Source organism: Sorex fumeus, unplaced genomic scaffold (genome assembly GCF_029834395.1).
Source record: "Sorex fumeus unplaced genomic scaffold, SorFum_2.1 ptg000010l, whole genome shotgun sequence".
NCBI lineage: Eukaryota > Metazoa > Chordata > Mammalia > Eulipotyphla > Soricidae > Sorex > Sorex fumeus.
In genome coordinates, this window is record NW_026606067.1 from 440,573 (window position 1) to 511,049 (window position 70,477).

The following is a 70,477-nucleotide window of genomic DNA, read 5'->3' on the forward strand; positions in this document are numbered from 1 at the left end:
ATTCCCTAAAAAATAAAAATGATACTTTTTGGCGGCCACATTGGTGATATACAGAGGTTACTCCTGGCTCTGCACTCAGGAATCACTTCTGGAAGTGCTCACGGAACCATATGGGATGCTGGGGATCGAACCCAGGATAGCCATGTTCAAGGCAAGGGCCCTACCTCCTGTTCTATATCTCTCTGGCCTCAATCAAGTGATATTTTTACATAGAAAAATCCTAAAATTTATATAGAATATTAGAGAACCTTCCCAACATAGAACAAAATAATCTTGAAAAAAAATAGAACTGAAGAAGTCGCCCTCTTTATTTTGAATTTTACTAAAAAGAAACAGTAATAAAAAGTGTCATACTGGCATTAGACAGAATAAAATAGAAGAATGTTCACAATAAACTCACATATATGTTAATAAATTATTTATGACTTAATCACTTAACTTCCCGTTAGTCGTCGATTTGCTCAAGCGGGCGCCAGTAACGTCTCCATCTGTCCCTGTCACGTGCTAGTTTAGCCCAATGGCATCTGTTCGCTCTGGGAACATGAAGAGCCTCAAACCGATCGTTCATGATCTTGATGAAGAAATTGTTATTTATGACGAGAGTTATAAAATCATGTAATGGATAAGAATAATTTTTCTGTTTTCATCTTTCCTGTTTTGAGGCAGTATTGTTTAAAGTAGTGTTTGAATAAAGCAACAAAACAGGAGACTAACACCCAGGAATGACTGAGATTAGTACCAGGAATTTTGCTCCATGACTTGAAGGCCAGCCACACATGCTAGATGAAAAGGAAGCTCAGATAGAGAAGAGAGCACCAAATAAAGGGTGTTGTGAGGACCCTCCCAGGGAGGGAGAGGCATGCTAAAAGTAGTCTATAGACCAAACATGATTGCCACTCAATGCCTCTCTTGCAAAACACAGGACCCAAAAGAAGAGAGAGAGAACAAGGGGGAATGCCCTGCCACAGAGGCAGGGTGGGACGGGGGGGGGGGGGGGGGGGATGGGAGGTGGGAGGGATGCTGGGACCCGTGGTGGTGGAGGATGGGCACTGGTGGAGGGATGGGTACTTGATCATTGTATAACTGAAACCCAAGCACAAAAATGTATAAGTTTATAGCTGTACCTCATGGTGTTTCACTAATAAAAAAAGAAGTGTCTGTGGCAGAGGCAGACTTGGGGTGGGGTTGAAAAGAGGAAAATTGGGGACATTGGTGTTGGGAAGTGTACACTGGTCAAAGGACGGGTGTTGGAGCATTGTAATACTGAAACTCAATCATGGACAACTTTGTTTTTCTCACGGTGATTTAATAAAAAAAATTTAAATATTTGAAAAAAATAAATAAATAAAGTAGTGTTTGTGTTTTAGGCATGAAATACTTCACCACACTCACCACCGAAGTGTCAGTATCTCTCCACCACCATCCTTTCTCACCTTCCTCCTTCCGCCCCAGCCTGTCCCCATCCCCTCCCTGCTGCTTGGTCACCTCAGCTCTGCTGCCAGACTCTAAGGTTCTGCGGACGGTAGCATTTACCTTTATCATTACCCTTTGCTTTGTCTACCAGAGATGAGTGAGACCATCTGGGATTTGTCTTTTTCCTTTAGACTAATTTCACTGTTCATATTGTAGCAAATCAAAAGTTTTTTATCTTTTCTTACAACTGAGCACTGTTCCATCGCGAATCTATACCCCATTTTCTTTATCAACTGATCCGTAGTTGGACACTGGAGTTGTTTCCTGGCTACTGTAAATCACTTTGCAATGAACACAAGTGTGAATACACCTCTCCAAATTTGTGTTATTCAGTTCTTGAGATCGATACGGAGGAGTGGAATTGCTGGGTCAGATAGGAGCAGTAGTAGTATTTTTGGAGAAATCACAGTACTATCTTCCATTTCCACAGTACTATTTTTCATTTCCACAGAGGCTGAACCAGTTTGCAATCCAAACAACAGTGTCTTTTTGTGCCATGTCACCGCCAGCACTGGTTGTTTCCAAGTTTATTTACATAGGTCATTCTATCCATTATTTTGATTTGTACTTCCGAAATGGTAATAATGATAAACACTTTTTGTAAGCCTGTTGGCTGTCTGTATTTCTTCTCTGAAGAAGTATCTATTCAGTTCTTTCCCCCTTTTGTGATGGGCTTGTATGTTTGTTTTTGGCTTTTGTAAGTACTTTATGTACTATTAATATCAGCCTTTCTTGGGTGTATGATATGCAAATACTTTCTCCCATTCAATAGGGTGCCTATATTTAGCCACAGTTTTTTTTTAATAATCAAATTTTGTTCTTTTATTTTTTGTTTTGGGACCACATCTGACAATGCTCAGGACTTCCTCTTTTTTTTGGGGGGGGGTCACACCTGGTGATGCACAGGGGTTACTCCTGGCTTTCCCTCAGGAATTATTTCTGGCAGTGCTTGGGGGACCATATGGGATGCTGGGAATCAAACCTGGGTTAGTTGCGTGCAAGGCAAAAGCCCTACCCGCTGTACTATTGCTCCATCCCCTCAGGACTTACTCTTGATTCAGCACGCAGGAATTAGTCCTGGTGGTGCTCAAGGGGACCATATGGGAAGCCAGGGATAGATCCAGTGTGCAAGGCAAACTCAACACACTGTACAATCACTCTGACCCCTCAACGCAGAAACTTTTGTCTTGGAAGTTTTACATTGACAGTCTCATTCAAATAGTTATCTCTTTTCTCTATGAGCCATACCACTGGGTAAACAAAGAGAAGGTAGAGAGGAATTTTCATTTTATGGAAGAATTCCAGAATAATAACTGCAGGAATGTTTGACCATGTCACAACCTGACGTGTCATGAAACTACGCACTGAACTTCAAAGGCTGCTATCATCTTAAAGCCTGACCGAAGTGGCAATTAGGAGTCTATAATCACGCATTACCAGCCCAGGAGGTATTATTGTAAGCAAATTAAATCAGAAACTAACCAAATCTCCATAATCATATTTTCTACAAGCTCTGATTCATGTGGGCCTGTCTAATGTCAAAAAGTATTATCACTCCTTAAGTATCTTCAAGAATTGATTTAGTTTCTTTGAAACATTCTTTAATTCACTTATTCCTCTTTCATCTCCTGTTTCTGGAGATTTCTTTCTTTTCCTTTTATTATGCTGCTGGGTAACACCCAGTTGAGTGGAGATTGCTAAATCAGGGCTTGGAGAAACATGCAGAGCTGGGGATTGAAACTGGGCCTCCCAGGAGTAAGCTCTGAGCACTTCCAGGTGTGCACCCCAATCTCCAAGAAAACCACAAACAAGGGTCTTTGTTAATTCTTATGTTTTTAAATTTTTTCCCTGAAATTCAAAGTAATGGAACAAAATATTACAGTGTTCCAGTTGCCTCTCGCTAGACTGTTTGTCCTCCTGTTTCATTAAAGACATTACATCATGAAAGACCATTTATACAACTAAAAAAGAACATACCTCTTATGTTTCTGCAATTTGCGTTGCCAATAGGATGAAACATTCTTTGAGTTTCCATTTAAAAATTCCAGTAAGAGCTTAGTCAGTTGGCAGAAACCTTTAATGCACTGGTCTGATAATTCTTGTTACTTGGCTATTCAATAAGATTTTATTTTCTCAGACTTCCATCAATCCAGTGCTATTCACATTTTGTTAAGTTTTTCTAGTTCGCTTCAATAAAACAGTTTAAGTGTTCAAGTTACTAGATTACTACAAAAAATGGTTTTTGTGTGACTTGAAAAGCTCTTTAAGGCACGCCATCAAACAAAACAGAAAAAACAAACCTCAGCCCTCAATACAATACATATAAAATTATTTATGCAAAAATTTCAAAAACAAATTTCAGGGACTGGAGTCATAGTATAGTGGGTAAGGCTCTTGCCTTGCACAAGGCCAACCTAGGCTCAATCCTCAGCATCCCATACGGTCCCCCAGGCACCACCAGGAGTAATTACTGAGTGCAGAGCCAGGAGTAACTGCCTAGCACTGCTGGGTGTGCAACCCTCCTCCCCCAAAAATGAAAAAATTCTTCTGAAAGAATCCAGGTTTCTGAGATTATCTGAAAGTTTTTGCAGAGGACAGGAGCAATAGTACAGAGGGGAGGGCATTTGCCTCACATATGGCCACCCAGGTTTGTTCCTCGGCATTTCATATGGTCCCCTGAGCACTACTGGGAGTAATTCCTGAGTACGGAGCAAGGAATGACCCCTGAGCATTGTTGGGTGTGCCCCCCGAAAGAAAAAAAACAAATTAAAAAGACAATGAAAAAGAAAAAGTTTTTTTAGAAAAAAAATTAAGTTTCTTCAGAGACAGAAGCTTGCAATTTTATCATCTAGGGATGTGGTTCCATGTGGGAGGTCCTGGGTTAGATTGCTGGTACCAATACAACCAATAATAAAATGCATCTATAAAGGCACCATTCTGAGAACCAGAATGAAAAACAACAGAAGCAGAGCCCAAAATACTCTAAATACTGAAAATAATAACACAGAATTTTTTTTTTATTAGTGAAACACCATGAGGTACAGTTGTAGATTTACAAATTTTTGTGCTTGGATCTCGGTCATACCACGATCAAATACCCATCCCTCCACCAGTGCCCATTTTCCACCACCAGGATAATATCCCTCCCCCCCATCCTCCCATCCCCCCATCCCCCCCGCCACTGTGGCAGGGCATTCCCTTTTGTTCTCTCTCTCCTCCTGGGTAACACAGAATTTTTAAAGTAGATTTTTTTAATGATACTTTTTATTTTTATTTATTTATTTATTTATTTTATTTTTTGCTTTTTGGGTCACACCCAGCAATGCTCAGGGGATACTCCTGGCTGTACACTCAGGAATCAGTCTTGGCAGTGCTCGGAGGACAAAATGGGATGCTGGGAATCGAATCCGGGTCAGCTGCATGCAAGGAAAACACCCTACTCACTGTGCTATGCTCCAGCCCCTAAAGACAGAATTTTTAAAACAATTCTATTTTGCAGTCACGAGAGATTGCCCATGGCATAAGGTGCTGGCCTTGTATGCACCAATTCCAGTTAGAACCCTGTCACCTCATATTTTCCCCTGTGCACTGCCAGGGGTTCCTCCTGAGCACATAACCAGAATAAGACCCTGAGCACTAACAGGCATGGCCCAAACCTTCCACTGCCAAAAAAGTCAGGGTTAAAATAGAAAAAAAGGAGTACAAGGATGTGGCTCCGTGGTTGAGTGCTCCTTGTGAGGGTGAGTCCACAAGTTACATTCTTAGCACAGTGTAAGGCTATAGTGAAATAAATTATATATATTATAATGTGTCATACATATAAATATGGGCTGGAGCGATAGCACAGCGGTAGGGCGTTTGCCTTGCACGTAGCCAACATGGCCGACCAGAGTTCAATTCCTCCACCCCTCTTGGAGAGCCAGGCAAGCTACTGAGAGTATCTCGCCCTCACTGTAAAGCCTGGCAAGTGACGTATTCTATGTGCCAAACACAGTAATAAGTCTCAAAATGTTACTGGGCCCGCTGGAGCAAATCGATGAACAATGGGAGGACAGTGACAGTGACATATAAATATGCCCTTTAATTTAGGTTTTCTGACAAAAATATGAGTAATTTCTAACCTATCTGATTTCTTATTTAATAAGAATACAAAAATTTAAACCCAAGGTTCTAGGGGGCCGGAGCAATAGTATAGTGGGTGAGGCACTTGTCTTGTATGTGACTAACCCAGGTTCAATCCCTGGGACCCCATATGGTGCACTGCCAGGAGTCATCTCTGAGTGTTGAGCCAGAAGTAAGCCCTGAGCACTGCCAGGTGTGTCCCAAAAACAAATGAAAAAAACTAAACCCAGGGTTCTAGAGGAATAGCTCAATCACCCAGAAAGCAGGTTTTGCAGGTTTATGGTCACAAGTTCAATGTCTGGTGCCAGCGCAGTCCTAGCATAATCCTGGCAGCTCTGGGATCTGTGATGGCCAGCACTAGAGGTGATTTCCTGATAAGCAGGTGTATTCACGCACTGCAATTAGATTTATGAGCATCATGATGAGGAGACACCCTACACACACACACACACACACACACACACACACACACACACACACAGAGGCATAAGTGAGAGCACTGCAGAAACCCTGGTGCTTAGAGCACTCAGAAACCCTGCATACTCAGAAAGCCTGAGCATTGCAGCCAGGATGCATGCACTCAGCTGAAAAGTGTGACCCTGGCAAGCTTGTGTGGAAGGAGGCACTGCAACTGAAGGCCTGGAAATCTCAGTAAGCCCCAAAACTGATTGTGGAGACGTCACTACCTGATATGTGAGCTCCAGCCAGCTTCACACTTCACAATGGAATGTTTGAGCGCTGAAGGCATCACAACACCACCAGCAATGAAGGAAGGGGGATTAATAAAAAATATTCAAGGGTGCAGGAGCAATAGTACAGCAGGTAGGAAGTTTGCCTTATATACAGACAAACTGGGTTTGATCCCCTGCATCCCATATGGTCGCCTGAGCCCTGTCAGAAGTGATCCCTGAGCACAGAGCCAGGAGTAAGCCTGAATACAGTCCGGTGTGGGCCACCTCCTCAAAAATACATATACATATATATTTTTTTTCCCTAGAGGTCAGGAATATTATAGAAGTTAGTGATACAGTACTTGTCTTGCATGTGGAAGTCCCAGATTCAATTTCCCAGAACCATACACGTGAAAATATTATCCCGATTTTTGGAAATAAGCTCATATTTCTAAATGACTCATAAATTAAGGGAGTTATAATGGAAAACATTAAGGGAGTTATAATTAGAAAACACTTATAATTGAATAATAGAATGACTAATATAATTTGCATCATGAGTTTAATCTCATTTTAAAAATTGAAATATAACAATTTGACGTCTCATTAGTTGCGTGTGTACAAGTAATTACTTTAGGAAACTATTGACAGAGTCAAGCCGGTAAGGTGCTTGCCTTGCACACAGCCGACCTGGGTTCAAGTCCTGGAACTCCGCATGGTCCCCCAGTCCCAGCAAGAGTGGTTCCTGAGTGCACAGCCAGGAGCAAGCCCTGAGCACTGCCAGGTGTGGAATCCCCCAAAAAAATGAAAAGGAAAGAAAGAAAATTGTTGTTGGTTTTTGTTAGGAGTTGGGGATTGGGGGAGGTTAGCCATACCAGGTATGCTCAGGGATTGCTCCTGTTTCTGCACTCAGGGATCATTCCTGTTGAGCTCAGGGGACCATATGGGATGCCAGGGATGGAACCCAAGTCAGCTGTATGCGAAGCAAGTGCCTTCCCACTATGTTATCTCTCCAGCCCCATGCCCAGATAATTTGTATTGGCTTTTTTGTTTTTGTTTCACTGATGAAATGTTGATTTTTTTTTTTATGATGGGGGCATAGTTGTTTTGTTTAGTTTTTAGGTCACACTCAGCAGTACTTAGGGCTGACTCTTGGCTCTGTGCTCAGGACCACTCCTGGCAAAGCTCAGGGGATCATATAGGGACTGACAATTGAAACTGGCCTGGCGGCATTCAGACAAACACCCTGCCCACTGTTCCATCCCTCTGGGCCCCTTATTTTTTTTTTTTAAGAATGCCAGTGAATGACAGGTCAGGGAGATGGCCAAAAACACTGGAGCACACACTTTTCATGTGGGAACCTTAGGTTCAATCCCTGATACCATCTGTTTTTCCCTCCCCATCTCCAAGTAGTTCCAGGAGAAGCAAGAAAAAAATGCTGGGGTACGCCTCCCCCCAAAAATCATCAATGGCAACAGACCAGGCTTGGGCTAAAGCCATAATAGTGAGGAATTTGCCTGACACAACCACTTTCAAGTGTCTGCAGCATTTCTTCTGTTTATTTGCATCCCTGTGCTTACACTACCGTGTTCAGATGAATTCATTTTATGAACAGTTTCTAGCTATGATAGTGAAGATTCCCTGCGACCCTTTTATGTCCATGAACAAATCATCGCTTCACTTGTCATTCTCCCGGAACATTTCATCAATGACTGAGGGTTCTGTCATCACAGTCAAACCAGCAGCTGTCCCCAAGGCCTTCTCACACTGCTGGACGCCGGGGAGTGTTTGGACAGTGAAGAGCCCTGAAGCCAGAGCCAGTGTCTTCCTCCAAACGGGAGGTGGCTGTGTTTATGAAAACAGAGATTCTCCCTGAAGAGATAGAACCAGCGTTCTCCAGAGACCAGACGCTATAATGAGGGCTTCTTTCCTGCCCCAGTGATGATTAGTTTCAAATCAGGATGTCTCACAGCGGAACAAACCGTGAACATATTGCTACCTAGTGGTGCCCTTATAAGACTGAGAGGTTCTCGAGTTAAGCATTGCTCAGCTCTGAAACAACTTCCTCATGTGGTCGTTACCCATCTACACCTGCTTTCCTCAGCACCCCACCCCTACTCACACCCCCCCCCAAGTTCTTCAGCATGACATGAAGAGTAGGAGAATTCTGTCCACATGAATGGCCAATCTGGAGAGATGTTCAGTGGGCTGAGAGTATAATTCATGTTCGGGAAACCCAGTTTCAACCCCAGACACTGCAAGAGTCCCCCCCACCCCCCAAGCATGGCCAGGAGTGATCCCTGAGCTCAGAACTTCAAGCAGTTCCCAAGCCCCACTTGTAGCCCCCAAACAAAAATAAAATAAAATAAAATAAAACAAAAACATGAAGCTTATCTGTTCACCATGGCATGAGTAACATGAACATTGATATCCAGTGGCCTCTTTCACTGAAGTCAGTCAATAGGCTGGACCGTGTCCAAGCATGGGTAAATCAGCACCCCACAACATCCAAACAGCCTTGATCCCCTTGAGAAATGAAGCTGTGTCCTCTGCGCCCCCAGCAGAACTGAGGGAGAAGTCCTACAGAAGTGATTTGGCATTAGCAGCGGACTCAAGGGAACACACTTGGTAGTCCCCAGGAGTGCACACACCAATCTCTCTCATCAACTGTCATTTGCTTCCAAATAAGCCCATTTTGTTGTTGGAAGATTTAAGTCCACAGTAATAAGGATCTTTGCTTCCGTGCAAACTGATTTATGTGACAAGATCTAGCAATTGCACTGTGCTTAAGATTTCTGCGGGCTTGTTTGCTCTCACTGTAGCTCTGTGAAATTCCACTTGTGGTTTGTTTGAAGGGCCCCTCCTGTGGAGTTCACGGGGTGATCAGTAGCAGTTGGGGATGGGAGTTGCCCCAGAGTGCTGGGAGACCGTGGAAGCATGCACTCCTTGCTCTGGAGTTCCCTCCCTACCCCTCTTTTTTATCTGCTTGCTTGCTCGCTTGCTTTTAAATGTACATTTTTTTCTGGAATGAACAGTTGCCTCTTTTATTATTTGCACTATTCTAGGCATATGGGCTGCATCAATAAACAAAGATGCTCCCCGTATACATCACATAATGAAGGAGAAGAGAACAAAACAGTTCTCGGTGATGCAGAGAAATTGCAGGTAATTGAATAAAGGAGTGCTGTGATCTCATTGAAATTTTGAGAATTAGCTGGCTTCTACTAAGAGAGTAAATGATAGAGGAATTAGGATGGAAATACCATTTACTAGGATGCTTTGCCAAAATTCAAGTAAGAGGAGATGGTCAGAAGAAGATCAGAGTCAGTCAAGGCAGTAGAGTAAGAATCAGTAAGATCTTAAAAAATCTTTAAAAAAATAAATAAATAAAGGACACCTTTTTGTTTGCTTGTAGTTGGGTTGCACCAGGAGGTGCTCAGGGACTACTCCCATTTCAGTGCTCAGAGTCATTTCCAGACGTGCTCTAGGGGCCTTGAGTGCCAGGAAAAAAGCAGGGGCTTTTTTCTGCAGGCAAGTCACACACTAGCACCCTTTGGGTCATCTCTCTAACCCCATGTTGAAAATAATTTCAAGGCTATTTCCTGAAAGATATATAGTAGAGTTTTGAAAATTGTGGAAACTCCAGAGTTTCAGTCTGAATGACTGAAAAATGCAACTACCATCCAACAAACTAAGACTTCCGTATGTCTTTCAAATCAATTTGATAATTTTCCTCATAAAGATCTTGCACCTCTATTTCTAAGTAGTTCATCTTTTCTATTAATATATTAAATGTATTAGTTAACATTTGTATCTGATATATAATAATTATGATAAAATTGACAGATCTTAGTTTAGACATATATAAATGTTCTTGGATTTTCTAATTTTTATAATAGAAACCAAAGATTATTTTGCATATCTATACAAAGGCACATTATATAAAATGATGATGAGTTTGTCACTTTCAGCCTATATTACTCACATTTATTATCTTGTTATATTGGCTAAGACAAGTATTGGCAAGCTATGGTCTACAAGACAAATATTGCCTACTTTCTTTTTTTAAATTGAATCACAGTGAGATATACAGTTACAAAGTTGTTCATGATTGGGTTTCATTTATACAATATTCCAACAACCATCCGTACATTTCACACCACCAAAGCTCCCAGTTTCTGGGCTAGAATGTTAGTACAATGGGTAGGTGTTTGCCTTGCATGCAGCCAACCCAGGTTCAATCCCCAGCATCCCATATGGTCCCCTGAGCATTGCCAGGACTAATTCCTGAGTTCAGAGCCAGTTGTAACCCCTGAGCATTGCCAGGCATGACCCCAAAATAAATAAAGTGATGAAATTATATATATATTTTAAGTTCTCAGTTTCCCTCCCACCCCCCCCACTACCTGTTTTGGTATATAAATTGGAAAATTTGTCCACTTTTTGTATCTAAGACTGCTTTCATATCACAATTAAAAAAAATAGAATAGCTGTAGAACAGAATCTGTGTCCTAAAATGTTTACCATCTGAATCTAAAAATTATCCAATTTCTGAACTAGGATTTCCAATGCCCTACTAATAGCTTCAGATGGTCCAACTTTATTCCTTAATAATGAAAATCTACCATAATGTTGTGGCAACATTTGGCACATCAATTTCATCATATTTCAGTTCTCATATATCCCTAAGCTTTCTAAGAGACAGGATATTTTCCCTGCAACTAATGAGGCGATTATGTAGAAATTTTCCCTTAATGTAGAGAATTTTACATACAAATTGCTTATAAAATTTTAATTTCCTGAAACAAGCCCAGTGACATTGTTTTACAAATTGTTGAATGATCTGCTAATGTTTTATTTAAGAAAATTACATTTATAGCCAGAGATGAAACAATTTTTTCTTGCGTGACCCATGATAAAACAATATAATTTCAATTATTTATTGGGTACCTAATATATGAACAATATAATCTCAACTATTCATTGGGTACCTAATATATGAACTGCTGTGTGAAATGCTAGAATTATGTCAGCCCCTGATTCCATGATGCTCACAATTTACACAGGGCACAGAGAATAGCTGATTAAAAAATGCATCAGATATACCTATGTGCCAAGAAAATGCATTGTGAAGTTGGGCTATGAAGTGGAACTGGGTCTTTAACAATAACAATAGCTGCACTGGAAGAGTATTATTTCAGTTCTATGTGCATTTCCTATTGCTCCATAGTAATTTCCATGAATAGTAGCTTTAAGTTATGCAGATTAATTATCACAGTTTTTGTAGGTTAGGAGCTCATACACAGGGTAGGTGAGTACTCTGAGCTGGGGGAAATCAAGATGTTGGCCAGAGCAAATGTCTCAAGAGAGTCTCAGATCTTCTTCCAAGCCCTTTCAGGTTGTTTCCAGAGTTTGGTTGCTTGCGATTCAGGACTTCCTTTCCCTTGCTGGCTGCCGTCTGGGAGCTTGTTGTCTAGCTCTGCTGGCTGCTCTCAGGCACCAATCCTACGGCTCTCTCACAACATGGCAGCTGAGTTCTGTCAGGAGAATTCAGAGACTCTTCTCTCCAGCCTACTACAGTGAAATGATACTACAGTCTAATTAAGGGAGCAAACACCCCATTCATAGTCGAAAGTCCTATACACACTCAAAGGAGAGCGACTATTTGAGGCGTGTGAGAATTTGAGGGGTAGGAATCTTGGGAGCCGTGTTAAAACTCTTCCACTAGTTCTGAATAAAGTTAGAATAACCGAGGTGAAGAGTGAGGAAAAGGTGATGAGTGTTCTAAGCAAAAGAAACTATACTTTTCGGGGGTATGGTGCCACCAGCAGGTCAATCTGTACCTGTGAGGCGAGTGCATCAGCAGCCTCATGGCGCCTTCAGACTTCCAGATACTCCAAAATTGCTGCTGTGCCTTTGGCCAGACCCCAAAAACTTGGGGCAAAGTTTACCAGGAAAGTAAACGGCCAAAAGTTAGGTATGTGGGAAACACCCACAAACTACCTCCGGCTCAGCTATATAACTGGAGGCATGGTCTCTCTGGTTCCTGATTGAACTGCTTAATGGCCATGATCCCAGAGACTCAGGAACGAATCTCGGAATCCAGCGGCTTTAGGTAGAAATGCGTCCGGTCCCTGCAGTAGGCTACCAGTGCTGGGCCAACCCAGGTGGGAATAGGTTTCGTGCCTTGGCCTGTTCCCCCTGGCGGCCCAGTGGCTGCCATCCTTCAGAGGTCACTGGATAGTCACATTTGGGCCCCCAGTGATGAGACACACAGGGCCTCACGGGATGGGGGTGGAGCTGGGCTTGTCCTCCCCACCCCAACAAGACCCCAAGTCTTCACCCACAAATGGCTTCTCTGGCTCCTGATCAAGCTGCTCAACAGCCATGATCCCAGAGACTCAGGAGCAAATCTTGAAACCCAGTGGCTTTTGGCAGAAATCCATCCAGATTTAAGTGTTAAAATTTTGGAATTTCAAAACCAGATGGCCCTACTGCAGCCACACGACATCATATGTTATTCATAACCAGCAATAGAACACAAATTGTTTATTGTTGCCTTTTCAGCAGATCTGAGGGTTGGGGTAAAATCTCAAATAATAATGGTGGGTCTGGTGTCGAAATATTGAATGTGATCAAAGTAGAGAGAGAGTAATGTGGAAATCATCTGTCCCCACAGGTAGGGGCAGAGTGTGGGATGGGGGTATACTGGGGGTTTTGGTGGTAGAGAATGGGCACTGGTGAAGGTACGAGTGTTTCATTGTATGACCAAGACTTAGACCCAAAAGCTTTGTAATTGCTCTCATGGTGATTCAATAAATAAAATTATAAAAAAATGAAAAAAAAAGTAAGGTGGAGTTCATGCACAATTCAATCAGCTAATCAGTGGCTGAATAAATAGCAGTACTCCTACAAAATAAAACTATACTTTCAGAGATTATGTGGATCTGAGAAACATGATTGCTTAAGAAGATGAAGAGAGGGGCCAGAAAGAGAGTACAGTAGATTAGGTGTTTGCCTTGCACGTGGTGAACCCAGGTTTGCCAGGTTTGATTCCCAGCATCCCACAAGTTCTCCTGAGCACTGCCAGAAATATTTCCTGAGTGCAGAGCCAGGAGTAACCCCTGAACATCAATGGGTGTGACCAGAAAAGAAAGAAAGAGAAAAAAAAAGAAAAAGAGCAGAAAAAAAGAAGGAAAGAAGGAAGGAAGAAGAAAGAGGAAGGAAGGAAGGAAGGAAGGAAGGAAGGAAGGAAGGAAGGAAGGAAGGAAGGAAGGAAGGAAGGGAAACAAAGAATCATTGTTCTCTGTCACCATCCTCTGGTGACCTGGGGTCCCCTTGTGCATTCCAGTCGATCACCATCCGCTGGCTGGCTGATGGACGAAAGAACAGGGGCCATAGGCTGGTTGGTATTCAGTGGCTGTTTATTCAAATCTCTCAACGTTAATTATAGAGAAATTGTGAAGGGTTGAGGGGTAGCAATTACACATAGGTGTGGTTGAACATTAACAGAAACAATGAACAGATGCAAAGCACTTCCTTCAGGGGAAGTTCTTCTAGGAGATCCACCCAAGGGCAGAGTATCATCTAGGGGCTGGCTCCAGCACTCCAAATTACCCCCAGAGATCTGCCCAAGGGTAGAATTCCATCTAAGATTGTATTGCTCTCTTCTTTCCCTTGCTAGTAATCCATTTAAACAATCGTATTAAATTTACTTCTTAATATTTTTAGTCAGGGGCACGCATCCTGCTGTCTGCCTGTCAGGGGCACACAGTGGACAGGGTGTTTGCCTTGCACATGGCCGACCTGGTTGACCCAAGGATTCCTCTGCCCCTCTTGGAGAGTCCGGCAAGCTACTGAGAGTATCTCACCCACACAGCAAAGCCTGCCTGGCAAGCTACCTGTGATGTATCTGATATGCCAAATACAGTAACAAAAAGTCTCACAATGTTACGGGGCCCGCTGGAGCAAATCGATGAACAATGGTTGGACAGTGACAGTGACAATATTTTTAGTCATTTTGTATGAACGCAGCAAGAGAATTGGCTTTTATCTATATCTTAGATTAAGTTTAAAGGGTGGTTTTCCCTGGCGATATTGCACTATATTTCCCAGACTACAGTCCTCAGGCCAGGTTAGTTTTTCCTCACCCCAACAGGGTCCTAAAACAGTTGCTTTTTTTTGGGTCATGATAGTTTGTTCCATGACTGTGCTCTTAATTTATCATACTTCTTATGGTGCTTAGGCTGTCCCTTCTCAAAGCCAGGGTAGCTTACGGGCTTGCTGTGGGTCCATCCAAGTTCCTTGGTGCTACCTGCCTTTTGGAGTGTTAGGAACTAAGGACAATTGAGGCTTAAGTGAAGTAAATATGACAGATGCCCAAGAGTAAATATTATTCAGAATCAATTAACTCCCATGTTACAAAAGCATAGCATTAACTATCTCTGTGGGACACAAAGGAAAGAGAAAAGCAACATTTCACCTACATATACAATATCCAGAGCCCTAAGAAGATTTGACTTTACTAGTTACAGTGCCTGATTTGGAGATATTTGTGACTAACAGATAGAGAAAGATGAGCACAAAGGAGAGGTTAAAGATAAACACAGAGGATTGGGAGTGCCCGATGGACTTGGGTGTGCTTCAGAAGCACTGTGGTGGGTAGAATTCAATAAACCTAAGCTCCCTGTGGGAGGAGAAAGGAAAATCAATGTTAAACCTAAAATGCTTAGAACTAGAATTTAACTTGATCACTTGATCACTTGACATCCTGTTACTCATTGATTTGCTGAGCGGGCACCAGTAACATCTCCATCCATCCCTGCCACATGCTAGTGTAGCCCAATGGGTCTATTCGCTCCAGGAATACGAAGAGTCTCAACCCAGTATTTCAGGGTCTTGACGAAGAAGACTGACCATCTCGAAGGTGGGCGGCCACGTAATCTTTTGACGTCCCGTGGAATCCAGTCAGTAACGGCCCTAGTCCAGCCGTCATCTCCAAATCAAATTACGTGTCCAGTCCATCTGATTTTTGACATCTTGGCAAATGAAACATCATCCCTGATTCTTGATCATCGATGGAGGTCTGAACTCCAGATTTTCTCTCACTTGAGTGAAGCGAGATACTCCAAGCATAGCTCTTTCAATTCCTCTTTGGGCGACACAAATAGCATTCTCATCCTGTTTTCGTAGGGCCCAGGTCTCTGAGGCGTATGTTAGTGTAGGGAGAATGGTGGAGTTGAAGAGATGTGCACGGAGCCAGAGGTTCTTTGTCCTCTTAGCTATTTCTCTGACACTACTGAAGGCGTTCCAAGCCACTCTCTTCCTCCTGCGCAATTCAGGTGCCAGGTCATTCATCATGTTGAGTTCTCAACCTAGGTACACATAACTGCTGCATTCAGAGATGTTCGTTCCATTGAGAGTGAATGGAACATTAGGAATGAGTCCATTTCTCATTAACATTGTCTTTGTGAGATTCAGCTGTAGTCCAATATCCACACTCATGGATATGTAGACCATTTCCACACTCATGGTCGAAGTTGACCAGCATTTTTGCCGCTTGGCTAATGTTTGGTGTTATTAGAACGATGTCATCAGTGGAGCAGAAGTGACATAGTTGCCAACTGTCTATCTTCACTCCCATTCCTTTCCATTCCAGTCGTTGCATGATGTTCTCGATAGTGGCACTGAAGAGTTTCGGTGAAATGGTATTATACTTCCAAGCCCCTCTCTTGATGTCGACGATCACGTCTTGTAGAATGGTGAGATCCTGGTAGTGAATCCGTAATACAGCTTGTGGAGGATCCTGATGTATTGAGTTTGAATGCCCTGTTTGGCTAGGGCTTCGATAACTGCTTCAGTCTCAACAGAATCAAAGGTCTTCTTTAAATCAATGAACATTAGATAGAGTGGCATCTGGAACTCCCGAGAAACCTCAATGAGCTTGGTCACCATGTGGATGTGATCTATCGTGCTGAATCCTTTTTGGAACTCGGCGATTGTTGCCAATGTCGTGGATGTCCCCCTTCTTGTACAGTAGAACAGTCCTGCTGGTTTTCCACTGGGACAGAACTTGCATTCAGACAGGTAGCATGTGAAGAGCTGAGCCAGTGTATTGATGAGTACTGACGGCAGATTCTTCAGGTGTTCGGGTCTGACCTTGTCTGGGCCTGGTGCTGTTCGCTTCTTTACCGAAAAAAATGGAGTGTTGGATTTTGTAGATTGTCCATGACTTCTACTCGGATCTCTTCAATAGCCACGTCCACCTGCCCACATACCAAATTCCACAGGATGGATATGTCGTTCCCAACATTCTCCCTTCTGAAATCTGACACGCCATTTTGTCAGTAAAGAATCCAACAAGAAAGAAAGAGAGAGAGAGAGAAAGAAAGAAAGAAAGAAAGAAAGAAAGAAAGAAAGAAAGAAGATAGAGGGCCAGAGAGATAGTACAGCAGGAAAGGCCCTTGCCTTGTAGATCCCCAGAATCCCAGATGGTCCCCTGAGCCAGGAAGGATCCCTGAGTGCAGAGCCAGGTAAGCCCTGAACATCATGGGGCACCAGAAAGAGAGAGGTGGGGGAGGGAGGGAGGGAGGGAAAGGATAGAAGGAAGGAGGGAGAGAAGGAGGAAAAAGAGGGAGGGAAGGAGGGATGGAGGGAGGGAGGGAGGGAGGAAGGAGAGAAAGAAAGAAAGAAAGAAAGAAAGAAAGAAGGAAGGAAGGAAGGAAGGAAGGAAAGAAAGAAAGAAAGAAAGAATGAAAGAAGATAGTAAAATAGTGGGATGGAAGGGGAGAGAACAGATGGAGTCTCATTCTGCTGGGAAAAAGCAATAGAGACAACTTCTGTTTAATGCTTTTTCTAAGAACAGTGGGGAGCTAAGCATGGGGGTTCTGATTTTTTCAATTATTGGATTTCCAGGTACGCATTCCTCTAAAAGAGTCTGTGTATCATCTGACTGTGTTTTAGTATCCCCAGAGCCTTACTTAGTGCCTGGAACATGATATTCTTCAGCTGTATTCAGTAACAGCTTTCCTCACTTTACTTCTTTATTTCTTGCTTCTCCCCTGGCTTCACGATTCCCCCTACCAGCTCAGGTTCTCCTGGTAGGATCCCCTAAACAGTGCTTCCACACTCTAGGGAGAGTATATTCAGATCAAGCTCTGCTCCTCTGATCTCTCCCTCCATGCTTTGTGTTCACACTCACTTCATTGATTCACACTCTGAAGATAAATGCTCCTTCCGCTGCTGGACTTCAGCCCCTCATGCAGACAGAGCTATTACATACTTTCTCCACAGAGAAATAGAACTCCTGATAACAACTACCCACCTAGCAGTAAGACTCCTGGAAATTATTATGATTCACCCAGGACATTTTGTAGATTCATAGATTACCCTTTGGGTAGTGCTTTATTCAAACAGCTATCTACAAGCAACTTATTACTGCAATTTAGAGTGCAGGCATCTGGGTTTTTTAGGAAATCAATTTGTAAGTGTGGGGAGAAGGCAAGACGTATGTGAAAGGAGAATCTAAAAATACCTTGGAGGGGCTGGAGAGATAGCACAGCAAGTAGGGCATTTGCCCACCCGGTTCGATTCTCAGCATCCCATATGGTCCCCTGAGCACCGCCAGGAGTAATTCCTGAGTGCAGAGCCAGGAATAATCCCTGTACATCACCGGGTGTGACCCAAAGAAAGCAAAATAAATAAATAAATAAATAAAAAGACCTTGGAGAGGACTGATGAGGTAAGACAAGGATCTTGCATCCCAGCTGAAGAAATAATACAAAGGCCAACCCAGGTTCGGTCCCCAGCATCCCATATTGTACCCCAAGCACCACCAGCAGCAATTCCTGAGTGCAGAGCCAGGAGTGATCCCTGGGCATTGCCGGATGTGGGCCAAAAAGAAAACACTAAAACATAAAAAAATATATATATTTAGAGAAAAGGCTTGGAGTGAAAGTATAGCAGATAGGGCACTTGCCTTTCATGTGGCTGACCCAGGTTTGATCCCTGGCACCCTATTCAAGAGCTTCTCTTGCATGAGACTGATCCAGGTTTGATTCACTCATGAAACCCTGAAGGAGCAGCCCACAAACACAGAGCCAGACGTGGCACCGCTGTGTATGGTCCAAGCCACCCCTCTCAAGAAAATAATAATACAAGAAACTAGGAAGACTGTGCAATGGACTGAACACATGCAAAGTATGTTTTGCATGCGGGAACCTGGGTTTGAGCTCCAGCACCATATGACCCATGTGAGCACTACCAGAGAGTGACCTCAAGCACAGAGCCAGTATTCCCCGAGCACCTCTGTATGTGGCCCCCCATTGCCAGAGGGTGAGAGGTGGGGTAAGGGGAACTGTGGGATGAGAGACAAAACAAACTGAATTAGAGGTTGGAGAGATAGTTCAGCAGGGAAGGTGCTTGGCTTGCATGCTACAGATCCTGGCTCCATCTCTGGCATCCCAAGCGGTTCCCAAGCTCTGCCAGGAGTAATTCCTGAGTGCAGAGCCAAGAGGAAGTCACACCACTGGGTGTGGCCCATAAACCAAAAAAAAAAAAAAAAAAAAACACCAACTAACAACAAACAAAACCTGGTTTTATACATTAAAGAAGTATGGTGTGTGTGTTTGGGACTTCATCATACAATACAATGTATACACTTTATACAGTGCACTTTAGGCAGTTTCCATCCTAAAAGGGAGATTTGAGTTGTAGCCTTCAACATCAAGCTGCATAAAGGTAAGGAAAGTGCCTGCTACAGACGGGCTGGGGGCAGGAAAACTGGGGACATTGCTGGAGGGTACTGGACACTGGTGAAGAGATTGGTATTGCAACAATATGCACTTGAAACTCAATCATAAATATCTTCATAAGTTTTTGTAATCAAGGTGATTCATTTAAAAAGTCTAACTGCATAGTAACTAATTTTGCCACTTACAAGTTATCCTAAGAAAAGTTCATGTGAAAAAAAAGGAAAGTTAATGTTTTTGTCTTCACTTTCCCCATCCGTAAAATAAACATGCTGATGTTAAGGCTTATTCTACAGGCAATTTCTGGGATTGAATAGATACTGTTGAAATATGTGAAATGCAGGATTGGAGAGAGAATACAGTGGGTAAGGCACTTGCATGCAGACAGCCCAGATTTGATCCCTAGTACAGCAGTCTCCTGAACCCTACCTGAAAGGATCCCTGAGCAGAGCCAGGAGAATCCCTAAGCACCACTGGGTGTGACCCCAAAACTTAACCACTTCCTCCAAATGGTGAAGAGCAATGAGCCTGGATCTTAGTGTCTTGCAAATGTTCCATAAATAATGTTGTTACACCTAACAGTTCAATTTCATCAAGCCACTCCCTTTGTATTTACAAGTTAGTTCTTTTCCCAGTTTCTTCCCTAGGTACCCTATAGCATGTCAAATGGATCACTGTGTTTTTACAGCCAAATTCAGATCTGACAAACATATCTTTGAAGTACTGCTGCCTCATGTTACATTGTATGTTCTGTTCTTTGATCTCTCATTTACCCAGGAAGAGATCTTAAAGTTTAAAACATTAGTTTGAAGGCCGGAGAGATTGCGCAGGGGTTAAGGTGCTAGCCTTGCATGTAGCTGATGCTGGTTCAAGTCCTGGTCTCTGCATATAGTCTCCGGAGTGCAGCCAGGGTTAGGGGTTACTCCTGAGCACAGAACCAGAAATAGGCCCCTGAGGCCCCAAACTCCCCAGCAAGTAAGTAAACAAAACTTTTTTTTGGGGGGGGGGGGCAGTAGAATTGAACAAGCACAGGGGCTAGGACGTTTGCCTTGCATGCCGCTGACTCAGCCAACCCGGGTTTGATTCCTCCGCCCATCTCGGAGAGCCCCGCAAGCTATTTAGAGTATCCTGCCTGCATGGCAGAGCCTGGCAAGCTACCCGTGATGTATTTGATATGCCAAACACAGTAACAAGTCTCACAATGGAGACATTACTGGGCCCACTGGAGCAAATCGATGAACAACGGGTGCTACAGAATTGAACAATAAAGAAGAAACTTCTCATCTTCTCTGAACCAAGAGGTGAAATGAAGAGAGCCAGGCAAGTTGGAGTCACCTGTTAAGCGTCTTTAAAGTCACTTAGAAACGCGAATGGACTGGGACCAACTGCTCCAGTCTGCCAAGGCAGGCGGCAGGTTCTCCCCAGTGTTCCTGACACCCCCTCCGCCCCCCACCCCAGCATGGCGGATTTCGCCCCTGGATCCCGAGACACCCAGTCCCGTGTCCAGGCCAGCCTGACCTCCCCCAGCCCGTGGTTCCCAAGGAGAACGCTCAAGCACTTCTTACGCAGCCAGGCTCTCTTGCACACCCTGTGTTCTGTAAAAGGTGGATGTGTGTGGAGGGGGGGGCTGGGAGGGGGGCGCCCGCTGCGGCCAGCGCCTGAGGGGAGTGTCCAGCACGGCCCGCGCCCATAGCCCCTGGGGTTAGAAGCCCCCCCGCCCGCCCGCACCGCGGTCTCGGGCTGCGCGCAGAGCTCAGAGGAATGCCCGGCCCGAGTGAGGGTCTCCAGCAGCCCAGGGAAACACATCTCGGGCCATTTCGCACGGGCTTGCGACTGAAACGGTGGCGCCGCAGTTTCCGTCGGCCTTGGTGGCTGCAGCAGGTGTTGGCGGTGGGATGTTAGGACCCGGTGGGGGTATGCACTGGAGGGGCCGGTGTCCCTCTGGAGGGGAAGTTGCAAGAGAAGAAGAGCGTCTCCCGGGCGCGGCTGTGACGGCTCCTGGCCAGGCTTCTGGGCCAGCCTTGCTCGGCCCTAGTCCTCGTTGAGTGTCCAAAGATCTCAGCGCGCGCTCCTGGGCGCGACACGGCGCCCCGCGCCTCGGCCAGTCGGGGAGACCCGAGTGACCGCACAATGATGCCATCCGCCCTCTTGTCTATTATTAGCGAGTCTCGGGCTCGAAGCCAGACGTCTCTCGGCTCCGCTCAGGCCGACTCTGCTTTCCAGGGCCCCTCCCACCCACTCAAATCCGGCGGGGCTCTACGTTTCATGAGGCCCCCCCCCCCACCCTGCCCGAGGCTCAGCGGGACCAGAAGGCGGCCTGCAGTGACCTCGGACCCTTGCGGGGCTGCGAAGTCAACAGCCCCGGGAGTCCACGAGTGTCAGGGCAGGGCGTAGAGCGACTCCGCCCACGGTCCGGCGAGTCTAGGCGGGGAGAGGCGGGGCTTGGAGAGACTCCGCCCACGGCCCGGAGAGCCTAGGCGGGGAGAGGCGGGGCTTAGACTCCGCCCCCAAACCGGCGATTCAGGGGGGAGGCGGGCTTATAAAGACTCCGCCCACAGTCCGGAGAGGCTGGGCGGGGAGAGGCGGGGCTTAGAGAGATTCCACCCACGGCGCAGCGAGTCTAGGAAGGGAGGGGTGGGGCTTAGGGAGACTCCGCCCACTACACGGCGAATCTAGAGGGGAGGCGGGGCTTAGGGAGACTCCGCCCACAGACCCCGCTCGCCTTTGGAGGGGGCGGTTCTCAGAGAGGCTCCGCCCTCGGCCACGCCCTTTCGAGGCCCCGCCCCTGTCCGCCCCGCGGCGCATTGTGGGATCTGTCAGCGGACCCGGAGGCTGAGGACGCACGGCGGGGGTCATGGGTTGCCAGCAGGTGAGACCACCCCTGGCCGCGTCTCTTGCGGGCGGGGCTCGGCCCCTCGGGTTCGGGGCGCCCGGCTACGGCCCGGGACTCTCTGCGCTGACCGCGCCCCCGCAGGGCTCTGCGCCCGCCCGGGATGCCGAGGTGCGGTGCTCGCGACCCCACCCGGTTACCCCGCCGGCCTGCTCGGAGAGCCGGGGCCTGCCCGAGCTCTTGGCTCCCCCGCAGCCTGGCCGTCTCGCTCTCACCTCTGTCCACAGAGCCCGGTCCTGCTGGCTTCCCTGGCGGTGGGGCTGCTGACGCTCATCGGCGTGGCTCTGGGTACCTACTTTTTTCGGAAGTCCCGCCACGCGCTAGTCACTCTCCTAGATCCCAATGAGAAGTACCTGCTGCGGCTCATCGACAAGACGGTGAGTTGTGGCGCGAGGGCCCAGGGCTCCGCTGCGGGGAGACCCCGAGGGACTGGGCAGCACCGGAGCTGCCCGGTGAGACTGTGCCATCCATCCATCCTCCAGACCGTGAGCCACAACACCAAGAGATTTCGCTTTGCCCTGCCTACCCCCCACCACGTTCTGGGGCTGCCAGTGGGTAAGGAAAGCGTGGCTGGGGTGCTCCTCTCTGGGACCTTTCCAGTGTCTGAAGCCCGCTGCTTCCCTCTTACTGCCTCCACGCCCATTCCCCTTTCCCTCCCCTTCCCACCCCTAACAGGAACTGCAAGAACGACCCCCACCCCCAAAACACACAATGCGTGGCATGGAGTGCCCCAGCCATCCCTTGCACTCCCTTGCCACCCTTCTTCCTGCACTGGGTGCTCCTTTGTCCCCCATATAGTGCTGGAGAAACACCAACATTCCCAGGGGAGTCACAGTCTCCTCCTGCCCAGGCAGTAATTAAAGAGATGGGGAGGGGGTGAAAGGAGGGTGGTTATGAGAAATTCAACTGGGCCCTTAAAGGAGTGGTTCCTCCCTGCCTGGTAGCTCCTTAGTGCCACAGTGGGAGGCAAGAGGCCCCTTGTTCTGGCAAAGTTCCTGGGGCATCCGGAAAGGTAGCAGGGATGCACCCCCCCCCACCCCAGCCCTCATGTGGCCCTCCCCACGGTTCCCAGGCAAACATGTGTACCTCTCTGCCACTATTGATGGCAACCTTGTCATCAGACCATACACTCCTGTCACCAGTGATGACGACAAAGGCTATGTGGATCTTGTCATCAAGGTAAGAAGCTCTTTAATCTACTCCAAGGGCCTGGGATGTTTGTTGGTGGCGAAGCTCATGCCTGGCATGCGTGAGGCCCCAGTACAACCTGGGTGAGGGAAACACTCTCAAACCCAAAACATTTCCCACGCTGTGTCTGCTGGCAGAGATGCAGATCCTTTGTGCACGTGGAGCAAGTGTGTGGCTTAAAAAGACGTCACAAGCGTAGAACCCTCTGCCTGGCTGCTCAGATTCATTCGACCGTGGGCTCAGAAACCAGTGATACTCCAAATAACTTTCCATTCTGTCTTCTCAGATCTACCTGAAGGATGTGAACCCCAAATTTCCAGAGGGAGGGAAGATGTCTCAGTACCTGGATGGCCTGGAGATCGGGGATGTGGTGGGGTTTCGGGGGCCCAGCGGCCTGCTCACTTACGCGGGGAAAGGTAGAGCCTCTGTCCTCCCGCCTGTCTCCCACTCACTCCTCCAGTTTCATACTCCCTGGACACAGAGTGGCTGTGTGGACATGACCCTGTGTCATGGGGAAGGGCAGAGCTGCCTTTCCACATGGCCCTCTCATGTAGAAAGGCACAGTTCTCAGCATCAGTGCCCATCCACTTGAATTCCTTGGCATGACAGCATGGAGGCCACTAAAGAAAGCCTATGACTCGTTCTACTGCCTCCCCCCCTCCTGAGGCATATCATTGAGATTTGCCAACCCAGTGAGCCTGGGTGCAGGAAGTAGCTTTCAGCCCTCCCCTTGGGAACGGCTGGGTGCATTAGCAAGCCTCCTGCACTGCTTGGTGCACTTGGGAAAGTAGACTCACAGCTGGCCTCGTGCCTGTCACTCTCACCAGGGAGTGACCCTCTGCCACAGGCAGCTGATGGCCCAGAACTGTCAGTTAATAGAACAGGGCAGTTATCCTGGTGCCATTGTCAGGATGGGCTCAACTTGAATCCCTCCCCACACTGCAGGGTCAGATTTCATTGCAGCTGCTAAACTGGTATGGGGCCTATTTTTAATTTTGCCTTTGTTTTCTTAGCTCCCTATATTAACTTTCCTTCCATCCCTCTCTTCACTGGACTTCTCAGGGAATTTTAGCATTCAACCCCACCAAAAGTCACCACCAGAACCCCGAGTGGCAAAGAAACTGGGAATGATTGCGGGAGGAACAGGTTTGTGTCATTTAAGTGGTCATTCTCCAGTTGATTATCATTGTTAAAAGGCTTAATGACCCTCAAAGCGGTTGGTAAACAAAACTGTTAAGGGGATTTCTAGCAATACCTAGCATGCATCAACATGTAAAAGACAAAAACTGTAAAATCATAAGCAAGTAGAAATCCCTCCTTTTTTAACTAATAGAATGAGAGCAATAAATAATAATGGGTTCTCCTAAGATCTCAAATTGGATAGATCTAATAATTCGAGCTGGAAATACAGAGACCCAGCTAAACAAAAAATTTTTAGCCAGGGACCATACCCAGCGGTGCTCAGGGCTTACTCCTGGCTTTGAGAAAGGCTGTGTATGCAAGCAAACACCCTGCCAGCTGTACTACCGATCTGGCCTTAAACAAAGTTAAAAAGAGATAAAAGCAGCTAAGAATAGGATAAAAGGTAAAGGTAAAGGCCCTCCCGTTGATCGTTGATTTGCTCGAGCGGGCCCAGTAACGTCTCCATTGGAGACTTTGTTGTTACTGTGTCTGGCATATCGAATACTCTCGGTAGCTTGCCGGGCTCTCCGAGAGGGGCGGAGGAATCGAACTCGGGTCGGCCATGTTGGCCACGTGTAAGGCAAATGCCCTACCCGCTGTGCTATCGCAGAATAGGATAATTAAGCAAAAATGAAATGGGCATTGAACACATACACACATATGACACTCTTCTAGCGACTGATGTGTGCGTATGAAGTAGTTATCAGCCTTCCCAATTACAAACGAGAAGATGGAGGTTTGGAGAGGTTAAAAAGTTTCCAGAGGGTCATTGGTAATGACCAGAGTTTCCAACTCTGCCCAGTTTCCAAATCACATGCATTTAACCTGTGTTTCAGAACCCTCATTAAATTAGTAGGTTCTTTTGCGTGTGTGTTTGTTTGTTTTATTTTCGGGCCACACCCACTGATGTTCAAGGCTTACTCCTGGCTCTGCACTCAGGAATTACTCCTGGCAGTGCTGGGGAGGACCTTTTAGGATGCCAGGGATAAAACCCAGGTTGGCTGCATGCAAGGCCAGCGTTCTACCTTCTGTACTCTTCAGCCCCCCCCAATTAGTAGTTTTTGGGGTTTGTTTTTGTTTTGTTTCATTTTTTGGGTCACTTTCTTTCAAATTTCCTTGGAGACCAGGAATCAAATGTCATAGATTACTCTTTAAAAACTACTGATTTGATGGGGCTGGATGATAGCGGGTCGGGAGTTTGCCTTGCACGTGGCTGACCTGGGTTTGATTCCCAGTATCCCATATGGTCCCCTGAGCACCGTCAGGAGTAATTCCTGAGTGCAAAGCCAGGAGTAACCCCTGAAAATCACCGGATATGATGCAAAAAGCCAAGGGAAAAAAGCCAAAACACCAAAACCTGACTATCAGATATCTTTCTGCAATGCAGGAATCACCCCAATGCTACAGCTGATCCGGGCTATCATGAAAGACCCTCAAGATGAAACCCAGTGCTTTCTGCTTTTTGCTAACCAGGTTAGTGCGCTTTTCTTTATCCTGACACTTCCAGCTTTGGTGTGGTATGGCTGAGAGCTGTGGTGCAGAGGGTCGGTGCTGGCCCAGTGCTGCCTCTAGCCGCTGCCCAGGATTCCCTCTTGAAGGCTGAGGGACCCTCTGCCACAACATGGAGCCCGCAGGCTCGATCCAGTTCCTTCCCTGGTACCCACGGAACCAAGAGATGAAGACACTGAAGAATCTTTCCCTACACAAGGAAATTTGGATCTCCTTCCGTTCCTTTGTATTCAAGGCTTTTCTGTCGTCTTTCCCTTATCCTACCTACCTGAGAGTTTGGCTTATTCCCCCTAACTTTATTTTATTTTATTTTTTGGCTTTGGGGCCACACTCAGTGGTGCTCAGGGCTGACTCTTGGCTCTGCACTCAAGGATCTGCAGGACCTGCAGGACCATATGGGGTGCCAGGAATCAAACCTGGGTCAGCCACGTACAAGGCAAATGCCATCCCAGCTATACTATCTCTCTGGCCCAATTCCCCCTGTTTATTTGGGGGGTGGGGGGCTAGGGGGAGGGCAGGGTACGGTGGGAGGCACACACTCAGCCCTCAATGCTTACTCTTGGCTCTGTGCTCACGTATCACACTCTGGTCCATGCAATTTCCCCTAAGCTTAACATTCTTTTACTCTCCTGGTAGGAACGCTATATTGCAGAGAACTTTCTTCAGGTACACATGTTAAGTTTCCTAAGGGCTTTGCTCCTCCTCATTTTTATTTCAGACTGAAAATGACATCATCCTGCGGGACGACTTGGAGGAACTGCAGGCCCAGTATCCTAACCGCATGAAGCTCTGGTTCACGTTGGACCATGCCCCAGAAGGTACCCTCCCAATTTCTGGGCATCCCCAAATCAGGGCTTGGTCCCTGGCTCTGTGAAGGCTGGATTCCGTGGAAACAGATCCTCATCCAGTGCCTGGACAAAGTGGCCAACCGCTTTCTTTCCTTGAGGACCCTGTTTCTCCAGGGTGGCAGGGGGTTGTGTGCCAGCCTACTGAGCCTGTCTGGGTCTTCTCTGTGGGTCTGGGATAACATTCCCTCCTCTCCCCACTACTGCAGATTGGGCGTACAGCAAGGGCTTCGTGACGGCCGACATGATCCGGGAGCACCTTCCTGCCCCAGGGGATGATGTCCTGATTCTGCTCTGTGGGCCACCCCCGATGGTGCAGCTGGCCTGCCACCCTAACTTGGACAAACTAGGCTACTCGCAAAAGATGCGCTTCACCTACTGAGTGGCCCCCTTGTTTTCCTGGTCTCTGCGGCTGTTCCCAAACAGTATTCAAATGCCATAAGCCTTTTCCGATGATAGCGGCTTTTTTTTTTTTTTTGTCTTGCTTTGGGGCTGAAGTATGGATGAGACCTGCAGCCATCACCATCCTTGTTAACCACGGAAGAGGCCCAGGCTGAGTCCATCCTGGGAGGCTTCTCAAATCTCTCTGTGACCTGTCATCTGTGACATGGTCCTAGTCCCCAGAAAATGTTAGAGGAGGTCTAAGACTTGCTCCTTAGCAGGATTTCAACTTTCTGAACATATGTGCATATTAAGTTCAGCCACAAGGTAAAAATTTTAGTGAGTTTGGGATGTAGAGCATCTGTCTGCCAGGTTAGAGCCATGGAATAACCTCTCTCACGGGTCAAAGAAATGGAAGCATTTCTTTGTTCCCAAACTGGCTGGTTTCTTCATAGCATCACCGCTGTTTTTGTGAGTGAAGGAACACTCTGTGTCATGGATGTTTTTCTCAATATCTGGTGCTTAACTCACAGCAGATGCTTTATGTGTGAGCACAGGTTGAACAGACTCATGAAAGGAGCCTCAGAAATTTCTGGAAAGGAGGAGATGGCTTCTTGGGACCTCCAAGTCACAGGGGAAAGAATCTGAGCTATGGATCTGTGGCTGGAGGGAGGTGGCTTCCCACTGCCTCCTCGTGGCAGAGACCTCTGACTCTGAAAATAAATGGTGCCTGGGCTCCTATGTTAGATTTCAGCATTTATTGTGTCTGGGGTCCCCGTTTCCAAGGCTTTTCATGCCGACTGTCTGGGAAGGTTTCCCAGCCCAATTTCTCCCAGGTCTCCCAAAGGTCGTTGGTTGTACTGTATGCTGAAATGTGAGCTCCCTACCACCCAGCATGGGAAGCATTTCACTCACTGTTTCAGCAGAGCTGTCAGTCATTCTCCCTGGAGGCCTGTAAAGGGGGTAGGGGGGGGCGGGGGAGGAAGGAAGAACACTCTCCCACACTCTCCCAAGGGACACTTTTAATGATCAGGCCCTTTCCACAGAGGTTCCTGGGTTTGTTCACTCTGCTTCTCCTCCCCGCACTTGGCCCTTCTTCAAATTTGTCCTTCAGAGCACCTGGCAGACCAGGCAGAGCACCATCTTTCTTTTTGGAAGAGAAGCTTCTCCTTTAAAAAGGAACCTGACATCAGCAGTGGCGCCAGGCTTGCTGGTGCCTGGAGGGAGCTAGCCTCTCCAAGCCCTGTCCTGACTGCCCTTTTCTGCTGTGACAAACATGACCCTTCTGCTGGGGTAGGGCTAAAGTGGTTCCTTCAGAGCTTTATTGTTAGTCCGCTGGGGAGGAAACAAGGCATCAGGCTCAGCAGAAGGTCAGCTTTGTTTTCCTGCATAAAATTAATGTGGCGCTTTCCCTGGGGGCCTCAGAATTCACCGCTCCATTGGGCAGAGTCTTCAATAAATTCTGTGCTGGGCCGGAGAGCTAGTACAGCGGGTAGGGCATTTGCCTTGCACAGAGGTGACCTGGCATCCCTAATGGTCCCCTGAGCACCGCCAGGAGTGATTCCTCAGTGTAAAGCCAGGAGTAACCCTTGTGCATTGCCGGTGTGGCCAAAGAAAAATAATTCTGTGTCGTTCCATTAAACATTTCTTTTCTGCTAGGGTGAGGGGGGACCACTTATGACAGTCCTAAGTGAGCGTGGCTGGGCAGTTCATTGCAGGGTCCCAGAGATGTGAAGCTGCTCAAGCTGTGTGGTACTAGGGACCACCAGAGCCACCCCAGGATGCTCAGGGGTCTGGAGGATGGTACCTGGCAGTATTCAGAGGGCCATGTGGTTCTCAGCACATGCACAGCATGCCCCCGCCCCCTGACTGCTGTGCCAGCAAACATTTTGTCATCAGCTTATACCTTATAAGGGCCTGTACAATGGAAGGCACAGTCTCAGCCATGGTACCTCCGAAAAGGAAAAATGGAGCTGAGCAATAGTACAGTGTGTCTTGCATGTGGCCTACCCAGATGTGATCCCTGGTACCGCATATGGTCCCCCAGCCCTCCCACCACCATGGAAGTGATCCCTGAGCACCACTAGGTGTGGCTCTAAACCCAAAATAAAGAATTATTGAAAGGAATTTTGTGGGTTCCGTGGCAAGGAAGCAAAGGAAACTCTGAGAAAGCCCAGTAAAATGGCTGCTCAAATATGGAAGCATTTGTGAGCCAATCCAACATGCTTTACCTGGGAAGGCGGAAGCTGGACCTGGGACAGAGCAGCTCTGATCTGTCCTAGGGTGGGGGTGGGGTTTCTGGCTCTACACTCAGGAATTAATCCTAAGACCATATGGCATGCTAGGAATTGAACCTGGGTCTGCCATGTGTAAGCCAAGTGCCCTAGCCACTGTACTCCAGCCACAAAGGAAAATCTTGCTTAGAATTTTGGGTTCAGACAGTAAAGCAGCCCAAGATAATTTTCCACATGGAAACTCTTCATTCCTCCTTCCTTTGTATGGGAGGGGAGGAGATGGGGGAAGTTGTTTTTGGCACTCCCAGCGGTGCTGAGGGCTGACTTCTGGCTCTGAGCTCAGGGATCACTCTGGCAGTACTCAGGGGACCATATGTGGGGCTGCAGATGGAACCATATGTATACTGTTGCTATGTCCTTAATTTTGTCACTTGTTGAAAGTGTGTTTCTGCCTCATCCACTCAACATACAGGTTCTAAGGGCCTGCAAATGCCAAACACTGCGCTAAACCCTAAGGATCTGATTGTGATCCAGATTGACCCAAATTCTAGTCATTGTATAGAATAATATATAACACTATGTGATTAATATTGTAGCAGGGAAACCAAACATGGAGATGAAAGAGGATGGAAAGCATTTGAGAGAGGAAGAAAATGTTCTATGTTAATAGCCATGTGCCAAATATTGTGGTCAAAGGAGTCACCATATAATTTAATCTTTAGGGTAATAAAAAATTTGCCAATGATCAGTGACAGAGCCTAGATGTAAAGCTAGAATTGTCTCAGTCCAAAATCGAACCTAGGATAAGTTTCTTGCATCTTTCAACAGAGAAAGGAGGTTAGGGCTCTCCAACTGAAGGCTCATATGTCATATATAGGCTCATATGTACTGGGGAAATGAGACACTAATATTTGGGGAGCTATCAGAAGTTTATTGATACCCAAGATGTCGGGGTTGGGGGCTGGAGTGATAGTACAGCAGGTAGGGCATTTGCCTTGCATGTGGCTGACCTGGGTTTGATCCCTGGCATCCCATATGGTCCCTGAAGTTCGCCAGAAGTAATTCCTGAATGTAGAGCCAGGAGTAACCCCCAAACATGTCACGTGTGGCCAAAAAAAAATGTCAGAGGTAAAGTGCGAGATGTTGAGCCCTGAAAATAGGTTTGAACCATCTGGTAGAGAACCTTGTATGGTCATTCTAAGGAATAGGAAGTCTACTGTAAACAGTGGAAATTTCTACGGATTTCAGAACACAGCAACATGGGATTAATAGTTAACATCTCTGAAGCACATACCATTTGCCAGAAATCATACAAAGAAACCTGACTAAATTACCTGTCCTAAACCTGACACAAATCCGCCAAAAGAGCACTACTTTATTTACATCCTCCAGACGAGGTCATTATCCTTTGGAGGAGTTCAGGAATGCACTCCAGGGCAGAAGCTTGCTATGGGTATTAGGGAACTAGTATCCTAGTGTATCTAGGGAACTCCAGAACTCCTGGTTTTAACCAGAACCGAAGGAATTCCATCAGCCTGTGAAACATCCATATATTATAATAAATAACCTCCTCTGCATCTAGAATAGCACTGGTTATGTGCCACCCCTAAGAGAACTGAAAACTTTCCATCCTTCCAACTACTTTGTGTTCTGTAGTTCAGATGGGGCTCAAACAATCTCACAGTCTCCTAGACATGTGCTCTAGGTGCCCCCACTGTTCAAAATGTGGGAGCAAAACTGGAGCAGGGAGTTCTCAAGTAAGGACTAATTAGAAATAAGCCCAATGTCTCTGACTAGAAATTAATGGAGCCAAATTCTCTGGAGTAAAAGGGAGTCGTAAGCCAACTTCTAGCAGGTGATAGGCCCTTATGCAAAGGGAGGGAACTGCATGGGTGAAGTAGGCTTAAGAAGGGACAGACACAGAATGAATGCATCATTTGTAGAATATGAAATAACATCGTATGACACTAACACCCAAGGACAGAATAGACTAGGGCCAGGAGGTTTGGTCCGTGGTTAGAAGTCTGCCCTATCGTGCTGGGGGAGAAGACAGTTGGGAGAGAAAAGGGGGACCACTAAGTCAATGATGGTTGAGGGGTTGCTTGAGATGGGAGATGTGTGCTGGACGTAGACAAAGGACCAAACATGATGGCCTCTAAGTATCTATATTGCAAACCATAATGCCCCAAAGTAGAGAGAGAGAGAGAGAATAAGAAGGAAAGTGCCTGCCACAGAGGCCCAGGTGTGTGTGTGTGTATGGGGGGGGGGGGGGTCGTGGCAGGAGGGATACTAGGAACACTGATGGTGGGAAATCACTGATGGAGGGATGGGTGTTCGATCAATTGTATGACTGAAAATCATAAAAGCTTTAACTCGCAGTGATTCAATAAAAAAATAAAAATAAATAAAAAGAAGTGTTTTGGAGGAAAAGCTGAGTGATAGGACAGCGGGCAGGGTGCTTGCCTTGCACACAGCTGACCAGGGTTCAATTTCGGCATCTCATATGGTCCAACAGGCACTTCCAGGAGTCATCCTGAGTGCAGAGCCAGGAGAAACCCCAGAGCACTGCCTGTGTGCCCATTCCCCTCTCCCCACAAAACAAAGTGTTTTGAAGATAAAAGGATGGCCTAAGTAATAGATAAGATGTAGAGAAATCCGGTCCTAGAGGACCAGGTGACCGCAGGGAGTTCATCATTCCTTCGCAGGGCTAGGTCCAGTTCCCGTCTGTTTTCCATCACGCGCCGGGGTTTGCTGCTTAAGGGTGTGGCCGTCCTGAGGCCCTTACGGGTGGGGTTTATGATGAGCAGGGCAAGGGGGCGGGTCCTTCAGGAGGACAGGGAGGAGCCCGGGGCGGGGCCTCAGCGGACGGGCGGGGCCTGGATGGAGGGGCGGGGTCCTTGTGGGGCGGGGCCTGGCGGGAGGGCGGGGTCTTAGTGGGGCGGGGCCTGGTGGGAGGGGCGGGCCTATCGGGGGCGGGGCCAGAGATGGGGCCTGTGATTGGGTCCACGGAGCAGGGCGGGGAGGTGGGGCTAGGCGGGGGGCCGAGACGGGGTGACGCGACCGCGGAGGTGACGCCGTGTGGTCGCGCGCGCCCCTTCCGGCGCGGGGAGGGCCCTGAAGATCCGGGCCGCTCGGCCACAGGCCGCGTCGGTCGCCGCGGGATGTAGCGCGGGGGGCCGCGGTCCCCAGCACCACCCTCCGGCCGGGCCGTAAGTTTCCCCCGCGGCACCAGCGGCGCTGGAGCGAGCCGGAGCTCGGCCGCACCCGGGCTCCCCGGGCCCAGGCGGAGGACGGGGGACAGCCGGTGGGGGTGGGGGAGGCCACCCGAGCAGCGCTCGCGGGGGGGGTCCCACGACCCCCGCGGCCCGGAGGCGCCGCGCCCCGCGGCTTGGCCGCGCTCGGGCTTGTAAACATTTCCGGCCCCGCCCACTGCCGCCGCCTCCGGGCGGCCTCCGGGCGACGGCGCTCGGGTGGGCTCGGGGCTCGGGGCGCCGGGCCCGCGCCCAGGCATCCCGGCGGCGCTCCAGGCGCCTCCGGCGAGAGCGTCCGTGCCGGGCCGGGGGCCCCACCTTGCTGGGGGAGGTTGCTGGACAGTTTTCGCGCTTGGTGGGCTGCGCTGCAAAATCTGAAACGCGAGCAAAGATGTAAAGTTATTTTGGGGGGGAAAACGACATTTCCTTTCGGGAATCTCTCACGGACGTGTGTTGACTTGGGGGATGGGGGGTGCGCAAGCTGTCTGCTTTCAGGATAGAGTGGAGTCGGGCTGCCCCTGGGTCGCTGGGGCTTCTTAGGCAGGTGGGAACTGGCAAGGCTTATTTCCCTTCACCGAGTTTCAAGTATCCGAGGAGCATTAGGCGGACTCCGGAGCACTTTACGACACTAACAGTTGGTACGCGCCGCCAGCATTAGAGACTGGGTGGGAGAACCAGCAGGGGATGGCGAGGCTGCCCCGCGTGGGCCGTCGTGCCTGTCGGAGTGAAGTAATTGGGGGTGTTTGCTGCGCTGGCCTCTCCTAGGGCTGGGTCACGGGTGATGGTGCAACCGTGTTCCAAGGCGTTTATGGCACCTGTGCTGGACTAGGAGTTCAGACTGGGCGGACCTGAGCAGAAGTGCAGTGTCAGGCGAGCACTGCCCAGCTCGCAGCCCCTGGGCTGCTTTAGTCCAGGAGTAATTGCTGCGTACCCAAATCCGGGCGGCGCTCGAGGGGAATCGATCTTAAAAACTGGAGTGTTACCTCGGAAAGGCCATCTCAGGGTAGCCGGCCACCAGTAAAAGTAGCCCTGATTACAGAGCGGCGTCTGAAAGCATTCTGTCCTCAGTGGCCAAGAAATTTCACGATTCCCAGGGGGTGATAAAACAAAATCATCGACCATTTTGCCTGCAAGGAGGAAGGAATTGCAGGCAAGCATCTGGAAGCAACTTGGACCCACCAAGCTGCCCATTGCGAACGCCTGAAATGCAGCTCGTTGGCAAGGCCATGCGTAGTTTCTCCACGTTGCCTCTCTTTATCTTTCTGAGATACTCTTGGAAGAAGGTGGAGGATTCACTGCTCTGGGAACAGAGTTCCCGTCCTGGTGCCAGCCCGCACTGCTCTGCTCCCGGCTGCCTCGTAAGAGCCTTTCTTAAAATCCTCCACAAAACCGAAAATTGAGCTTTCCTTCTGAATTCCTCCAGGACTTAGTGGCAGTTAGCTTGCTAATGACTCGATTAGCCAACAGAAATGATTTCCCCCATTTAAAATTGGGGCCAGCAGAGCTTCCAAGTCTTAACTTCTCCCAAGCCCCCAATGTCTTGCATACGCACTGTAAGTATTGAATAGGAAAGCTTGTCTGAGTAAGGCTTAGGATTTGTACTTCGCTATAGACCAGTATGTTTGTTGTCTCTTTCCCTAGGAAATTTTCTTTGACTCTCATAATAGACAGACTCTAAGGCTTTTGTTACATGATCTTGGTCTGCTTATAATCACTGTGGTGAACAATCTTGAAGTCCAGAAACTTGATTAATTCTGGTGGGATTTTCTGCTGCTGGTACTCATCATAGTCATTGTATTCTGTCCTCAATGTCCATTTGCTCCTAGTATCACCCAAGGGACTTTCTTCCTCTCTCACTGTTCAATTTTTCCTGCTCCAAAATGTTGTGGTTGGGGTTAATGTTTATATATGGTCAGTAGCTTTCTTGGATCAAAAAGATCTTGAAAGTTGCCCTCAAGTCAAGCTATGACCAAATATTTGGCTTTTAAGTCCGTGCTAGGTTGCCTTTGTTGCCTTGGAGCTTCTGAGGTGTAGTTGGATTGTGTTGCTGTATTGACTATGTATCTGTTATGTAATTAGTCAGGTATTAAAAACAGCCTAGTATAAAAAGTTCTTTATGTGTCTCTATAGTATCTCTCTCTCTCTCTCTCTCTCTCTCTCTCTCTCTCTCTCTCTCTCTCTCTCTCCCCCCCCCCCCCTTTTTGGTCATGGTATTTGAAAAGTGCCTGTTTGGTTCAGAATCGAAAAGTACTGCTTAATTGGGAAGGCTTTCCCTGGAAGGGAGCTGCAAGGCTCCCTCATGATTTCCCACTCCGAACTCTATGACACTTGACATCAAGCAGAAAAGTTGAAGCCGCTTCACTGCATTTTGGTAGTTTTCAGGTGGGCCTTGGCCTTGCCTCTTTCCCTGCCCACAGGAGTGCTGTGAAACCGCCTTGAACGAAGGGAAGACCTACTTAGACTAGTTGCAGTGGAATTTTTTTGTCTTCACTGTTACCTTGGTCAGCTGTGGACCAAAAAGACACCACATCTTTAAGGGTCGAGGGCGTTTGCTTCAAAAATAGATGAGGGCCAGAGTGACTATAAAGCAGGTAGGGTGATTCCCAGCACCCAACACATGGTCCCCTGAAGCTGCCAGGAGTAATCCCTCAGCACAGAGCCAGGAGTCAGCCCTGAGCACCACCGGGTGTGGTCCAAAAACTGGGGCAATGAAAAGTAGATTTTCTGTGGCAAAAATAACAATGTGATATATTGGATGTTGCTTTATCATGCTATACACATGAACCTAGAGTGTGTCGTGCACCCTTGTTAATCAAGAAAAAAAAAAGACTCCTGCGTGGAGCTTTGACTCCCGGGAAGCGGTGTGGTCTAGCCTGGAAACCTGGGGGCTGGCTCAGGGAATGTATGTGTGTCCCCCACACACACATATTTGAAACCCCTACAGGAAATAAGGTCTTCATCAGCTAGCAATGAAGATGAAGATCCTTCCCCAAGTTCGGCGACCAGGATTATCTTCTTTATAGGCGCACAAATGCCTCCACAGTTTTGTTCTCTAAGAGCCTACAGTTTATCCAGTCAGAGAGCTTAGTGGTAAAGATTTGTTAGCTTCCTAACAAACTGAAGAAATCCTATCAAACACGCACTCAGTGGGGGCTGGAGATGTTGGGTCAAGTGGTAGAGCACGTGGCTTGCCTGTGCATGGCCGGAGGTTTACTCTCTGGCGCTGCGTAGGCGCCAATTAATTTATATGCACTTATTGGAGTTTGGCTCAATTGTAGTTTTTTATATTGAGTGCTGTGAGCTTGAGGGGAATTTTGTATTCTCTAAAGTACATAAAGATGTAAAAAGTTGACTTATGCTCCCAGATCAGTCTTAATACACAGAGGCTGGGGGTGGATTTACAGAGTAAATACAAAACACTTGTTTTGATTCCCAGTTGTGATGACCCACCCTATCAGACATGTTGTATTTAGTTCCTAGAATCACTTCTCTTCTTTCCTGCCATGGGCTGGAGCAATAGCACAGCGGGTAGGGTGTTTGCCTTGCAGGAGGCCAATCTGGCCGACCTGGGTTCGATTCCTCCGCCCCTCTCGGAGAGCCCAGGAAACTACTGAGAGTATCTCGCCCGCAAGGCAAAAAAGCCTGGCAAGCTACCTGTGATGTATTAAATATGCCAAACACACTAACAACAAGTCTTTCAACGGAGACGTTACTGGGCCCGCTCGAGCAAATTGACGAACAACGGGAGGACAGTGCTACAGTGCTTTCCTGCCACACCTCTGCTCCCTCTTTCCCCATCTTCTGTGCTGCTACAGCTGGGAACTGTGTGCTCCAACCTTTTCACACGTGCTTGCACACCGGCAGTTTAAATTAAGCATAGACCAGTGTTCTCAACCTCCCTCTCTACACCTGTGGACAAATACTGGCCCATGGGCCAGTGGTTGAAGACACTAATTTAGAAAACTGCACTGAAATGAACTTCGCAGATTGTGATGATGGTCTCTCCAATGACCGCCACTAGTTAATGCATTATGGCATAACTTATATAAGTTCATTGGAGTTTTAGGCTGTGACTGGGAGTCTAGAAGACAGGGAAGGGAGGTGTAAGAACTAGTGACAGAGGAACTGGAGGGAATCCAAAGAATTAATAGAAGGTGACTTGAAAAGAGAATGTTGTTGATATCCCAGAAATTATGGTCTTCCTTGATTTTTTATGGACTTGATTTTTCAGCTCCAGTGAAGAGCCAGCACAGGGATTAAGGCGCTTCTCTTGTATGTGTGCTAACGTGATCCCTGAGCATTGCCAAGTGACCCCAAAAAGTAAAACTAATTTTTTAGCTCAGATGGAAATTTGTAATACCAAGCTGGATTCTGTAACAAATTTCTACCTTAACTGCAAAACTCGGCATGTCTGTATTATCCTCATTGCCTCTGGTAACAGAGTTACTCATTATTCAGAATAACTGCTTAGTGTGCGACCATTGTGGAGATTCGTTCTTTGGAACAGTGGAATCATAGCACATCGTGCACATCCCGGGTCACCCTGTGCCTTCTGTTACAGGCTCTTTGAACACAGTGACTTACTCGGTTTTCCTTTTTGCAGACAGAATCCTGCACTACCTCAGAATACTAGTATCAAGAGCATTTGTTAAATATTTTGCAAATGTGTTGGTTAACTGTGAGGATAGGGGAAAGAAAAAGGACGGCGAAAGCTCCATCGGCCTGAGAAAAAGTTCTTTAAAAGACTTAGCTATTAATAGAAAAAGTTATGTGCTTACTTCCCGGAGTTGTTTTATTCACTCATTTTGACTTGAGGATACTGACAGAAATTGAAGAAACACACACACACACACACACACACACACTCCTCACCCACCATGGCCTGTGTTTAACATTGATTCTGCCAGCATGTGCCACTGGTGCCTCACAGATCCGTGTGATTTAATGAATACAAATTGCAGCACCAGCATCATGTGTGAGCACTGACACCAGAACCAAGTGTCCCCTCCTGTAGGGTTCTCCAGGCTGCCTCGTGCTGTTTACATTATTTTGCTTGGATAGGAATTATTTCTTAGTTAAGCTGTTTATTCGGTAGCTCCACACTTAGAGGAAGTGAAATGTTGTGGTCGTGTATTGAAAAAGATTTCCCAACGTTTTTGACTCTTATCTCCTGAGGTTTCCTAGGGCCCTTGGTTTCCTGTTCCCCTGGGGTTTCATGGTTGGCTATGGGCGTGAGTTGGCATTATGTGTCTGGTCAGCAGGAGGCAGAGGAACTGGCTATGTGTTGACCCCATCAAAAGAGCTGCTTATTTTTAGTGTGTGTATAAAAGATCTTTTTTCTATCTAGCAGGTTTGTATATATCAAATTCTTAAAGCATAAATAACACGATGATGAAAAATTCCCAGTGTAAATTCAAATTCATAGTAGTCAGGGCATTTTTTCACTTGATTAGGATGAAATTGCAGAAAATATACAAACCTTCCTATGGAACAATCATTCTCCAGCCAAGTAATTTATGATTTCAGTGAGTAATATTTAGTTTTTCTATGTTGGATACGATCTCACTTCCTGATTTAAGTATTGAGGAGTGCAACGAACACTTATTTTAGTGTGCCGTTCTACATGTTTGGGCACATGTAGAGTCATGTTGGCTCCACCACACTCACACTCACCACTTCCTTCCCCATCCCGAGTTCCCCCTAAAGATCTGCCTCTCTGAGTTGTCCTGTGTTCTCGTTTTGCCGTTTGCTTTCAGCTGTGCTTGTGAATGGTCCAGGGTGTGACTGTTCTGGAACTTGACGATCGCCTTTCCCGACCACATAGATGCTATCAGAGTTCCGAGAAGCTATTGTGATCCCCTTGGGTAAAGAAATAACTAGCTAGAACCAGTGTCACAGTGTCACATATATAGTAGAGAGCAGTGGGGGAAAGCAAGACGATAGTCTCTTGTTCAGGAGCAGAGTCGTGCTCATTGCCTGTTGCAGAAGATTGGGCTTGCTTGTCTGTCCTTCTGTAATGCAGCTCAGGGTCCCACTCTTTCGAAGCTTTAGGGTCCCACCCTTCCTTCCTTCCTTCCTTCCTTCCTTTTTGGGTTGCTCTCAACAATGCACAGGGATTACTCCTGTCTCATGCACCCAGGAATTAATTACTCCTGGCGGTGCTGGGGGACCATATGGGATGCTGGGATGCTGTGTGCAAGGCAAACGCCCTCCCTGCTGTGCTATGGCTCCAGGCTCCAGCAGCCCCCCCCCCCCCCCAGCTCTTTCTTGGGCCTCTGCATTTCCCCAGTATTTCCAGGGCGTGGGTACCCAGTCCTTTTGTTTCATCTAAAACTGTTGCTACGATAGCACAGCAGTAGGGCGTTCGCCTTACAAGCGGCCAACATGGCCGACCCGAGTTCGATTCCTCCGCCCCTCTCGGAGAGCCCGGCAAGCTACCGAGAGTATTCGATATGCCAGACACAGTAACAACAAAGTCTCCAATGGAGACGTTACTGGGCCCGCTCGAGCAAATCGACGATCAACGGGAGGGCCTTTACTTTACTTTACTTTACTACTAATAAAGACTTTTGTTTGGAGTGGGAAGAATTGGTCTTTACAAAGGTAGAACTTTTGGGGTTCTTCCCAGTCTTTTCAGTCTCATTTTCATCTCTTCATCTCCTTCCTGATTAAAGACCATGGCCTAAAGTCGTGAAAGCTCGACTTGTCCAAGACTTTTCCTCGAAAACTGAGTTCGGGGTTGCTCTGGTTTTCCTCAAGGATCGGTATGTCAGTCTTGAGTTTCTGGAAAACTCCTCTGAGTGGCGCTTCAGCACTGAGCTTCGGTGGTTGGCACACTCGCTTGCCGAGCCAGTTGTTCAGTCTGTAGCAGAGGGCAAGGTGGGGCTGCCAGAGGCCTACAGAAGGCGCAGTGAAAGCTGCCTTGCTCTGTGGAGCGTATGCTGCAGGTTGTTGCCCAAGTGTTGAACCCAAGCTGTCTCTGAATACTGAATGACTAGGCTGAGGCACGAGCCACTGGCCTCCCAGTTCACAGCCTGAACCAGAAACTGTTTTATGCATGCTCAGCCCCCTTGAGTTCTGGTGGCAGTGAGCCCATCTCTCACCCTGGCTGGCCTGTTAGGATTACAGCCTGGTATTGGCTTCATGCTTTCCCTGCCCCTTCTGTAGGCCACTGGGCTTCACTCCCCTCCCTGATGAGGTCTGCGCTCTGAGGGGGTCGTTGAGAGTGGGGGGCTGTCACTTGTTGATGGCAGTTTGGCAGAATAATTGCAGAGCTTGGGAAGGCAAACATCCTGTTTTACATTTTGAGCCTAATCTGTAAAGTTAGTGAGGTTCTTTCCCCCCGCCCCTCTTTTTTTGGGGTCATACCCGGCGATGCTCAGGGGTTGCTCCAGGCTCTGCACTTCTGACAGTGCTTGGGAACTATATGGAATGCTGGGGATAGAGCCCAGGTCAGCTGTATGCAAGGCAAACGCCCTCCCTGCTGTACTATCACTCAGGCCTGGCTACTGAGGTTCTGAGTAAAGGGTGATATTAAGGAGGAAGAAAGGGAGTAGATTCTGTTTTATTTAATTAGATATTTGTGTGGAGGCCACACCTGGCAGTGTTCAGGGCTCACTCCTGCCTTGGTGCTCAGGGCGGAGATTTCATTTTAGGTTGAAATCAGTTGCCCTTTAGAAACTGTGCACTGACGGCTGTGTGTTCCTTGGTATTGATCAGTGGAGATGGAATGATCAGAGCAATCAATCATCAGTGTACCCTTTTGTTTGTGTTTGCTTTCAGTGCCTACCATCTCAGCGGGATCTCTGCCCCCTGGGGCTGAGAGCATCCAACCTGTCCGCAAGCTGCGTCTGCAAGGTTCCAGGTGCAAGCCAGATGTCTTCGCACAAAGGTTCTGTGGTGGCAGCACAGGGCAATGGGGCTCCTGCCGGTAACAGGGAGACCGACACCGTGGAGCTGGCCGAGCTGGGACCCCTGCTGGAAGAGAAGGGCAAACGGACAGCCGCCAGCCCCATCAGAGTACGTGGTCTTCCCTCGGTCAGCGTCTCTCCTTCCCCTTTATCTTAGGGAGGGCCACACCTGGCTGTGCCCAAATAACCGCATGGTGCCAGGGACCGCCGCCGTGCCTCCTGCATACAGCACTGCTTTCCAGCCCTCTGGGCCCTCCCTCTAGTTGTCCCATTTTTTTTTAAAGATCTCAGCTCCCAAAGGAACCCTTGCACCCTAGGAATGTCTCAAAACCCGTCTTTAATGGACATATTATTGTAAGTTTCTTTCATCGATCTTTCCTCCCTGTAAACATTTGTGTGTCCATTTTCACAACTCTAGTGCTTACTTGCGCCAGTTCTGAGTCCCTGGGTGAAGGAAAAAGCAGTAAGGATGAGGTTTGGCTTCGTAAAATAAAGAAAAATCCCGTTAGCTGGAATCCGTCAGAGTCTTCCAGGAGGGTCAGGGAGCTGCAGTGGGCTGGGGGGGGGGGGGGGGTGCAGCTCTGCCAGTGGGAGCCCCGGGCAGTCCCTGACACTGCAGGGGCTCCCACCGGAACTCTCAGGGCCGACCCCCCCAGGACTACTGCCTGAGCCCCTAAACAAAACAGCAGAATCTGTGAAGTCTCACCTGTTTACCAAGGCCTATCAGCAGGAGAGAGAGAGAGAGAAAGAGAGAGAGAGAGAGAGTGTGTCCCAGAGGAGGGGATAAACTACCAGGCTCCATCTCCATGGTTTGGAGCCTGGGGACAGAAACTGCCCCTCCCTGTTGGCCAGTGCTCGTCTGTGCACGCTGTTCTTGGCTCCCCTGGGAGCCCAGGCCAGTGCCACCGCTGCCATCTTCTCAGCCTGTCCCAAGGCTCTGATACTCCCGCCAGCTGCCGTGGATACAGTGCCCATCAGGGGAACTTCCGTGTGTCTTCAGACTGGAGCAAAGAACATGAAATCAGTTACTGGAAAAAAATAAATACACAAATTGTTCAGCGACACAATCAGTTTTCAGAGTTTGGAAGTGGGATTGTGTGTGTGCCTAGTCATTTGAAGGAGAGATCCCTTGAGGAAATCAGAAATTTGTGAGTCAAACAAACACACTATCCTCCCGTTGTTCATCAATTTGTTCGAGCGGGTCCAGTAACGTCTCCATTGTGAGACTTGTTACTGTTTTTTGGCATATTGAATACGTCACGGGGAGCTTGCCAGGCTTTGCCGTGCGGGCAAGATACTCTCGGTAGCTTCCTTCCCGGGCTCTCCGAGAGGGGCGGAGGAATCGAACCCAGCTCAGCTGGGCCAGCTGCGTGCAAGGCAAGCGCCCTATCGCTCTGCTATTGCTCCAGACAGCTCTGAAAATAAGGATGGGCTGGTTCAGGCTAAAAACCCATGTAGTGCTGGTTTGCTGATCCTGTCTGTCCCTTGCCAGGCTCGCTCAGTCCTTGGCCCCTGGGCTGCCTCGAGCTTACCCGCCAGCATTCACAGAGTATTAGTAAACCCTCAGCCGTGAGACCTGTGGAGGAGACACAGGCAGGGGGTCGGAGGCAGGCTGGCTGCTGCTCTTGGTTGAGTCTGGGGTGTCCTGGAGCGACTGCTCCGAAACATCGGGTATGAGACAACTCTTAGGTCTGAGATTTTGTTTTTTTGTGTGTCCTAAAGGCTGAAGAAGAGCAAGCATGCCCGGTGCCCCAGGAAGAGGAGGAGGAGGTGCGGGTGCTGACACTTCCCCTGCAAGCCCACCATGCCATGGAGAAGATGGAAGAGTTTGTGTATAAGGTGCGGCCTTGCTGCTTCTGCAGGGGAGGGAAAGGGCAGTGGGGTGACCGGCTGCTGCCCACTCCCGCACACAGGTGCTTTCCCTCTCCTGGGCGTGTTCAGTGAGGCTGGAGGAAAGGAAATCAAGGTCGACACTGGCAAATACATACTGACTCCTGTGACAGGTGTTAATCAAAGTAGAGTCTGTACAGAAATTCTTGTTTTGGTCAGTGCCAGCACTGAATCTAGGCCAGCACACATGTAAAGTATGTGCTCCACCATGGAGCAACATTCCAGCCCCGAAATCGGATTTTTTTTTCTTGTTTCTTTGTTTTGGGGCCATACCTAGTGGTACTTGGGGCTTCCTCCTGGCTCTCTACGCAGAGATCACTCCTGGTGGGCTTGGAGGACTGACCATATGGGGTGCTGGGTACTCAACTGGGTCTGGCCATGGACAAGGCAAACACCCTACCTGCTGTACTATATCGTACTGGACCCTAAAATAGGAATTCTTAACTTCTGAAGCTATAACTTGCATTAGCAGTATTTTATATTAAAAATATTTGTGATATAATAATATGAGTTCCTTTCATAACATACTAATAACAAGCTATAATTGAGTAGATTATTTCTAAGTTGGTTGTGCTGAGTAGAAGTAGTTGAAATGTACGGAATATGTATGAAAATGTCTCTGATTTTGAACTAAAGTACATTGGGTAGGGCGCTTGCCTTGTACACAGCAGACCTGTTTGATCCCTGACACCCCGTATGGTCCCTCGAGCCCATCCCTGAGTACAGAGTCAGGAGTAAGCCCTTAGCACAGCTAGATGGAGCCCAAAAGCAGAGGAAGGGAAGGAGGGAAAATGAGAGGAAGGCAAGGAGAAAGGAAGGAAATGACTAAGATTTCTGTTGGGACAGAATCACAAGCTCTACTGCTACTGTAGTCTGTTGCCTACATTTAAAATGGAAGAAAGTGTTAAATTTTAGAGGAAGGACCAGAGCAATAATACAGCAGGTACAGCGTCTGCCTTGCATCTAGCCTACTGGGTTTGATCCCAGCATCCCATCTCGTCTTGAGCCCACAGGGTGTGATCCCTGAGAGCAAAGCAGGAGTAAGTTTTGAGCACTGCTGGGTGTGCCCTCACCCAAAAAAAAAATTAGAAGTAAATGAAGAAAGGAAGGAAATGATTAGGATTTCTGTTGGGACAGAATGGCAGAAATCATAAGAAAATTCATGATAATTTTCTTCCATCCAAATTTTTTTATCCTCTCTTTGAATTCTGTCTGTTGCTGATATAGCTTATGTTGAAAGCTCCTGCTCTGGGGTTTCTAATGAGGAGAAAAGATAGAGCAGGGGTAACCAGAATCTCCTGGAAGAGCAATAGTGGCAGGCAGGGGTTGGGTGTGTGTTGCAGAGGGAGAGGGGTGGTGTTTGTATTGCACATAGCCAGGCTGGGTTTAATCCCTGATACCACATACAGAACTGCAAGCCCTGCCACAAGTTACCCTGAGTGGAGAACTAGGAGTAAGTCCTGAGTACAACCTGGTATGGCCCCAAAACCAAAAAACAGGCATATAATTTTGTTTCTTGATTTTCATTCATGGTAATTTTGAAATTCCAACTAACTTAAAGATTGACACATCCGTGAGTACTTACAGCATAGCCAGGTAAACACAAAAACGAAGGCTTTTCAACAAAAAAAGTGGCCACAGACTGCATAGGCTAGTTGGTGCTGTGTCTTGGATCTTCCTCCATCCAGACTGGTCACCTACTGTCACTTGGGGCCAGCTGAAGCCTCTTGGATATCCTCCTAGACTGCCCATGTCCTTGGGGAAACTGTTCTCTGAGGCCCTTCGGGTATCTGCATTCCAGGTCTGGGAGGGACGCTGGAGAGTCATCCCTTACGACGTGCTCCCAGACTGGCTGAAGGACAACGACTACCTGCTCCATGGCCACAGACCACCCATGCCCTCCTTCCGGGCTTGCTTCAAGAGCATCTTCCGCATCCACACAGAAACTGGCAACATCTGGACCCATCTGCTTGGTGAGCGATTCGGATGGGAGAGGGACACGTTTGAGTTTTTGAAATGCCAAGGGATCGTATGCGGCCTTTGTCCATGAAAAGGAAGCTGAACAGGATTTGCAAATTACTTGGTACCCAGTATGCCTTAAAAGCTCCCATCATCATGCTGCCACTATGGCGGCCGTGCGACATTATATGATTCTCATAACCAGCTATAGAAAACAAAGTATTTCACAATGCCTTTTCAGCAATTCAGGTTGTTGTGGGGGAAATTCTAAACAATAATGGTGCATCTTTGTCAAGGTAATGAATGTAATCAATGTAGAGAAGAGTTAAGTAGAAATCATCTGCGTCACAGGCATTGGGAAGGGTGGGGGGGGTGGTATATTGGGGTTCTTGGTGGTGACAAATGAGTACTGGTGAAGGGAAGGGTGTTTGATCATTGTATGACCGAGACTTAATCCTGAAAGCTTTGTAACTTTTCCCACAGTGATTCAATAAATAAATACAAGAAGAAAAATAAATAAAATCATGAAAAGAAAAGTAAGGTGGAGTTCATGCCCAATTCAATCAGCTAATCACTGGCTGAATAAATAGTAGTACTCCTACATTTAAAAAAAAAAAGTTTCCATCAGCGGTCAGTGGTGGTGGAGAATGGGCACTGGTGGAGGGTTGGGTACTCGATCGTTGTATAACTGAAACCCAAGCACAAAAATTTGTAAGTCTACAACTGTACCTCATGGTGTTTCACTAATAAAAATTTAAAAAAAAAGAAAAAAGTTCCCATCAGCTCAGCTGACTCTTGATCAGTGATCGCTTAGCATGGGGAAGAAGACCTCAGGCAAAGGAAACAAGGACTCACTGTTCTGTTCTCCTGTGATCCTTGGCAAAACTAATCTTGTTTATTTTTGGCTTTTTGGGTCATACCCAGCGATTCACAGGGGTTACTCCTGGTTTTGCACTCAGGAATTATTCCTGGCGGTGCTCAGGGGACCATATGGGCTGCTGGGAATTGAACCCGGGTTGGCTGCGTGCAAGGCAAATGCCCTACCTGCTGTACTATTGCTCCAGTCCGGCAGAAACTAATCTTGATATAGGCAACTCTATCAAGTTCCCATCAGAAACGATGCCAATATTTCCAAAACTGGTTTCCATAACTGCTGCCACTTTTCTCCCAGAATTGAAACTTGCTCCTGCAGCTAAACCCTGTCATTGACTCATTGAATGCCACCCTGAACATGCTCACGTTACCCCTCTTCTCCAACTTTTTTTGTTTTGCCCCCTGCCCTGCAGGTTTCGTGCTATTTCTCTTCTTGGGAATCTTGACCATGCTCAGACCAAATATGTACTTCATGGCCCCCCTGCAAGAGAAGGTGGTTTTCGGGATGTTCTTCCTGGGTGCAGTGCTCTGCCTCAGTTTCTCCTGGCTCTTTCACACCGTCTATTGTCATTCGGAGAAAGTCTCTCGGACATTTTCCAAGTAAGTAGAAGGAATGGCAGAAGGGAAAGTGAGTCAAACCCCAGGAACTTCACAGGCCCTTAAGCACTCCCGCAGGTGTCAGAGGAAAGCCTTGCTATTTTGTAGGTATAATTGGGGTGATAAAGCGTTTCTCTGAAATCCTTCATGAAAAAATTCACTGCAGCCTCAACAGATGGAACCTTCTATCAAGTATGTACTCGATACGGAAGCAGAAACTTGGGTGTCAGTAGGCTGTGTCAACACTACGCACACATTCTGATTACCTTCCTGTCAGCCTAGGCCCTCGTGGGTGTGGTTCTCACCGCCTCTGCTGCAGCTCCTCCAGCTGCCAAGTGCAGCTTATCTCTGCCCCGCATGCCTTGCTGGGGCCCCCGATACCCATCAGCCACTGCCTCCCTAGTCCTCAGCTCCAAGGATTTGTATTTATTTGTTTGGCTCTGTGGTTATTATTGGTTTTGCTAGTAATAGTAGGTTATTGTGTTTTCCACAAAAAACAAGAAGAAATGTTAGGGCCAGAGTGGTAATACAGAGGGTAGAGCGTTGGTTTTATATATGGCCAACTTGGATTTGATCTCCAGCATCCCATATGGTCCCTTGAGCTTACCAGGAGTAACCCTTGAGCATCACTATATGTAAACCTCCAAAAAACTACGAAAGAATATATTTCTATCACGATAAAGTCAATTGTGAGAGGCTGGGATGTGGCTCAGCAGTGAGGTACATGCCTGACACGCATGAGGCTCAGGGGTCAAGTCCTGGCACCACTAAGAGAAATCAGTTACAATGGAACAGTACCACTTAGTAATACTCAGATTTAAGGGCTTTACTTTTAGAACTCGAACCTTCACAACTGGCGAGGTACCCGGGCCTGTCCTGAGCGTGGTACTGGAAATCAGGGATGTGACGTTTTCTAAATGGGAAGTGTCCCCTATGGAAGAGTTCAGGTTACGGGATTCTCACCAGGATTCAAACCAGAAGTGCTTTACCTTAGGTGATTTAGATCCCAGAGTCAGGCTGGACCGAATGGGGTGAGGAGAGACTGGGAACGGGCCAGTCTGTGAGTCTGTGGCCGCGAGAACCAGCCAGGTAACTGAGCCCCAGGGGTTCTTTGTTTTCCTTACTAATTTTCATTTTTGTGGCTCTTATTTCAGACTGGATTATTCAGGGATTGCCCTGCTGATTATGGGGAGCTTTGTCCCTTGGCTCTATTATTCCTTCTACTGCTCCCCACAGCCACGGCTCATCTACCTCTCCATCGTCTGTGTCCTGGGCATTTCTGCCATCATCGTGGCACAGTGGGACCGGTTTGCCACTCCTAAGCACCGGCAAACAAGAGCAGGTAAGTAGGAAAGTGAGAGTCAAACAACATAGACCTTTGAGCCTTGAGCCGGATGGGCTCGGCCCTGGGCACTCAGATTTGCAGGTCAGAGAGCCAGCCTGAATCCAGAATTGTGTATAGAACTTTTGAAACCCATGAACATTTTCAAACTGCAGTTATTTCTCGGTGTTCTTCTTATTCATTGGGTAGAACGCTAATTAGATCATCACCAGACTAGCCAATTTGCTGGAAGTTTTAAAATGATTGCTCTGTGGGGCCAAAGCGATAGTACAGTGGGAGGGCACTTGCCTGGCATGCAGCCAACCCAGGTTCAATCCCCAGCATCCCATATGGTCCTCCAAATACTTAAAGAAGTAATTCTTGAGTGCAAAGTGAGAAGTAATCCCTGAGCATCATCAGGTGTGGTAACAAAACAAAATAAATAAAATGATTGTTCTTCTATTTGGTTTAAGAGTGCTTTAAAAAAGAAGAGCCGGAGAAATGATACAGGGGTAAAGCGCTGTACTAGCACCTGGTCAAACCGTGTTCGACTCCTGTACCACATAACACTTCCCTAAACGTTGCGAGGAGGGAGCCCTAAACACAGCTGGGTTTGACCCAATACCTCCCTCCTAAAAAATGGTCATACATGGTTAGAGTAAAACACCTGGAGTTACATTACTAAAGGAATGGAATTAATCTCAGTGAATGTATTTAATCCACAAACCAAGCAGTCCGTGGATTAAAAACATAGCCACAATCATAAATGCCTTTTATGTCTCATCTAGACTCCTGTTTTAAGGATTATTACTTGAAGCAATACACTAGTTATTGGTAGCCTTCTTTCTCCCATTTAGACGTATATCTGCTGTGTCTTAACCTTCAGTTAAAAAGAACTAAGCAACAAGCATCAGCCCTGTTGCAGACGGGGAGCTGTAACAAGGGAATTTGCGAGGTTGGGGAAGGTAGTTCCTGCCCTTTGGCTCTGTGCAGTGTGATGCGACTGACACATCCTGACTTTCCTCCCAGTCACCTTATGTGTGTGTCCCAACAGCCGGAACAGTTCAGATTTGTCTGTTCAGGAGGTGATGAGTCCTGGCTGCTTCGCCTTGGGCGCACTCAGTGGGAAACCTGGCCCATTGGCTTCCTGTGAACCACTGTAGGTTCCACATCCAACACAGTCCTTAGAGAGTTTGGACTTTTTTCCCCCCCACTTTTTGGGTCACGCCCGGCGATGCACAGGGGTTACTCCTGGCTTTTGCACTCAGGAATTAGTCCTGGTGGTGCTCGGGGGACCATATGGGATGCTGGGAATCGAACCTAGGTTGGCTGCGTGCAAGGCAAACACCCTACCCGCTATACTATCGCTCCAGCCCCAAATTTGGACTTTTTTTTAACTTAGTTTTTAGTCAGGGAATAAACTCCTTCTTTTTTTCTCGATACCCCTTAAAAGGTTATAGCTCTGTATATAGCCCTCTTCCCTCTCTGTGTGGTGAAGAGTATTTGCTGAATGTTTCCATCCTGTTTCCTCAGCATGTACCGTTCACCAGAACTGAGCCTCTGCGACTCAGTATTCAGAGGATAGTGTCTCCCTTGTCGCGGCCATTCCCTCCCTGACAGGCTCCCTTCTGCTTTACTCAGGGGTGTTCCTGGGACTCGGTTTGAGCGGTGTGGTGCCCACCATGCACTTTACTATCGCCGAAGGCTTTGTCAAGGCCACAACCGTGGGCCAGATGGGCTGGTTCTTCCTCATGGCTGTCATGTACATCACCGGAGCTGGCCTTTATGCTGCTCGGATTCCTGAGCGCTTCTTTCCTGGGAAATTTGACATCTGGGTAAGAACTGACTTCCCGGCAGGGCCTCTGATGCCTGAAGTCCGTATCAGAGTCCGAGAGGTAGGGAATTGTGGTCTGGAGGAGATGGGAAATGTGTAGGACAAAGAAGCGACAGTGGGTAGGGGTAGAGGAATAGGAACTGTAATGTTTTGGTGTATCTGAAGAAACTTTCTTTGAAATCTTATACAACAAACATGTCACTTTGTTATTAGATGGTGAAGGAGAAATGAGAAGAGCCAGGTGCTCCGTAGGACTTGTTTCTACTCCCTCCTGCCTTTATCTTACCATGTTCTTTTGTTCCTCCCGCAGTTCCAGTCTCATCAGATTTTCCATGTCCTGGTGGTGGCAGCAGCCTTTGTCCATTTCTATGGGGTCTCCAACCTTCAGGAATTCCGTTATGGCTTGGAAGGTGGCTGTACTGATGACTCCCTTCTCTGAGCCTTCCTGAGGGCTGGAGGAAGAACTTCCCAAGTGCTTTTAAAAATAACTTTGCTGAAGTGAGAGGAAGAGTCTGAGTTGTCCATTTCTAGAAGAAACCTCCTAGAGAATTCAGTACCAAGCAAGCTTCGGCCCACTTTCACACCCACTGGGCAATAAATTTCTTGTCCTAGCTGAGGAGGGTGGGGACGGCCAGACTGAGCCATCTCCTGCCTCAGCGGTCCCCTTCCTCGGCAACAGACAATACTTTGAAACTCACGTTGAGATTTTACCCCCGTCTAGCCATTTGGTGGAAATAAATGATGGACTGGGACTCTTCAGAAGTTATTTCTGGAAGGAAATGTCCCTCCCTTACCCCCCGCCCTTACTTTGTAACCTGGCTTATAACAGGCCATCCATTTTTGTAGCACACTTTTCAAAAACAATTATAACCTGGTCCCATCTTTCTGGGCCTCAATCTGTTCTCACAGCAGGATGAACAAAGCCACCAACTTTTACATAGCCCGGCTAATCATGGAAGTGTGTCCAGGCTTCAAATAACTTGAGTTTTTAATTTTTTTTTCTTGGCAGAGTAATGTAAAATTAAAATGGGGAAAGATATTTAATATTTAATACTAAGCTTTAAAAGAAACCTGCTATCATTGCTATGTATCTTGATGCAAAGACTATGATGACAATAAAAGAAATACAGAAGACACTTGGCATTCAAAATTGTAATGTGTGGTCTCGAGTATTTCACACAACTCCAGAGGAAAGACCAGGAAAATTATTTCCATTTCCAGACTGGAGAGGGTACAGCAGGGAAGATTTCTGTCACGCATACAACTGACCCAGGTCTGATTCTTGGTACCCCATATGCTACGCCAGCCTCTCCCACCCCCACCGGGAGTCATCCCTAAGTGCAAAGAGTTAGCAGTAAGCACTCCCAGGCGTGGTCCAAAAACAGTAATAATAGTTTTATTTTTACTGAGATACAAATTTGAATTGTAGGCATTGACAAACTGGCACAATTACTGCAAAAAAAAAAAAAGTAAATGAGCCTAATTGAATTCCTAGCATCTGCTCCTCAGTACAGCTTAATTCTACATGTTGTCTACATGTAGAAAACTTGATATATTGTAATAGTGCCCAATAATCAGATGATTCTCAAAGGTGCAGGGATATCCCTGGTGAATATCAAAGAGTATTACATATTTCAGAATTCTGCCAAAATGCCTTGCTTAAATTTGTCTCATAAGGGTTAGTACATGCTTTCCTGAGGTAATGTGGTAATTAGGCAGGAATCTTGTGATATAAATTTGTGTTCATTTTAAGGGACAAGTTTGTACAACTGCAAGAACAGCTAGCCCATTAAATAATCCAGCTGGGGCCAGAGCCATAGTTCAGTGGGTAGGGTGCTTGCCATGCACACAGCCAATCTGCGCTCAATCCCTGGCACCCTGATAATGGTCTTTTAATTTTAAGCCCACCAGGAGTAAGCACCGAGCTACATTTGAAGTGGACTAAGATTAATAATTCAATGAGCAGTAAAGGTTTTTGAACTTCAAGTGATAATCAAGGGAAACGAAAACTAAAACCCAGTGTCATAAACCAGCAAAACAGACCCGATGGTGCTGGTAGAACTCACACTGGTAGGACATGCATAGATATATCACAACCAGCATTTCATTAAACAGTATGACACTTTTAATTTTTTTTCTTTTTTGGTCACACCCAACGATGCTCAGGAATTATTCCTGGTGGTGCTTGGGGGACCATATGGGATGCTGGGGGTTGAACCCAGGTTGGCTGTGTGCAAGGCAATCGCCCTACCTGCTGCACTACCACTCCAGCCCCTAAACAGTATATGACAATGGTTGATCCATTTACTTTCTAAAAACTGAGACCCTACAAAGCACTATTGGAGAACAAGGAAATGATGGCACTGAGCTGTGATGCTAAAAAGCCAAGAGTAAAAGCTGAACATCAGACTGTTTGCCGTCAGTAAACTGGAAAATAATTGGGGGTGAGACCAACATCCCCAGCTATGGTACCCCCATTTTCAATTAGAAATATTTAATGGGGCGGGGCCTGGAGAGAACTCTGGCCAGGAACACATGCCTGGCATGTGTAAGGTCCGGAGTGAGGTCATCAGCACAACCTAACAACCCCCAAGCACCTCCAGGTACTTCCCGGATTGCCCAGTAGTGCTGTGCCTGAGCAACAACCACATCACTGGCAATAAAGTGGACCCTGAATCCCGAGCGCTGCTTGGCCTAGAAAGTAGCCATAGAGCTTTGCATGCTCATGTCTGGCTGGCTCACTTCAGATCTTTTGGCCATGGGGCAACGGCTGGAGGCATGGCAGACAGGAGCTAAGGAGAGCAGCTGAAACCAGCCAAAGGGTCACCAGGCTGCCAGGAGACAAAAGCAGGGGCTGCAGAGATAGTATAGTGGGTAAGGCACTTGCCTTAGAGGTGGCTGACTCACAGCTGATGTGGGTTCAACCCCCCTCACCCCCAGCACCACATATGGTCCCTGAGCATAGCCAGGAGGAAACCTCGAGCCTAGCTGGGTTATGGCCCAAAAACCAGAAGGCAAATCAATCGCTATTGAAATGGCACTGCCCAAAGCTTCGCATTCCACTGAAGCTCTGAAAAATTTTACTGTTTTGTTTTTTTAGTGATTGTGAATTACAAAATTACTCAAGTCTGGGTTTCAGGTATACATTGTTTCAACACCAATCCCTTCCAATGTCCACTGTCCTCCACAAATCAAAAATCACAAATCATCCTGTTATTCGTCGATTGTCTCGAGCAGGCCCGAGTAACGTCTCCTTCATCCTAGCCCTGAGATTATATTCAAGGCTCTTTAGGAAAATGAGACCCATCATTGTTACTGGTATTTGGCATATTGGGTACGCCACGGGGAGTTTGCCACTGTCCTCCATTGTTCCCAATTGCCCTACTGCCTAAAATTCTAAAATCTTGATCAGATTTCATATTAATCTGCAACTTACATGTCCTTCTATCATAATAAACTGACATCCAGTGTCTCTGAAATGTAATTTAATTGTACTGAGAGAAACATCCAAGTAAAAATGTGTAAGTGAAAATAAAACTTTTGGTAAGCTGGCAAATCATAAAAAGTATAAATGAGTAACTTACACAGAAATTATTGAATGTACTTTGTTAGTTTAGTCGTCAAAGCAGTATTCGAATTAAATATGCAAGATTTATATGCTGGAAAATGACTTTCAAGTAGTGAAAAGTATGTGCCATACGACCACTACAAACTCCAGAACCCCCATGAGAGGAAAGGAAGGGCGGGAGAAGTGTCCTAGATTGCCTGGTAATCTAAGAAAGGTTCCACAAAGCGCTTGGTTTGGAGAAATCCTAGCTCCCGAGTCCGTGGACAAGTCTCATCTCCCCAGAAGGGCTCTGCAAAGGAAAGCGGCTGGCCCTGGTGGAGGACAGAATCCTCGAGAGCGCGTCCAAGGAAACGAACCCCCACCGGGCTATGGTTTTATCAACTTTAAAGAAGGCCGCACAGAGGAGAAGAGCATAGCAAAATGCAGTTTGTGCGGAATTCGCCTGAGTTGTAGGTAGCCAAAGAACCCGATGCTTTTTCGTGGATCAAAGCCAACAGGAAAGAACGAAGGCTCAGCGCCCGCCTGCCGCTTAAGTAAATGTCAGGTGGAACTGCGGGCTATTTCTAAGCAGTCCTGGGGTCCAAACCTGAGCGGCCGCGGGCCTCTGGGTGTCCGAGAGAACCCCTCGGGGCAGTTACTAGGCCTCATTATGATGAACAGGATACCGCGGCGAGTGGATCGCGGGCACAGAGGCCTCGCACCCCCGCGCGGCTGGGCCTGAAATGTGAAGGGTCTGTTGGTTTTCCCCCGAGAAAGAGGGGTCCTGACGACCTGCCAGCTTAGACAAACTCCCGCAATCGGCTTCTCGGCTTGGAAATCACCGGCCTCGTCGGGGCGACGCCCTTTGTAGGCTTCTGCACCGCCCTTTGCGCGGGAGAAGCGATGAGACCCCTGGCCGCAGCCGCTCGCCTTCGGGTTTTCCGCTTTCCGTGTCTTCAGAAGCCGGACGCCCGCGGCCCGCGGTCACGTGAGGCCGTCCCTCACGTGACGCCGGAACCGCGGGGCGGGTCTTGTTGGTGACGTCATCACGTCGCGCGGTCGCAGGGGACGGCGGCCGGGAGGTCCACGGGGACAGCGCCGGAGCCTCGGGGTCGGGGCGGCGGCGCTTCGGCTCCCGTGAGCCGCGGGCGAGCCCCGCGCCCCCCCCCCACCCCCCCACCGGGCGGGGACCGGGCCCGGCGCGGCCGGGCGGGCCCGGCGCGGAGGTGAGTCGCACGGCGGTGGGGGCGGGCGGCTCTTCCCCTCCCACCCCTCGGCGCGGGGCTCCGGCCCTTCCCCCAGCCGTGGTCTCCCGCGGCGTTGGAAGAGGGAGGCCGGGCGTGGGGGGACTCGTGGTATCTCGGGCCTCCCTGGACCGGACCCCGCTGGACCCCCTCCAGGAGGTGCCAGCTGGTGTTGTCAGCGCCCGAGGCTTCCTCCTCTCCCATCCTCTTCTCCCGCATGGCACGTCTGCCCCGCCCCGGCCGGCCAGCAGTCCTTCGGGGGTTCAAGGCTGCGCCCCCCACCCCTTTTGGGTGCTCTGGAAGAGATCACCTTGAGGACGGGGTGAAGGGCGAGCACATGGGGCCGAGACCTTAGCTAGTGAAACAGGAAGCCCCCGACCCCCACCCCCCACTGCCTTAGCGTTGGCCAGTTTTGATGCTGAAACTCTTGAAGGGCCAAACGCGGGTTATGGCCCTGTGATTAAGCCCGCATGAAACCTGCACAGCAGAGAGAGATGTGTTCGCGTCTTTTTGCAGGTCTCCAGAGTTTTGACGCTCAGTTCCGTTACCAAAAAGAAAAAAGTAGCATTGCTCAGTCACTTTTCCTGGACGTACAAGGGAGCTTGTAGAGTTGGGGAAGAGATTGTTGGGGTGCCCAGAGAATACGTGCTCATCAACAGAAGTCGATGAGAATTTAAGGTCGCAAGTTGAAAATTTGGGGTCCCAAGTCTCTAGAAATTGTTTTTGAAGCAAGAAAAAGAGAAATACTGTGACTAGACTGGCAGTGAAAAAGAGCTCATTTTCACAGGAAAATGATTCTTTGGTAATTGAGCGAGGGGCTGGAGGATAGCACAACCGGTGGGTCGTTTGCCTTGCACACTGCCCACCCAGGTTCGATTCCCAGCATCCCATATCGTTCCCGGAGCACCACCAGGAGTAATTCCTTAGTACATGAGCCAGGAGTAACCCCTGTGCATCGCCGGGTGTGACCCAAAAAGCAAAAAAAAACAACAAAATTGAGCTATTTCTGAGTTTATTTCATTGTTATACACACATAGACTATGCCAGTAAGATTAGTGGCATTGTGATAAGTTTCTGTCCAGATACTCGATTTCAGTATAGAAGAATTACTACAAATAATGTTTTCTACATGTTGATGGGCATTTAATAATGGAGAGTATGAAGACCCTTCTATAGAAGAATTTTAATAATTTAATCAAGTGAAAATTTGTAGATAGCTTTTAGCGTTTCGGTTGTCGTTGGGTCCTTGAGGTTTCATTTTAAGAAGAATGGCAGGTATAGTTGGAAGGATCATAAGTAATTCTTTACATAGTTCTTTATTTTTTTAATTTTTTAAAATTCTTTTGCTTTTTGGGTCACACCCGGCAATGCACAGGTGTTACTCCTGGTTCATGCACTCAGGAATCACTCCCTGCCGTGCTCGGGGGACCATATGGTATGCTGGGAATTGAACCCAGGTCGGCCGCGTGCAAGGCAAATGCCCTACCCCCTGTGCTATTGCTCCAGCCCCTGCATAGTTCTTTAGAAAAGAGTTTACTTTCACTAACTTTTGCCTTCCTTGCTTTAATTTGAATTTTTCTTTTCTCACATTCACTTAGTAACCATGTTTTGCACTCCTGTGAGAATTTTAATAGAATTATTACCCTCTTAAAATCTTATCTGTGTGATCTATTTATGGCTGTTAAATAGTAGTAGTATCGTATCATTTAGAATTTTTTTTGAGGGGGGAGAGTACTCCATGCCTTGCCTGGAGACCAGGCCACTTCTATTGTGTCTGGCCTCCAAATTTTATCTTTTTATCATGTGAGACAGCAACCTTGTGAATATCTGTGAACTGTGTTTTCTTTTTCCTTAGAATACAGTAAGGTTTTGATTATACTGAATGTCAAGTGGCCAGGCCCACAAGATCAGAATTCAGAACAAAGAGCTCATTTTCAGTTGGGATAGAGGCTGGATTGTGGCAACAATGCCCAGAATAGAATTGCTGTGTACTTAAAATGTTTGGGTTTGACAAAGCCTCTTTAATTTGTAAAACTAACTGAATATGTTCAGTTTCCCTCGTTCTTGAAATGTGCTCATTGTTTGTATGTGTGTGTTTCCTTTTACAATTGCAGAATCAGAATCAATCCTTTCATTCTTTCTCCCTATTGCTTGATGGGAGGCATTATGGCCCCCAAGGACATAATGACAAATACTCATGCTAAATCCATCCTCAACTCGATGAACTCCCTCCGGAAGAGCAATACTCTCTGTGATGTGACGTTGAGAGTGGAGCAGAAAGACTTTCCTGCTCACCGCATTGTCCTAGCTGCCTGTAGCGATTACTTCTGTGCTATGTTCACCAGTGAGGTGAGTAGTAGGTTTGTCTCCTCACCTGTGACCTTGTAGTCACCTCCTTTCACTAAGTAACAGAGAAGGGAATTTCTGTAGGACATGGTTGAGTGAGCAGATTGGACACAATCTGTCACATACTGTCTTACTTACCTGAAGTCTCTAGTTTTCTTAGCCTCTAAATCGAGGAAAAATAGACAATAGCATGGTTATTATGACAGATGTGAAAATTACATCAAAAGTGTTAGAACATTTTACTGTCCAGCTTGTCATTAAAATGTTCAAAAGAAAGCAGTTGGATTTTGCTTATTTCTTACATTTGTTTTCCTATTTTTCTTTTTATAAAGTAATATTTTTAAGTTAATGAGGGGAGAGGGGAAGGAGGCAGAAAAGAATGAGACACAGGATTCACCTCTCATCCTACTGGTTAGGAGTTATTTCTCCCACGTTTAAGACAATCAGGATTCGTTCTAACTGTGTAGATTTTTGCAGTAATTTCAAGTTAGAGGAAGAGGGCCTGGTGCATGATTCTGTGTAGGTATAAAAAGTATAATTTGAAAAAGGTGCTGATGTTGGGACCAGGGAGGTTCCTCAAAGGCCTAGAACATATGCTTTGCACTCTAGAGCCCTGACACCACGTGGAGCACCGATCTGAAGCTTTTTTGCCCAAAACAAGCTAAAGAGAGCTTAGCAGGGGGTTGAACGCATGCTTGACACGCAGGAGGTCCTGTCTTACATGGTCTCCTGCGCTATGCTGAGTGTGGGCCAAACAGCCAAAAGCAAGCCAGAGACAGACTGGTATTTTAGTTTCTTGTTTTGGGTGTTTTTGCTTGTTTCTTATTCTAGGTTTTGGTTTTGGGGCACACCAGGAATGCTGTTTCTGAAGTGGAAGCTTTTAACACGGGAAGTTAGGTCAAGAAAAGGCTACCTGACAAGCCAAAAGCAAGGTTGTGTTAGGGCTGTATTGTGAGCCATTCTGGGAAAGAGAGCACTGCAGCTTGATCTTTCAAGATCCAAAGTTTGATTTTAAAAATACTCCTGATTTTTATTTTTGCTTTGGGAACCACAACCAATGGCACTCAGGGCTTACTACTGGCTCTTGCTCAGGGATTACTTCTGGCGGACTCAGAAGACCATATGGGGTGACGGGATCAAATCTAGGACAGCCACATGCAGGACAAGTGCCCTGCCTGCTTTGCTACCATTCTGGCCCCCAGGAGTCCTGATTTTTAAAGCTCAGTACACCATTCTCTACTACAAAGTTATGTATACTATTATGTGAGCTGTAAATCTGGCACTATGATAGCATGGAAGATTTTTGGCCTCCAGTATTCTTTCAGTTAGTCCCATGGCCTTAGTGAAGATGTTTTTGCTGAGTTTCCACAGGGCAGGTGGCTTCATAATAATGATAGGGGCTTCTTTTTATGGGCCAGGTGCTGTGCAGGGTGATTGTTAAGTTTACTTGCCCTAGGGACAATTGCTACCATTTCATTTACAAAGGAAGAAACTAGGTCTCTCATAGTAAATAACTGGTTTAAAGTCTGATGACTTGAAAATGTAGGGAAGACTCAATCCTCTATTTGTGCGTTTGTGTTTGGACCACACCTGGCAGTCTTAGGGCTTGTTCCTGGCCCTGTGCTCAGGGACCACTCCAGGCAGTGCTCAGGAAACCATATATAGTGCTGGAGGATTGACTAGATTGGTGCTCGCAAGGCTTACCTGCTGTACTCCCTCAGGCCCTCCAGAGCACAATATTTTGTTGTGGATTTTTTGGGGAGGGGCCAGGGGTCAGCAGGGGCCAACCTGGCTATGCTTAGGGCTTAATCCTGGCTCTACGCTCAGGGATCACTCCTGGTGGGGCAGAGGAACTGAATGGGGTGCCAGAAGTCAAAGCCAGAATCAAGGCAAGCACCCTACCTGCTGTACTATTGCTCCAACTCCCAAAACACAGCATTTTGTGGGATTTCTTTTTGGGGGGGAGGGGAGACCCGGTGTTACTCAGAGCTTACTGAGGAATCATTCTGGGTGCAACCAGGACATCACACATAATTCTGGGAATCAAACCAATTGGCCGCGTGCAAGGCTGCACTAGCCCCTGAAGCACAATTTTTTAAGTATTGATTTTTCTTAGCTTCTGAAGTAGGGGTTTAAATCCTAAGGTCTACTTCTTTTAAAAGGTATTTTGTGTGTTTGCTTTGGTTTTGGAGTCACATTGTGCTCAGGTATCACTCCTGGTGGTGCTCAGCGACCATATGCAGTGCCAGGGATTAAACCAGGTTAGCTGCATGCAAGGCAAATACCTTAGGCGCTGTTCTGTCTTCTTCAGCCCTTAACAGCTAGTTTTAAACTTAGAAAAATAGTTTGTAATGCTGTGAGCCAGTGAACCAGTCCTCGGTCACACAGCCGTTCAGGAGCACTTGGAGCTCTGCCCTGTCATCTGCAAACCCATGCTAACGTAAGAGATTTGTGTGATGTCCTACAAGTTCCTATCCTGAACTATTCACAGCAGTATCAGAGCAGTCGGCACTGAGCTGAGTACAGAGATTGGGCTGTGACTGCCGCCTGCTAAGGATATACTGTACATCCTATTTTTCTTTATTTTGGGGTCACACCTTGCATTGTGAGAGCCTACTCCTAACTCTGCACTCAGGAATCACTCCTGGTGGTGCTCAGGCGACCATATGGGACGCGGGGGTTGAATCCAGGTCGGCCAAGTGCAAGCAAACACCTACCCACTGTACTATCTCTCCAGCCCATGCATCCAACTCTTTGTCAGCTTGTAGAAAACTAACCTGTCCTCTTTCTGCACATTCAGAAATCAGTGGAGTTTTTTACAAGAATTAAAAACTGCCATCAGGCAAGAAAACTCCTTTTGGTTTGTTTTTCTTTCCCTCCTGTGTCTTCCAAGTAGTGCTCAGGGGGGTGGGGGAGAGCACAGGAAGACCCTCCCTGGATTTGTACCCTTCCAGTCTGTTGTCCAGTGCTGCCCAGGCCAACAGTTGATGCTGAGGCTCCAGAATGTCTGTGCCGCTCTGGCCCTGCCAGATACCCTGGTGACGTGATGGGCCTTAGGGCCCCTCCTGGCCTGCTGATACCCTCTGAGAAATTCCCATTGAAATGAATACAAGGTGATAGCTCATTGTCCTTTGATTTGCTTTTTCCTGATAAGTGAACACTTTTTCATATGCCTACTGGACATTCCTGTGTCCCCTTTGGAAAAATGTCTGTTCATCTATTCTCCCATACTTTGTTGGTGTAACCGGGTTTTATGTTGTAGAGTTTTGTGAGTGTCTGTCTTAGGTAACCAGCTTTTTATCTGATCAATGGTGTACAGATACTTTATGCCATTCACTGGGGTGTCTTTTGATTTTTGTGTTTCTTTTGCTCTACTAAAACTTTTTGGTTGAACCTAGTCACACTCTTTAATCTGTGCTTTATCGATTTCGAGGTCTTTAATCCACTTTGGAATTTAGTTTTTGTGAATGGTGTGAGTATAGGGGTCCAGTGTAAGGTTTTTTGCATTTGCTATCTAGTTTTCCCAGCACCTGTTTTTTTTGGGGGTGGGGGACGTGTTTTTGTTTTGGGGCACACGCAGTGATGCTTCAGGGCTTATTCCTGACTCTGTGCTCAGGAATCACTCCTACAGTGAGAGTGAATTGGACAGAGAGAGAGACAGAGAGAGAGAGAGAGAGAGAGAGAGAGAGAGAGAGAGAGAAGGGAGGAGAGAGGAGAGAGAGAGAGAGTTGAGGGTTTGGGGAACTGTATGTGGTGCCAGTGATTGAACCCAGATTGACCACTTGTAAGGCAAGCACCCTCCCCGCTTTACTGTCTCTCTGCACTCTCTACCTTCCTTTCCCCCTACACCCTGCCAGCACCGTTTGTTGAAGAGGCTTTCCTTGTCCTACTTCACACACCCAGCTCCTTTGTCTAGATGGACTATACATGTGTCTGAGGGTTTTTCTCTGGGGTCTCAGTTCTGTTAGAGTCTGCCTTTATTTCACTACCACACAGTTTTAATTTCTGTGCCTTTATAGTATAAAGTCAGGAAGTGCTGTACTTCCAATCTTCATTCTTTTCAGAATTGGCTGTTTGGGTAGTTTCATGATTCCATACAAATTTTACTATGATTTGTTCTAAGACCTAGAAGAATTGGACAGAGAGAGAGAGAAGGAGGAGAGAGGAGAGAGAGAGAGAGTTTTCAGTGAAACATACTTACAAAGATGTGAGGGGAAGCTAGAAAGGCATAAATGATGGGTATTCAAAGGAGAACATGGCCTGAGGAGCAGGCTGGACTGCAGTTTTGTACAGGATGTGTATTCACTTAGTACTGACATCCCTTCAGATGCCTAGATATAAGACTGTGCCTTTATCTTGAGGAATTAAAACCATTATTTCGTACTCTTAATTTTTTAGCTTTCAGAGAAGGGGAAACCCTATGTTGATATCCAAGGCTTAACTGCCTCCACCATGGAAATCCTGTTGGACTTTGTGTACACAGAAACAGTACATGTGACGGTGGAGAACGTGCAAGAATTGCTCCCTGCAGCCTGTCTGCTTCAGCTGAAAGGTATAGACATGGTTCATCTCACCCGCACGGCAGGGCCTGGCAAGCTCCCTGCGACGTATTCGATATGCCAGACACAGTAACAACAAAGTCTCCAATGGAGACGTTACTGGGCCCGCTCGAGCAAATCGATGAACAACGGGAGGGCCTTTACCTTTACCTTACCTATGGTTCATCTCCAGGAACACCCCCGCCCCCCCGAAGTCTTTTAAGTGATATAAGCTGTATCACTTATTACAGAGCCAGACTTTGGTTGCCCATGTTGTCTGCTCATGGCACAGAACATTTGCAGTAGAAAGGATCCTCTTCAGATGTGTTTACTCTTTATAAAAGAGAATTTGCTTGGGCTGGAGAGGTAGTATATGGGGTAGGGCGCTTACCTTGCACATAGCCAGTCTGGTTTTGATCCCTAGCTCTCCGTATGGCCCCTTATCCCCTCCTCGGAGTGATCCCTGAGCATAGAACCAGAAATAAGCCCTGGCTAAAACTGGCTGTGGTCCCACAACTAAAAAAAGAGAGAGAGAGAAATTCCCCAATTTTTTGTTATACCTGACAGTGTTTAGGGCTTACTCCTGACTCTGTGCTCAGGGATCATTCCTGGAAGGACTCAAAAGACTAAATGGGATGCCAGGGATTGAACTTGGGGCAGTCGCTTGCAAGGTAAGTGCTGTACTTGCTGTATTATCTCTCCATTCCTTCTAGTTTTTTATTTCTAACAAGATAGATGAGGACAGTGGGTGCATTTTCTTCCATGTAAATGCACACGAAAGTGTACAATCTAGGGAAACTCAGTACTGTTCATTTAGCCAGTGGAGAACTGGATTGCCAGGGAACCATTTTTGGCAAACCCTTTAAAGGTGGGTGAGAGTGGTCGTATAGCAGGGAGGTCCCTGGCCTTGCATATGGCCAACCCTGGTTCCATCTGCAGCACCCCATATGGTCCCTCAGCCCCACTAGGAGTGAGCCCTGAGCACAGAGCCAGGAATAAGCCCTGAGTACTGCTGGCTGTGGCCTCAAAACAACAATAAACTTTAAAATTGGCACATAAAAGTGAGAGATATCAGGGTGCGCTGCCACCAGCAGGTCAGCCTGTACCCACAGGGCGAGTACGTCAGCAGACTGATGGTGACTTCAGGCTTCCTGATAACCCCAAAATTGCCCCCTGCCTCTGGCCAGACCTCAACAACTTGGGACCAAGTTTCCCAAGAAATTAAACGGCCAAAAGTTAGGTATGTGGGAGCACACCCACAAACTACCTTTGGCTCAGCTATACAAGCTCTTTTATTGTCCTTGCTTCAGAAACCCAGAAGTAAATCTTGTAAGATATCAAAAGCTGCAGTTAATCTCAGACCCATACAAGGCTGAACAGACCAGGGTAAACTGGTGGGAGACAGATCAGCCTGGTGCCTGCCCAAGCAGAGCTCCCGACAGCTGCTTGCTCCCATAATCCAAAGTTGCCACCATACCTGTTTCAGGACTCCTGTTTCAGGACTGACCTCACCAAGATATTAACCTGTTGAAAATTTGGGTATGCAGGTTTTGTGACTGAAATCTCCAGGCTTTCTAGGAGCTGGGATGAGCTACCCCCTTCCCATTTCCCTATACTCTTAGAAGCACTGGCAATCACCCCCATGAACCAGCTGCAGCTTTGGCAGTCACATTCACATCCTAAAGCTGTTGCCCAGTTTAAGAAGCTACTCCAGCTTTACCTTCCCAATAAAAATACTGAATTCCCTAAACAAACACGATGACTTCTTAGTACCTGTATTGCAAACCATAATTCACAAAAGGAGAGAAAGAAGAAAAGTGCCTGCCATAGCTGCAGGCTGGTGATGGAGGGACAGCTGGAGTATGGTGGCAGGGAAATGGGCGATATTGGTGGTGGAAAATGTACACTGGTGGAGGGAGGGGTGTTATACCACTGTATGACTGAAACCCAATCATGAACAGCTTTGCAGTGGTCTATCTCACAGATACTCAATTAAAAATACTCAATTAAAAAAAATTTTTAAAGTGAGAGATTGGGGCTAGAGTGATAGTATAGTGGGTAGGGTATTTACCTTGCACACAGCTGACCTGGGTTCGGCTTCCAGCATCCCAAATGGTCCCCAGAGCACCGCCAGGAGTAACCCCTTTGCATTGCCGGGTGTGACCCAAAAAGCTTAAAAAAAATAGTAATAATAAAAATAAAAGACATAGGTTAGAGACCGTTCTTCCAGTTTATATTTTGTCATGCTATTATGTTTATTACATGATTGTTCCCCATTTTTAGACTGTGCTTTGAATTATGTGATAGTTTTGTATTGCAGTTCTAAAAACTAAGTTTATATTCTAAACTTCTCAAGTACAGAAAAATGAGGCCACTATTAGTACATGTTATGTTTCCAGAGTCCTTTATGAAGATTCAATAAATTAGAAACTTAGGTACATTATACTGAATTATATGGTTTTCTCAATTGATTCCCTTAGGGACACTTTTCAGTGTTGTGCAGGATTCACCCAGCTATGCACAGTTGCCTAAGGCCACTCCTAGGAATGCTCATAGTCTAGGCAAGTGCTTGAGGACTGAACCCAGGCCCTCTTCTGCTTGCTTTCTCTCCCACCAGAGCCATATTCCTGTCCACATTAAGGTTTGGGTGTTTTGAGGGGGGCTTGAGGGGCACATTTTGCGGTGTTCAGGGCTTATACTGCTCTTCTCAGGCATCACTCCTGGCAGTCTCAGGGGGGCCATGAATACTGTCCGGGATTGAACCTGACTCGGCCCTTGGTGCAAGGCAAACATCCTGCATGCTGTGCTGTCGGCTCTGGCCCTCATTAGGTAGTTTTGTTTCATTGTGCTGGTGTGCAAAGAAGCAGTTGGTCTGGATGTATCGTTTTACAGTATAAGCAAATGCAGATCCCACAGCACACAAGACCTAGCTAGGGTTTGTTTTTCCATTCTGATTCTTTGGTAGACCAGCTGACCCCTGGCCAAGTGTCCTGACGTTTTTACTCTTGGTATTTGTCCTAGGGGTGAAGCAAGCCTGCTGTGAGTTCTTAGAAAGTCAGCTGGACCCTTCTAATTGCCTGGGCATCCGAGATTTTGCTGAGACTCACAATTGTGTTGACCTAATGCAAGCCGCCGAAGTGTTCAGCCAGAAGCATTTTCCCGAAGTGGTGCAGCATGAAGAATTCATCCTGCTGAGTCAAGGAGAGGTGGAAAAACTGATCAAGTGTGATGAAATTCAGGTACAGACTTGGCTTTGTTAGTATAATTTCTTGAAGACGGAACCTTTACAAAATTCCCAAAAAGCAGGGCCAGAGCGATAGTGAGGCAGGTAGGATGTTTGCCTCGCACATAGCTGACCCAAGTTCAATCTACAGCATCCCGTATGGTCCCCTGAGCACCACCAGGAGTAGTTCCAAGTACATAGTTGACAGATGTGGCCCCAAAACAAATAAAAACTCAAGTGTCCAGATTGATTCCAAAGCTTTGTTAACTCCCTGATATAATATACCAGATGTATTTGCATATTTGTGGGAAGGAATTTGCCACTTTGCTCAGTGAAGTACATGGTTAGAAGGCTGGATAGGGCTCTTCCCATGCAAGTTAGTTGGGTTTGATTTCCAGCACCCTGTATGGTCCCTTGAGCACCTCCAGGGATGACTGACCCCTGAGCACAGACCCAGAATAAGTCCTGAGCACAGCTGGGTGTGGTCAAAGAAACATTTAAAAAAAAAAAAAAGAAGGGACCAAAGAGAAAGTCAGAGCTGATTTACAGATGTTGAAGAAATGGTGCTTCATTGTGGTGCTGGGGGGTACTGAAGGAGGGCCTCCCTTCTCCCCGTTTATATGATTTCTCACACAGTGACCCTGTAGAATATCCTGGGGGCCCAACACAACCCCATCAAGGAAAACTGCCTCAGAGTACTTGTCCATCTTGACCTGGCTGTGTTTCATTGTGTTTTGCAGTCACTCCATGTAGTGCTCTGTAGCTTCTCCTGGCTCTGCTCAGAATTCTCTCTTGGCAGTACTCAGGAGAGTATGAGGTGCTAGGGATCAGACACAGCCTCCTTCATGTAAATCAAGCACTCAGCTCATTGAACAAACTCTGGTCCTGAGTGTGACCTTATTAGGAAGAAGTCACAGAAACCAGTTATTTTAGGGGCTGGAGAGATAGCACAGCGGGTAGGGCGTTTGCCTTGCACACGGCCAACCCGGATTCGATTCCAGCATCCTATGTAGTCCCCTGAGCACCACCAGGAGTAACTCTTGAGTGCAGAGCCAGGAGTAACCCTGCATCGCTGGGTATGACCCAAAAAAGCAAAAATAAATAAATAAAATTAAAAAAAATTTTTTTAAAAAGAAATCAGTTATTTTAGAGGTGTACAGACTTTGGAATTAAACTACATGGAACAGGTAGAGTAAGTAAACAGCTATCTTGTTCAGAAGCTTAGATGAAAAAATTTGTTGGGTTTTTTTTTTGTTTGTTTGTTTTGTTTTGCTTTTGTATAGTTACATTGTATAGTTACAAAGGCCAGACCTGGCCTTCACTCTTTTTTAAATTTTTATTTATTTATTTTTTTGCTTTTTGCATCACACCAGGCAATGCACAGGGGTTACTCCTGGCTCTGCACTCAGGAATTACTCCTGGCAGTGCTCAGGGGACCATATGGGATGCTGGGAATTGAACCCTGGTCGGCCTCGTGCAAGGCAAACGCCCTACCTGCTGTGCTATCGCTCCAGCCCCTGGCCTTTACTCTTATCTGGGAGGGCAGCAAGTAATTCGTTTTTTCTGTTTTCTGTTTTTCTGTTTTGTTTATGCCACCTAGAACAGAAGGATGTCTGGCTGTCTGTTGCTAACCCTTCCTCACTGTAGAAAACAACAGTAAAACTGGGAAGCAGAAGGTTGTACTGGTTAAAGCAACATGAACTGTAGAATCTGCAGTTTAGTTTTGACTGTGATGTGGTTGTCTGATCACTGGTTTTTCATTCCCTCTTCTGTTAAATGTAGTTGGGGGATGGGGGACGGGTACATCGAATTTTCTGAACATAAGATAAGAATAATGCCAGAGCCTAATCTATAAAAGAATTCTCTCTGAACGTTTGTGGAGAATTTTTCTCCATAATGAAACATTGGAGTTGGAGTCTTTTCTTCCAGTTTAGCTGTTTATCTACAATTCTAGTGTATCTAGTGTATCAGATCAGTAAGTTCTAGGATCTCTGTTCAGGATTGAAAAATTGTATCTCAGGGCCAGAGAGATAGTACGGAGGGTAAAGGTGTCTGCTTTGCCTACTGCCAACCTGGGTTTGATCCCCAGCACCACATATTGTTCCCCAAGCACCACCAGGGGTGCCCCCCCAAAAAATTTTATTCCTGAGCCAGGAGTAAGCCCTGAGCTTTGCCGGGTATAGCCCCCAGAACACACACACACACACAAACACACACACACACACATACCACATATATTTGGGGAGGGTCCAATTTGGCAATAATTCTTTTCCTAATCTTACTGGGAATGGTCTGAAAGATTGTTTTCCCAAGATCCTGGCTGTTCTTGGGAGTATGGAAAGTAATAGTGGCATGGGCTTGGGAGCAAGAAGGAGAAAGTTAGTCTGGGGTCTTTGAGATGTCTTTGCAGTTAAGAGACAATCATAAGAATAGATATCCGTGATGTACAACTGTGCATTTACAGGTTGATTCTGAAGAGCCCGTCTTTGAGGCCGTCATCAACTGGGTAAAGCATGCCAAGAAGGAGCGGGAAGAGTCCTTGCCTGACTTGCTGCAGTACGTCCGCATGCCCCTGCTCACCCCCAGGTACATCACGGATGTCATAGATGCTGAGGTGAGTCCCGTAAATTACACAAGACTCATGGCCATGATTAGCCCTTGTAGCTTCATGCAGTGTCCTGAGAAAGGGTATTCTGATGTAGGTGCCTGTCTCCTGCTAGGCTTGTCCAGGACTGCTGGAGGGAAGGCTGTGTTAGGTGTCTCCAGGCAGTTGTTTGCTACCAGCACAAGCAAAAATCCTGTTGTGACAAGAAAAGTTTGATTTACTTACTTGTTTTGTAGTCTTTCTGTTTTACATGCCCCTGTATTTTCTGTAAGTAAAATCAAATGATAAGCTTTAGCCCTTCTCATTAAACAGAAATAAGTTACTTAAAATTGCTCAGAATCTCTTTCATTTTGTCTGGTCTCTGGTGTGGGCATTATGAAAGTAGTTTGTTGTATCTTAGTATCAACTGGAGTCCAGTCATACCAAGTTTTGTTATAAAAGAGTTTCTCTTGGGTTCTATTCCCAGCACAATATATGGTCCCTTGAACCCCACCAGGAGTGATCCACAAGGTCAGAGTCAGGAGTAAGCTCTGAGCACCACCAGGTGTGACTCCAAAAAAAAAAAACAACAAAAATAAGTAAATAAATGTTTCTCTCTAATTTTTTTGGGATTTCTTTTGTGGTGCATTTTCAGAATTTTATCAGATACGTCACCTATAGTATCCAGTCTCTGCTCTGGGGAAATACTGATTTATAACATATGGGTCAGGCACTGCTCCAGGTCTCCCTGGGAGTTAATTAGTTTTCTACTCACATGAGAAAGGGCACGATCGGTATAAACTCTGATTTCCCCTGTTTTGAATTTCTTACGACCCCTGTATCTTCCTGTGTTGTCTGTTTCTTTACATCATGGTTAGGAGCACACACCCTGGAACTAGACTCAGGGCTGAAACCCCAGGTGCACCACTGACCCTGTAATGAGGGAATCTGGCTTCACTCTCCCTGCTGAGCTCCTGAGCTGGGGTGCTCAGCTAGCAACCAGAGGGGTCATCTTCAGGTCCAGAAAACTGAGTGGAGAAGGGTGCAGAGTGCATATGGGGAGGTGAGCGACGTCTTTCAGAAATAGACCCTAGCATTAGGACAGTGCTGCGAGCCTTAGGGAAGTTAAGGCAGACAGGATTGGCTCCTTCCTTCACGCCAGAAAATAACAAGCTTTTAAGTTCTTATTAGGTAATGTGTGCTTGTGAATTTGTGTAATCACTGGAATGTGTACAAACAAACTAATAAAAGCTCTAAGTACTAGTGGGGTGGGGACTGGGGAATACTTCTCATGTTCTCATATATCTCTGAATTTGACTTTTGAGTTGTGTAATATTTTATCAACGAAAATGTAATCGTTTCTAGAAACCCACAGTATAGTTACTCCTGGAACCACAGGGCCTTGAGTGGTTTGATTCTTGAATGTGCTATCTGTTTGTGTCATTAGCTCACTTCCTCTCTGCTGTCTTTCAGCCCTTCATCCGCTGTAGTTTGCAGTGCAGGGACTTAGTGGATGAAGCAAAGAAGTTTCATCTGAGACCTGAGCTACGAAGTCAGATGCAGGGCCCCAGGACCAGGGCCCGTCTGGGTAAGCTGGTAAAGGGCTGTGATAGAGTCACAAGGTATTTTTGGTGAGAAGTACAAAGTCATTATTTTCAGACTTGTTTTCAAACTTTTTAAAATTATGTTTTCTTGGACAAGCTTTTTTCTATAAACCAAGGCTATCTTCCCAGACAATTTCACATAACCATTTAGATGATTCTGTAAGTGATGAAAGTACATAAATTGTCAGCTCTGATATAATAATTTTAGTAGATTTGCATCAGTGAGACAACAATGACGCTGAGAGCCATGTAGTAAGTTAAATTTTATGCTTTGCCCACTTGTCCACCTCTTTCTTCTCAGATGTTTATCAGCATAGTAAGTAGGGGAATTCAGTACAATTCAAAGATGATAAAGGGATTGAGATGGATGTCTTACACGCAGCCCTTCCCAGTTAGATCCTTGGCACCTTTAAGTGTTGCCAGGTATAGTCCTGGAGGACACCCACAACTACCACCATTGAACATCACCAGGTGTAGCCTTCAAGGATCCCAGCATCACCAGGTATAGCCTACAGTCCCCGACCATTATCAGGTATCGCCGGCGGGGCCTTCAGTATCATCAGGTGTAGCCCACGGGGCCCTGAGCATCACCAGGTATAGCCTGGAGGCCCGGAGTATTGCCAGGTTCACCCAGGTATTCCTCAGCCCAGCCAGCAGCAGCATAGCTCTCGGCCCTAGATTTGAAGTACCTATCACATTGGCCAAGAACAGCACTCTAGCTCTTTGAGCCATCCATTTCCCAGCCCATCTCTGCTTCAGCTAACCAGTTTCTTCATGAATTCTGGTAAAGCAGATATAAAGGGGATTTTCTTAAACACTTGGCTTTTTGGAAGGAGACCAGTTAAAAGAAGCTTCCTCAGAAAAAATCCTGCTCATCATTTGACAGTTTTACATACTGCTGAGCAGCATGGGCTGGAGCGATAGCACAGTGGATAGGGCGTCTACCTTGCACGTGGCCAACCCGGGTTTGATTCCTCTGTCCCTCTGCAGGAGCCTGACAAGCTACCAAGAGTATCCCCCCTGCATGGCAGAGCCTGGCAAACTCCCTGTGGCGTATTCGATATGCCAAAAACAGTAACAAGTTTCACAATGGAGACATTACTGGTGCCCGCTCGAGCAAATCGAGGACAGTGGAGGGAGGACAAAGGGAGGACAGTGCAGTGCTACAGTGCTACCGAGCAGCATGGGCATGTGATTGGCTACATTGGATAAAGGGACGTTCATGGAAAGGAGACTTTAAAATTCTTATCACTGGGTAGGAGCTATAGTGCAGTGGGCAGGGCACTTGCCTTGCACGTCACCATCCTGGGGTTGATTCCCCCCAAGCCCCACCAGGACTGATCTCTGAGCACTGCCAGGTATGGCCAAAACCAAAACACCTTCTTAGTACTTGGTTCCAAGACACACTTTCAACTCTTTTGAGACATGGTTTTTCCTTACCAAAAAAGACTACCAGATTGACCCTTTTTTTTTTTTTGCTTTTTGGGTCACACCTGGCTCTGTACTCAGGAGTTACTCCTGGTGGTGCTCATATGGGATGCTGGGAATTGAACCCAGGTCGGCCACATGCAAGGCAAACACCCTACCCGCTGTGCTATCTCTCCAGCCCCCAGATTGACATTTTAAAGGCTGTTAAAGGCATGGCTCTCATTAGCCTCTTGCCAGCACTCAAAACTTTACTAGGTCAGCCTGGTCAACTGCATAGGACAGTTGGTACAGCGATATATTCAAGTTTTCTTCTAGAATTTTTATATTGTCCAGAAATTTAAATTTAAAAGATTTGGGCAATTAGGAACTACAGCCTCAAAAAAGAAATAATTTCCTACTTGGCTACCTTACGCAGAGTTTTCTGTTGCTTATTCCTTCTCGCTATCATGTAAAGCAGAATATTTTTAGACTTGTTTGTACTTAAGTAGGCATGAATGTTTAAATAATTGATTTTTCTCTCCCTTTGTCCGCAGGAGCCAATGAGGTGCTTCTGGTGGTCGGGGGCTTTGGAAGCCAGCAATCTCCAATTGATGTGGTAGAGAAATATGACCCTAAGACTCAGGAGTGGAGTTTTTTGCCAGTAAGTTAGAACCAGTTGTGGGGGAAGAACTTAATCTGACTCGAGATCATAATTAATCAGTTTTAAAGCAGAAAAGCCTCAGGGAGCAATAATACAGCAGGTAGTGCTTTCCCTTACATGCAGCTGGCTTGGGTTCAATCCCGACATCCCGTATGCTGGCATCCCACTCCGAGCACTACCAGGAGTAATTCCTGAGTGGAGAACCAGGAATAACTTCTGAGCACACCAGGTGTGGCCCAAAAATAAAAAACCAGAAGAGCCTAAACTGGAACCAGAGTGGTAGTACAGCAGGTAGGGTATTTGCATTGCATGCAGCAGATTGGGTTCTATCCCTGGTACTCCATATGGTCCCCAGAACCCAGCTAGGAGATCCCTAGGCACAGAGCTAGGTATAAGAACACCAATGATAAATTGTTGCACTGTCCTCCCATTGTTCATAAATTT

General features: G+C 47.0%; 3 protein-coding genes across 3 annotated transcripts in view; all 3 read left to right on the top strand.

The window, feature by feature from the left end:
• The first annotated feature begins 21,759 nt into the window (after window positions 1–21,759).
• Window positions 21,760–27,764, top strand: LOC130020039 (NADH-cytochrome b5 reductase 1). Its single transcript, XM_056110666.1, has 9 exons — window positions 21,760–21,884; window positions 22,133–22,282; window positions 22,388–22,460; window positions 22,978–23,084; window positions 23,380–23,509; window positions 24,156–24,239; window positions 25,663–25,748; window positions 26,503–26,602; window positions 26,839–27,764. The coding sequence occupies exons 1-9, from the start codon at window positions 21,870–21,872 to the stop codon at window positions 27,009–27,011; spliced, it is 918 nt and encodes a 305-aa protein (XP_055966641.1). The 5' UTR covers window positions 21,760–21,869; the 3' UTR covers window positions 27,012–27,764.
• Window positions 27,765–32,294: 4,530 nt separating this feature from the next.
• ADIPOR1 (adiponectin receptor 1) lies at window positions 32,295–50,015 on the top strand. Its single transcript, XM_056110665.1, has 8 exons — window positions 32,295–32,453; window positions 40,278–40,514; window positions 42,128–42,244; window positions 44,097–44,268; window positions 45,541–45,727; window positions 46,879–47,066; window positions 48,687–48,880; window positions 49,190–50,015. Exons 2-8 carry the CDS (start codon window positions 40,371–40,373, stop codon window positions 49,316–49,318), a joined length of 1,131 nt encoding a protein of 376 aa, XP_055966640.1. The 5' UTR covers window positions 32,295–32,453; window positions 40,278–40,370; the 3' UTR covers window positions 49,319–50,015.
• A 5,769-nt stretch (window positions 50,016–55,784) lies between these two features.
• KLHL12 (kelch like family member 12) overlaps window positions 55,785–70,477 on the top strand; it is a 20,150-nt gene continuing 5,457 nt past the window's right edge. The window contains exons 1-6 of the mRNA XM_056110662.1: window positions 55,785–56,019; window positions 60,415–60,568; window positions 63,576–63,793; window positions 66,242–66,391; window positions 67,835–67,949; window positions 69,927–70,033. Coding sequence (XP_055966637.1) covers window positions 55,825–56,019; window positions 60,415–60,568; window positions 63,576–63,793; window positions 66,242–66,391; window positions 67,835–67,949; window positions 69,927–70,033 — 939 coding nt within the window. The 5' untranslated portion in view covers window positions 55,785–55,824. The remainder of the gene's footprint in view (window positions 56,020–60,414; window positions 60,569–63,575; window positions 63,794–66,241; window positions 66,392–67,834; window positions 67,950–69,926; window positions 70,034–70,477) is intronic.

Excerpts from the sequence above, each read along its gene's own strand:
- LOC130020039 (XM_056110666.1), top strand. Across the intron at positions 22,283-22,387 it reads TGCGGCTCATCGACAAGACG|ACCGTGAGCCACAACACCAA; the intron begins GTGAGTTGTGGC and ends TCCATCCTCCAG. Across the intron at positions 23,085-23,379 it reads ATGTGGATCTTGTCATCAAG|ATCTACCTGAAGGATGTGAA; the intron begins GTAAGAAGCTCT and ends CTGTCTTCTCAG.
- ADIPOR1 (XM_056110665.1), top strand. The coding sequence starts at position 40,371 with ATGTCTTCGCACAAAGGTTCTGTGGTGGCAGCACAGGGCAATGGGGCT. Across the intron at positions 40,515-42,127 it reads CAGCCGCCAGCCCCATCAGA|GCTGAAGAAGAGCAAGCATG; the intron begins GTACGTGGTCTT and ends TGTGTCCTAAAG. Across the intron at positions 45,728-46,878 it reads GTCTCTCGGACATTTTCCAA|ACTGGATTATTCAGGGATTG; the intron begins GTAAGTAGAAGG and ends CTCTTATTTCAG.